Genomic DNA, 72,089 nt, shown 5'->3' on the forward strand with positions numbered 1-72,089 from the left:
AATTTAAATTTTGATTAAAAGTTTAATTTTGATGTATATTTAAATTCTAAACCTAAATGTTTTTTTTGAAATGTTTCAAAACTTGCCCTCAAGTTTTGGAATTTAAAAGTTGATTAAAAGTTTAATCTAGGAATGTTAAATTCTTAAACCCTAGTATTGTTTTGAAAAGTTCAAATCACACCCTTATGGTTTTATTAATTAATTAAGGTGTATAATTAAAAGAGGTTTAATAAATCCATAAAAGTTTTGGTTTACATTTAATTGAATTAAAAGTATAATCGTTAAATTTGACCACCTAGTATTTTAAAAGTGTAAAATACACCCTATACTATATATAACATTAAAAGTCTAACATTATATATATGTATGAGTAAAAGTCAGTCTTACCGTTAGTAGGCCTCATTCACGAAGCTGGTCTATAAGGGGTGTTTATGGAAATTGCCTATAAAGTGGCGATTGAATGGCTATCCACTCTTACCCACCGCACTCTTGACTAATGGAGGGTCGTTAGCCGAATGGGTAGGATAGGACAAAACCTTCCATTATAAGTATAATGCAGTACAAAAGGTAACTAAATGTTTTACAAATTCCCAATCTTAGTTACTTAGGCAAAAGTGAATTGATGCAATTCCATAAAATTACACTTTGTACCCTAGCAAAGACGTTAGTAGAGCGTGTGTGGTTTACCGACATACTAAATGGTTCTGAGAAAAGGTGGCAAAGGGTGACTTAATGTTTGTCATAGTTCGGTGGAGCGTTTGTGGTTTACCGGCACATCGAATAGGTGACTGTAACATGTGAGGGCACCATGTAAGTTTGTATGGTTATTCACACCCGCTTTGTGATCCTTGGCATCCCAGTCAAAAACAAGAGAGGCATATCGAGATTTAAACATGCCATTGAAATGTTCAATGAATCTCAAAGGATCTAGGAGTTTTCATAAATTTAAAACTTAAATTTCTTTTTCGTTATTCGTGGTGGAAATTAGTGAATCGTCATTCACTTACCTTCAAATATTCTGCAACTAGATTACGACATCCCTTTTCTAGGTTGTAGCATATTGTGTTGGGTCCTAGCCTTAGTATCTCATTTGGGTGATTTACTAAGGACTCAATCAATCAACTAACTTGAATTTGTTTTCTCCCGTTTTGTAGATGTCAAAGTACGGCAACTATGGTCTTCCCAAATCCCGTGGAACAAGCTTTCCACATGAAGATGATATTCCACGATTCGATCGAGGAACAAGAAATCATGCTTCACTTCCTCCACCTCCTCCAATTATTCTCCCTAACCCAGAAGTTCGAAGGCTTGAAAAGTTCAAGCTCACTCAAGCCCTTTTGGCAAGTAAACATGAAGAGGGAAAGTCAGTGTGTGCACACGTCCTAGGGATGAAGTCACACATTGATAGGTTAAGAATGTTGGGAACCGTTGTCTGTGAGGAGATGGCTGTTGATTGGGTTCTTCAGTCACTTCCTAACTCGTATAGTGAGTTCATAAGAGAGTACTATATGATAAACTGCGACGTGACCCTTATAGATCTCACCTATATGCTTATTGCTGCTGAATCAGCAATGGTTTGGCGCAATAGAAAAGCAAAGTTGATTGGTGAATCTGCCTTCAAGACCTCTATGGATATAGACAATGGCAACGAAAGACATGCTATGATCGAAAAGTTTGATCATAAGAGAAAGGCAATGTCTGAAGTAGTTCCATGTCCTGTTCCAAAAGAGTCAATTTGCTTTTATTGCCAAGAGAAGGGGCATTGGAGACGAAACTGCCCTATTTACCTAAGAGATCTAAGAGATGGGAGAGTCAAAACGTATGGCTCTGCTTTAGGTAAAATCCATTGACTAACTCTTTTAAGCTCCTATTCTAGATTCTTAATACATAATGTGATAAGATTACAATTGATGTTTTGTAGGATCGAAGAAAAAAGAGGAAGCTTAAGGGAAGAAGTGAGCAGAATCTAACCGTGAAGAAATGGATTTCGATCGCATTACTTGAAGATTAGATTCTTGAGCTACTACTTAGAGTTAGAATTAGATTGCTAAGAAATATGTATTAGCATAGTTTTTTCAATGAATTGCATTGTAAGGACAAAATTTTTTCTGCAATAAAATAAATTTTGATTTTATATTATTTATTTATCCTTGCAATGGCATGTATGAAAAAAATTGATGTTAGAATGTTTCTATTATTAGCAATAATGGATTTGATTCTTAATTATGGAAATGTTGAAAATTTACCAAATAAGGAGAGTTTCTCATCGCCCAAGTTTTAGTTGGACAGAAACTTGGAATCACGCAACTTGGTTGCATGATGAATGAGAAATTTCATATTTGGAAATTAGACTAATTCGTTGACAAAGTGTCAAGTGAAGGGCTAGGAGATCGAGTACACAAAGTTGTGTGTTTATCAAAGTCCACCATAAGAGTAACAAAGATATTCGTCATGATTTACTAAAGGTTTAGTAAATATGATTATACTTATAAGATTAAGTGTAATTCTGAATTGATTGAAAAGGTTTAAATCAATAGCAGAACGAATAAGAAGAATAAAGTAGGCAGAAAGATAAAAGTTTCTCCATTCTAAGAAGAAGGGAGAGTACCTTTTACGCTTTATGATAGGTCTTAATGATTAAGAACCATATCTCAATTGATCCTCTAAGTGAGTCTTAGTACAATTGTATGTCTAAGAAGAGGAACCAAGAATTGAAGAAATGGTTAAATCAAGAAGTCAATCATACTTCGTTCCAAAACAAGTCTTAGAGTTAAGATTGTGACATTGAGTGATAAGTATTAAGAAGGTTTATAACATTCATCAAATGAGGAAAGTTGTGATAAGACCTATTTATGAAGTGTTTTGATAAAAACTACACTAACTCTTGAATATTTGTCAAGAAATGTTTATTGACAAGAGAATCCTATATGTCGAGGAGTCAGTGGGAGTCTTAATGGTCTTGAAAGGTTTCAAGAACAAATCAAAATAGACCTTATTGATCATCACTAGCACACGAGTTGAGGTTTACAACCTATCGTGTTGACACTATCTTGTTTCTGTGCCGTTCCAATTGAGTTAATTATGCATGTGAGCCCTATGAGTTCTCATTTGAATGCATAAAAGGCAAGGACCTTGATCGATGAAAAGTACATTGATAGGGAAAGGTGAGCTGCTTAACTACTTGGAAGACATGGTGGGTAGCTGTGCTACCATAAGGCAAGAAATCAAGATTAAGAAAGTTCGGTCTATATGAGTTTGAATTTGTCGTAAACTTTGGTTTTGACAAATTCACATGGATAGGAACACATACACCATTAAAATCTAAGTGTCATAATATTCCCTCCTTCATGAAAGTGAGTGTGAGGAAATGCTTTCACTAAGAAAGATTTTAAGAAGATAGTGATTGTGAAATTGAATTCTCGAATTCGATTATGGTTACGGTATCCCTTTCCATGATTCGAATTGTGAGATTTGTCAATTAGTCTGAATTGTTTAGACACACATATGAGCTATCTAAAGGAAAGGTGTATAAGCTTAGATAAAGGATTATCAAAGCATTAGGTATTAGAAACATGAACTTAAGAAATTTAACAAGTATTGTTTTTCTGGAAGTTAAGCTGGTTTCTGAATACATGTCAAAGCTAGTGGGAGCATAAGTGTTATGTTTATAATAATCATCATGATAGTAGGAGCATAAATGTTATGATTGTATGATTATTATGGAAAGTATTGCAAGTTAGCAATATTAATTATAGAAAACAAGAGTTATACTTTGCAGAGTCGCAATAGTTGAAAAGTTGTTTTGCTATAATTAAGGGAGAGAATATTATGCTTCATTTCAAATCTAAAGGCTTAGGTTGTGGAATGTGAATAATTTAGTCAAGGAAACATAGTGTGTTCACAAATTTCGATTATGATCATAGCATTCCTCTTCATAGTTCGAATTTTGAGAACGTAGCACATAAAATATTATGGCAGAAGATTGATAAAGTATCAAATCTTTATGTAAGACGTTATGCATCGTGTCCCATACGCTTCGGGTATGGGATCGATTGCAAATGCTATAATATTTGACCATTCAAAATTTTTCCAAATGTCAAGCACATTTAGAGGGAAAAAGGACAAGAATCGGTTTTGACTAAGATAATTAAACAACTATCAAAGGACAATCCAAAGTTCGCCGAGGATTGGTCGCTTGTGGGTAGTTGGAAGTATAGTATTGGATGGACCATATCGACATTATTATGAATAGATAAGATTCTATTGAGAATGGGTTGTCATATGACAAATATTGAAAGGTTTCCATATTGGGAGTTAGATATTAAGAGTCTATGTCTAGATTAGAAATTTTATGCAAAAGGATGTTCAAAGGAATGTACTTTGAGTGAGAGACATCACATCTAAAGAATTGTCTTGTAACAATCTCCGATAGAGAACTTTGTAATATCGTTGGCAATAGTGTTTATGACTTTTTGTTCTATGAAATTACGAAAAGGATCACTGCATAAAAGGTTAGAATCTAACATATTCTATAAGTGGCAAGAATTTGATATTCTTTCACTTATGAAAAAGGATTTGGAGTTGTGAAATGAGTATTATTGGAAATGTGTTCATTTGATCTATTTCACAAAGTAAGAACCATAGGTAGACATTGTGTGCATGATAAGAGCATGGGACAAGTGTAATAATTCAAGTAAGAAGTTGATTACCCGAAACAACAAATAACGAGTAATCGATATGGTGATAAATAAAAAGGTGTTTTATTTATACTCAAAGGTTTGAGGCCATATGGGATTAGTATTATCCTTGTGTTTCACTTTGCATGTTTTGACTTCCTGAATAATTTAATTGGTTTAGAACAGTCAAATTATTCGAACGGGCCACAGTCGTTCATATGTTGGAAGTAGGTATGAATGAAGACTGTCATGAATTGGTGTGTGGATTGTCTAAAGAGTATTAGACATAAGCAAATGTTTGTTGCAACGTTCATGAGTGCTTATGAATATGATTTGAGCATTGGATTAAACCCACGCTCACTTGGATCACTCCATGAATTGTATCACAAGTGATTGGTGAGCGATAATATCTTATATTCTTGAAACCGAGATGTGTGAGTTGTATCTTGAAAATCGGTTGCACATTGATAATATGTAAACGCACCAGTAACTTGGTGTCATAAAACATATTGTTGTGTGTGATTCGGTGAGTGAGTGCAAGCGAGCATTGAATCAAAGTTTATCCGTTTCTTTTATCCAAAGTAGGATAAAAGCGATATCTTTGGGCCCCTCGATGATTTAGTGATGACAAACCTAAATGCTCGGCCGGGCTAGGGCTAATTTGATTTGTTCAATTATTCAGTCGTCATAAATCGGAAATCGAGAAATAGTACAGAGAGAATGATTATAAATCATGTCTTACGATATCTAGAATGGAGGAATATATGATCCATTATCTAAAGGACACGCGTATCTGATAGGATCAAAGTTGACAACGGCTTTGGAAAGTTACGATTGCAGATCAGGATCTGAAGTCATACATAGAATAGTTATTAGACTTATCCAAGTGGGAGACTGTTGGATTAGTGTCTAAGTCCATAACTATTTTGGTATGTACTTGACCCGATGGTGCATGGTCCTTTTGGGTTGCCTTCACCAAAGCAACTTGATAGGATGAATTATGGAGAGAAAGGATTAAATATGATTTGTTAATATATTATGGGAATAATATATTAAAGGAGAAATCATATTGTTTAATTAATATTAGTCAAGAATTAATAAGAATTAAGTTTGTGACTAAAAGAGATTGATTAAACTTAAGGGACTAGAATTGTAATTATAAGATAATTGCAATTGGGCTATGGATTGCCTTATACTATAAGGTTGGACGAATTCTATGGGGAAACCCATTGGAAATCGTCCAAGGCCTTTAAGGAAAGTAGTCCATGGGTTGCTTAGGGCTTAAGCATCCAAATTAGGGTTTCCTTGTTAGATAACTCTAATAGCCTCACTATATATAGAACCCTTATGCTCCAAAAACGTGGTGAACAAATTATCTAGGGTTTCCACACGTTTTGAGAGCCTCCTTCTCTTCTCTTCTTCATCCTCTTGCTCTTGGTGTTTGTGAACCATTAGAGGAGTGACATTTGTGACTCTAAGCTTTCTAAAGTCATTACAAGGAGGATTTGAGATTGTTATTGCTACATAACAATCAAGGTATGATCTAAACCCTAATTATATGTTATATTGATTATCATATGCTAGATCTAGGGTTTATAGTCTTGGATAAATTGCATGTACAATAGAGAAACCTAGATCCAAGCATTAGGGTTTGTATGAGCACATAGGATGTTCTTATGATTAAAACCCATCAGTACATTGCTGAGATCTGGTGGTAACTGCAGTTTGTAAGCCACCGGACCAATTCTGGCAAGGAATTCAAATGGTATGATGTATCTTGGATTCAACTTTCCCCGCCTTCCAAAGCGTATCATGCCTTTCCATGGAGAGACCTTTAGTAGTACGCGATCACCAACATGGAATTCTAGGGGTTCCGTCGTCTATCAATGTAGCTCTTCTGTTGGTCTTGAGATACCAGGAGTCACTCCCTGATCTGAACGACCTTCATGCTTGTGTGATAGCTATTGTTGTACGAGAATTAGATTAGGGAAAAATGGGTATCCTATGCTTTGCCGAAGTTTATCACACAGGCTCAGAGCATATCGTCCAAGGTTTGGATGGTCCTCTCACTCTGGCCATCCATTTGGGGATGATAGGCAGTGCTCATATCGAGCCGGGTTCCCAACGACTACTGGAGTAATTGCCAAAATCGTGATGTAAATTTGCTATCTTGGTCAAAGATAATAGATTTTGGCATGCCATGCAGCATCACAACCTCCTTTATGTATATTTGGGTCAACTTTTCCATTTTGTATGTCTCCTTTATTGGCAGGAAATGGGCGGATTTGGTCAATCGGTCGACAATCACTCAGCTGGCATCCAATCCATCTGCCGTCTTGGGCAATTTAGTTATAAAATCTATTGTTATTCTCTCCCATTTCCACTCGGGTATCTCAAGTTGTTGAAGAAGTCTCGAGGGCTTTTGATACTCTACCTTCACCTTGGCGCAAGTCAGGCACTTGCCCACATAGGTTGCAATTTCTGCCTTCATATTCGGCCACCAATATTGTTGTTTAAGGTCTAAATACATTTTGTCTGAACCTGGATAGACAAAGTACTTTGTCTTGTGTGCTTCATTCATGACCACGTCTTTGAACACACCAAAATTTTGAGTCCAGATCCGGTCCATGAGATAGTGAGCTCTGTCCTCTTTGATCGTAAGATTCTTGTCCATCCCACACAAGGCTTCGTTTGCGGTGTTTTTCAGCTTTAAGGCTTCCAGTTGAGCCTCCTTAATTTGTGAAGACAAATGGGAATGGATTGCGATCGTTAGTGTTCTTACTCGGCAACTCGAGTATTCTTTTCTGCTTAGGGCATCAACCACCACATTGGCTTTGCCCAGATGGTACCGGATCTCACATTCATAGTCCTTTAGTAGCTCCACCCATTGCCGACGTCTCATGTTTAGTTCTTTTTGGTTCAGGATATGTTGGAGGCTTTTGTGGTTTTTGAAATTGGTGCGCTTCATCCCGTAGAGGTAGTGCCTCCAAATCTTTAGAGCGAAGACCACAACTCCCAACTCAAGATCGTGAGTGGTATAATTCACTTCATGGGTTTTTAGCTGCCTTAACGCATAGGCTATATCTTTTCTGCACTGCATAAGTACACAACCTAACCCCTGATTGGATGTGTCGTAATAAACTACGAAATCTTCTGTTCCCTCTGGAAGAGACAACACCGGAGCACTGTCGAGGGCTTGTTTCAGGGTTTGAAAGGCATCCTCTTGTTTCGTCTCCCAGGTGAAGGGTACACCCTTCTGGGTTAGAGTGGTGAGTGGCTTGGCAATCTTGGAGAAATTCGGTATGAACCTCTTGTAATAACCCGCGAGGACTAAGGATTGCTTGATCTCCATCGGGGTTCTCGGGGTTTCCCAACCCTCAATTGCTTTGATCTTGGATCGGTCCACATGTATTCCCTCTTCACTGACCATGTGCCCCAGAAAATCCACTCTACGGATCCAGAACTCGCACTTGGAGAATTTCGCGTACAACTTCTCCGTTCTGAGTGTTTCGAAAACTTGCCGCAGATGTTGGTTGTGCTCTTCCTTGCTCCGAGAATAAACCGGTATGTTGTCGATAAAGACTATCACGAAGTTGTCAAGGAAAGGTTGACAGACTCAGTTCATCAGGTCCATAAATGCGGCAGGCGCATTCATTAGACCGAAAGGCATTACCATGAATTCATAATGCCCGTAATGAGTTCAGAAGGCGGTTGTGGGAACATCTTCTTCTCGGACTCGCATTTGGTGGTATCCCGACCTCAGATCTATTTTCTAGAAGTAATTGGCTCCTTCTAATTGGTCAAATAGATCATCAATCCGAGGAAGAGGGTATCGATTCTTTACGGTGAGCTTGTTGAGTTCACGGTAATCGATACACATGCGAAAGAAACCATCTTTCTTTTTGACAAACAAAACTGGAGCTCCCCAATGAGAGAAGTTCGGTCTTATGAACCCTTTGTCTGGTAACTCACTCAATTGGCTGGAGAGCTCTTGCATTTCTGCAGGGGCTAATCTATACAGTGATTTGGCAATTGGCATAGCTCCGGGTTCCTGGTCAATCCGAAATTCAACCTGTCGTTCAGGGGGTATTCCCGAAAGGTCTTCAGGAAACACATCTGGAAAATTGCATACTTCCGGGATGTCCTTGATTCTCTTCTCTTCCTTCTTTTTATCCACCACGTGGGCTAGGAAGGCTTGGTTCTTATTGTGTAAGCACTTTTGTGCGTTGATGCACGAGATGAGATATAGGCTCATACTGGGTTTATTGACATATATAACCAGGGTTTTCGTTGTTAGGTAGGCGAAGGCAAACGACCTTCTCATAGCACATAATATCAGTATGGTGGGGGCTTAACTAATCCATGTCGATGATCACATCAAAGCTTCTAATAGTAACTGACATTAAGTTGATTTGAAATGAATGGTTATTTAAAGTTAGCGTGCACCCTAGAAATACGTTGTTGGTTGTTTCGGTTTTCCCATTAGCCATTTCCACTGTGAAGGTTTCATTTAAATTTTGGGGAATTTGATCGAGTAAGTGTTTAAATTTATGACTCACGAAACTTCGTTCCACCGCACTATCAAATAAGATGCATGCATAAATGTTGTTGAGGAGGAACGTACCAGTGACTACCGCCGGATCCCTTATAGCCTCCTCGTGTCCCATCGCTAGGACTCTGCTTCCCCCCCCTGCATTATGATTGTTAGCCTTGGTACAGTTTCTTTTGAAGTGGCCAGTCTCCTCGTACCCATAGCATGATTGATTGACCCCAACGTTGTTAGGTTGGTTGTTTTGTTATGGCGGTGCTCTGCAATACCGGGCGGTGTGCCCTCTTCAGTTACAGTTGGTGCACTACATATCTCGACATGTGCCATTATGGTCGAAACTACATTTATCTCATTTTGGGAGAGAGCATGCATATGGCTTTATAGGTGCTGGTGTAGCTGTTGTTGATGTAGTAGGAGTGGTAGTAGCATGAACTGCTACGATTTGTTGCTTCTTCCCCGAATCTTGAGTCAGTTTTCCTTTCCTCTTCTTTCTCTAGTTTTTCTTGTTATCATCCCCCTTCTTTGGTTTAGTGACAGAAGTCTTCGTGCCCTATTGTTCTCCACGGTCATAAAGCTTTTGCGCCAGGCGCTTGGCACCGTCTAATGTTGCTGGGTTTGCAGCAATCACGTTCCCCTGAATCAGGGGAGTTAGCCCCCGAATGAATCGTTCGACCTTCTTACTGTAACGTCCCAAAATTCAAGACTAAAAATTTATTTTAATAAAACATTACTTAAAGCAAAGTCATCAATCCAAAACATAATCCGAGTATTAATTTCCAAGAGTAAACATTCCCAGGCTGTCTAATCTATGGTGTGTGCCATGCGATCATCCCGAGCTCTTCCCTCCGCTACCGGAAGTACCTGAAACCGAAAATGAAAACCGTAAGCACGAAGCTTAGTGAGTTCCCCACCCTACCACATACCATGCATAACCACATACTGCACATACTGGGCCATGCCCGCTATCCTGGGCCTCGCCCCCTACCTCGGGCCTCGACTGCTACAACGGCCCCACCGCTCCAGGCTCCGCCTGGATTCGAGCCCCGCTCGGATATAAATCTGTTTCACTTAGGCCTCGCCTGTCACAGGGCCTCGCCCGCTAACATATAATAGCACATAAACATATCACATAACATAAGCTAAACACATACTAACGGATCTTGTCCTAAGGCCTCGCCTGTCTCTGGGCCTCGCCCTTGTCCTGTTACTGACGAGTCATGGAACCACGTCCATACTCCTGCTGATAGTGAGGTACGGGCCAACCCACCCTCACTCCTTCCCTAGCTTGGGCCTCTCCCCTGATCTGTTGCTAATGATATGTGGAACGCCATCCACACTCTACTATTGGTGAGTTACGGGACCTCGCCCACACTCGCCTCCCTACCAGGCACATACAAGTATCACACAGACAACAAGCATAAACTATCACATAAACCATTCCTTGGGCACCCGCCCGCTATCATTGGACCTCGTCCTGAATATCATACTAGCATACTGTGCCTAGGGCTAACCCCCAGGTCTTCTACTCATAACTACATGGGCCGGCATTATGGCTGTAGACCCATTCACACAAAATGGAAACTCATCTGCCCTTGCTGAACTTGCTGATATCCCCTCAAGCTGTTCCCGGCAACTTCCTGAACTCCTGCTCCACTAGCTCCCCGAGCTACCAATATCAATGCAACACTTAGTCTAATTGACCCCTGAAAGTCAACCCAGTCAACGTTGGTCAAAGTCAAAGTCCTGGTCAAAGTCAACCTTCCATGTCAACCCTACTCGCCGAGTCTACCTACTAACTCGCCGAGTTTATTAGCTCAGAATCCTTTCATTCGTGACTCGACTCGCCGAGTCAGCCCCTAACTAGCCGAGTCTACCGATTTTCGAGTCCTGACCTGTCCAACTCACAGAGTCTCCACTCGACTCACTGATTTGAGTCTTAACTCGAAGGGTTTGGGGTTCTGCATCTTGACTCGCCAAGTCCAAGAACAGACTCGCCGAGTCCAAGACAACCTTCAACAGACTCGCCGAGTTGTTCTTCCAACTCGCCGAGTTCCTGCCCGACTTCATCTGACTCGCCGAGTCTACCCATGTGACTCGCCGAGTCACTCCAGCTCTTAATCCATGCAGTGGCTCTTTGAGCCAAACAGGGGCTCCAACACATAGATCCATACTTCCAAGGCCTGTTCCTCACGTAAAGTGGCAAACTTTATGTGTAGATATGGAGATCTAGGCTAAATACACCATAAACTAGGGTTTAAGGCAACCATGCTTCACCAACATACCAAGAGCTGATACTTTATGGGATTCTAGACCAAAACCAGCCTGGATCTGAGGTCGCAACCTCAGATCCGAACTTCTAACTCGAAATGGTTACAATTATGCCAAGAATGCCCAAAAGACACACATAGATCTAGGTGCAAAGGAGTCCAAGAACTAGTTCATTACCTCTAAATGCTCAGAAATGTCTTCCCAATCCCGGATCTATAGCCCCCTTCTTGCACCTCCAAGATTCTTCTTCCTTCTCCAAGCTTTAATGCACTCTTCAAGACAATAACTAGCTCACAAATGGATATGGCGGCTAGGGTTTAGTATTCTGGGATAGAGAGGTAGTAAAGGAACCCTAGGGAAGAGAATGAGGCGCTTAAATAGGCTCCAAGTCCCGAATTTAGGGTTTTCCTCGTCCAGACCAGACTCGCCGAGTCTCCTTGGCCGACTCACCGAGTCGGTCACTTACTCCTTGACCCAGATCCCGCTCGGACTCGCCGAGTTCCTCCTTGGACTCGACGAGTCTCCGCTTAAACTTAGGGTTTCCTTTCCTTTCTTGGCCTTCCTGACTTTGGGTGTTACACTTACTCTCAGAGATGATCATTCCTGGGCACAAGAGCGCCAGATCGCTGAACCTGAAAATGTAAGCTTCGGTTTCGGAATCCTTTACAATGAGATTCCATAACTCTTGTTCAAGCTTCTATACTTCACCCCTGGGGCAATACTCATAAAGCATCATGTTTTTGAGTTCCCCCAGGCCATGGAGTTTGCTACCGGTAAAGTTAGAGCCTTGACATGGTCGTTCCACCATGAGAGATCCCTGTCAGAAAATGTACAAGCTGCGAACTTCACTTTACTTTCTTCAGGACAACCACTGATTTCAAAGACAAATTCAACCTTTTCAAACTACCGGGTGAGAGCTATCACACCCCCATTCCCGTTAAATGGTCTAGGCTTCCCGTTAGTGAAATCATTATATGTGCATGTTCATAGATGTCCTGGATTATCTCCATGATTGGAACTCCCCGTCCCATTTCCATTTCCTCCTCCGTTTGTGCCATTGTTGTTGATATGCACCAGTGCTGTAGTAACTGCAGCTGAGACTGCCACCTGAAATGCAGCAGAATCCATTTCTGGTGGAGGCGGTGGTGGTGGTGGTGCTGTTGTGTTTTTCTTGCGAATGTACCTTCTGGGCATTTCCTGCTATGAAGTAGGAATGGCGATGATTTTATGGAAACCCTTTGTGTTTTGGTGGTTACGGTGGTTCGATTATACTTATAATTGAAACTGTATTACATCAAATAAAAATGGAAAGAGAGAACATAACAGATAACAACATCACAAATAAAAAACATATTTGTTTCATAAATGATAACATTTTAATACATAATGCATGAAAATTAACCTTTGAAAAGGTCTACAGTACATCGAGGATAAAATCTGACAGCATAACGACCCTACAAGTAGTGTAATCACTTAAACGTAGGGTCGATCCTACATACATAGAGAATAGAAAAGGGGTATCACCAATGCATACCCATAACCAAAAATACAACAAGAGGTGGGTAGGATAAAATGCTACTCACGACGAGTGACCCTTGGTGGTGCCTGTGATGAGGTAGAAGCGCCCTAAAGCTCGGCTAGTCGACACTCGACGATGTGCACCCTCTCCTCTAGAGCAGCATGTCGCTCCTGGTACTCCCTTACCTCTGCTCGCGCAGTGGTAAGATCCTATGTGAGTTGCTCCCTCGGATAGTGGTGTCTCTGGAGATCCCGAGTGCGTGCGGTAGTGACCTCTAGAGCAGCCCTCATCTCCATGATCCAATGGGCTATCGTCTGCGCCTGGTCTCCGATGTCGGTGATGTTGGGTTTTGAGCATTCTAACACTCCTAAGTATACATGCAACCCTAAATACCTTGGATCTATGTTTTCTCTATTATACATGCAAATATGAACTTTCCAAGGTATTACCCTATCTAGCATACAATACTTGATACTTGGGTAATCAAATGGATAGAATACATACCTTTGTTTGATGTAACTTGCCTTCATGAAGCTTGAGTGCCTAGTGCCCCAAGTGTGACACCTCAAATGGTTAACACAATACCAAATGCACATGGAATGACATGAGAGAAAAAAAAACACTTCTTGAAATCGTCTAGCCCTCATATTCACACACTAGTGCACGATTTCTTGAGCCATGGGATTCTTTTATATGGTGAGTATTAGGCTTACACCATGTAATTCATAATTTTACCCATTCCTTATGCTCCATGGATTTTAACCTCCATGGAGTATCCATGGGTCACCCCATAGACTTAGTCCAACATAAGGAATCTTGGATCACAATCCTACATATATAAGAATGAATGATTTACACAATCAACCCATATATTTAATTAGTCTCCTTTTGATCACTTAATTAATTCCAAATTAATACTTGATCAATACTAATTAAATAACCTTATTAATATATTAGAAATTATAATATATTAATAAACCTGAAGTGTTATATCTCTCATTATAGTCTATCCAAATGCATGATGCCATGCAACCCAAATGGACCATGTCGGGTCAGGTCAAGTCTTACCAATTATAGTTATTTACTTAGACATTAATCTAACAGTCTCCCACTTGGATAAGTCTAAAACTATTATTGCGTATGACTTCAGGAACCGATCGGCAATCGTAGCTCTCAAAAGCTTCTGTTGAACTCTCACCTTGTCGATGAACTCTGACCTTTGTCAATGACCTATCCATTAGATAAGGGATCACACATTCCTCCATTCTAGGTATCATATGGACTAAGACATGGATTAAAATCATTCTCTCTATCCATTTGTTGTTTCCCGATTTCCGATTCATGATGACTGATTGATTGAATAGATCAAATCAGTCCTGGCTTGGCCACGCACTAACATGTATCATCATTAAATCATTGAGGGGCCCACAGATATCGCTTTTATCCTGAAGGTAAAAGGAACGGATAAACTTCGACTCATATGGCTTGTTCTACTACTTGTTGAATCATACACAAAGACATGTTTTATAACATCGAGTTACTGAATGTGTTTTCATGCAGTCAATGTACAACCAACTCATAGTAACAAATCATATCTCTAGGTTTGAAGAATATAAGACATTATCGTCTCATGATCACTCGTGATAAAATCCATGAAGTGATTCCAATAAGCACAGGTTGAATTCAATACTCAGAACTTATGAGCACTCATGAGTGTTGTAGCACAACTTTGTCCACCAACTTGGGCCTCTACAAGCCAACCCATGACAGTCTTGATTCATATCTACTTCCAACATATGACCAACTGTAGATGGTTTGAATAACTTAGTCATTCCGGAAGAATAACCTAGTTTATTCTGGAAGTCAAAACATGCAAAATGAAACACAAAAATAATTGAATCTAATATGGTATCAAAACCTATGAACATAAATAAAACACCTTTTATTTATCACCATATGATTACACTTTATTCATTGCATACTGTTTCAGCTATCAACTTTATTCTTGAATTAAAACAAAAGTTGTCCCATGCTCCGAGCATGTACACTATGTTTTTCTAAACAATAGCTTTGCCATACACCAAGTATGCACTCTATGTTTGTCTATGATCCTTACTTTGTGAAATAAACCAATTGACCAAACTTTCAATGATTCTAATTTCACACTCCCGAATTCTTATGGAAAATGCAGGAATTCCAAATTTATGCCATTTTACCGAAATCTGTTAGATTCTAAACTTATATGCAATGATTATCTTGTAATGATTATGCACAAAGTCACAAAGACTTGACAACAAACATTACAGAGCATTCCAAAGGAGATCAACTCCTTGGAAACATCCTTCTTGCATTAAGTTTCCTAATATTACACAGATTTATAGAACAACTTCCACCAATCAGATCATTTCCACATTCCCCTTTTGACTATCACTTCTGAACAAGAGTTGCCTCTTATCAGAATATGTCAATATGGTCCTTCAAACAATTAACACTATACTTCCAACTGTCCTTGAGCAACCAATCTTTGGTAAACCTTAGATTGTCCTCGACAATTGCTTAATCATTTTAGTCATATCCAATTCTAGACTTTTCCCTCTTAATGCCCCAGACATTTGAAAATTTTTTAGAAAGGATGAATATAGCACATGTAATCGATCCTATATCCGAAGCATATGGGACACGATTCATGATGTCTCACATAAAGACAAAAACAGTCTTTTGCTATAATATTTCCATTTCAATTTGCCATGTTCTCATAATTCAGATTATGAAAAGGGATGTCGTAATCATAATCGAATTTTAGAACGCAAATAATGGACCCATTGTAATATACATGTTTTGAAATCGTGTTTTAAGTAAATAATATTATGAAATATTATGTGAATTTGAATGTTGAGTTCTAACATATAGTTTTTAGTAGAATTGAAGTAAAACTATGCTTAGAATCATTCAGAAAGTATTGAAAGTCTTATGAGATTCCAATCAAATGTCAAATAGTGAAATTTAACGAAAATATAAAATTTGGAATAAGTTAAATTTTATTATTGAAAGTTGTAGATAATCTCGTTAGAAACATTTAGGCGAAAACCTCATCGAAATCCGAGTTATAACGAAGGAGTTATGACCAATCGAAGATTCGCGACAAAACCGGCACGACGCCGAATGACGTAAAAAGTGAGTTTTTGATAAACTACTTTTTAGCCTTAGTAATCTAAATGAAAGTCGTAGTATTCGTTAAACCGAGAAGTTCGATAAAAAGAACGCCAAAATCTGACTTCGTATGAGGAAGTTATGATTTTTTGAAGTTTCAGCTTAGCAGTAGACAACTAAAAACTCGAATTTTAGATCGAGTGATTTTTAGCTGACACAACCTAAACGAGAATTGAAGGTCTTGTCATTGGTAGTACAACGGTAAAAAGTCTGACAAAAATGGAGGTCGGATGAAGAAGTTATGAATTTTACAAGATTTGGCACATTTTTCAAGAAAAATCGCATGAATAGTACTGCCACGTCATCCCTTGCATACAGCCTCCGCGTGTCGCCTTCTGATAGGAACGAGGTTGCTGTGTCGCCTTCTGATTGGACCAAGTCCGAGGTCCACTAAGCTTGGGATACCTTCGCATGAGACACCCCCGGATCACCCTCGCACCAACGTGGAGCCTGCCCATTGGACCGAAGTTGGCTCCAATCCGAAGCTGCCGTCAGCAAGCCTGCTGTTCTGACCTGCGCCATCCGACCAATACGAGGCGAGCACCTGTCCGTCCGAGCCTCGCCATGCTGCCAGTTGGTCCGAGCCTCGCAGCCACCTGCCTCCCTCGCATGCGCGCCATCTGGAGCCCCTCGCTGCTGTTGCGTGTTCCTCTTGGCTTCGGATCCGAGCTCCTCCTCCCCTATAAATAGAGGGCCTACGAGACCTCTCAGATAGTTTGAGAAATTTGGCACTTTCACCCCTCTTTTTGATATTTTTACTATTCGGACTTCCCCCGAAGCCCCGATACTGATTCCAAAGCTCGAAACACGCCCCGAGACTCCCGAGAAGCCTGAAAAATTTATCTTTTCGGTTTTGAAGCTCTACCTTCGCAGAGCCTGGTTTTCAATGACGAAAGTGATATTTAGAGCCCAAGTGCTGCCCAAATTAATATTTTAGCCCCCGGTTATTTCACTGTGAGTTTAATATATAGGAACAATTGTATGTTATGTGTTGTATGTGCTACGTGCTTTTCAGTGTTATTATTCCGGGTTATTTTCCCGTGTTATTTTTTATTTACTATTTTTAATAGCAAAGCAATACCTTTGACCATGTGATCAGTGAAAGGACTTAGATTCACGTTGGTACTGGTATGTAGCCTCTGGCCATGTAGAACATGTCTCCGTAAGAAATGATTTCTATTCTTTGGTATTGGCGGAAGGTTAGACAGGGCTATAAGCCTGAAATCTACCAAAATGTTTATCCGAAGTTGTATGTCTTCTGTTCCATTTGGGCCAAAGCTTTATTGATGTATATCAAGCATGGAAATTGTTATGTCTCTTTGATTATATATCTTTAAATCAAATCAATGATTGATATGGAATGTTTGTCACATGATTCACATATGACCTTGTTGTTCCTTGTTCCTCTTTGCTTCTGCCATATTAAAGTATATATATGGCATAACGTTATATTGTATCTATTATTGAACTCATTAAGCGTCACTGCTTACCCTCTCAATGTTTAACAAATTACAGGAGATAAGCATCCAGTATAGTTATATACTAGTAGAAGATTTTTGAATAGTTTGAACTATTGTATTAATAGAAGCTTAAGAATAGTTTGAAACTATTATATTTTGCACTCCCATATGTATAAAACTATAGAATCCTGGGAAGTTATGTAATATATAACACTTTAAAATAGTTGGTTTGTATCCAGTAGTTTGTAACCTCTTTATCAATGTAAAATATTGTTTTTATGAATATGCATGTAGCATGTTTTGGAGTAACTATATTGTAAAGTATGAAAGTTTGGGTCTTTCATAAATACGAAAGTGAGGATCTTTCAATCATGGTATCAGAGCAGTAGTTTGAGTGAACTAAATTCCACAGATTGGTATTTAGACTTAAACTATTGGAAGTTCAATATATGAAATAAATCATTGTAAGTATAGGGATACAAACCATAGGAAATATATAAGTAAAAGTATTATGTAATAATAAACCCTAATATTCTAAAATACAATGTTACTCCGTATTGCAGAGCAATGGCTGAACAGGTTAGTAGCCATACCCCTGAGGTTGGTGGAGGTCCTCAACCCGAGGAAGTGAATACCCCAGTATCTCCTCGTGATGAGTAACTCTTGGGTAAACTTACCGGTGTTATTCGACAGACTCTCGAAGAACACAAAAAGAATGGTGATAAGGGAAAAGAGAAAGCCACTAGAGAATCTTCAAAAGGAGTGGTGAAGCGTCCCTCGTTCAAAGATTTCAAGAGTAGCGGTGCTACAGAGTTTTACGGTGTTCTCAATCCCATTATTTTTCTTACTTTGATCCAGAACACAGAGAAAGTGTTTCGTATTTCTCATGTGGATAATGAAGACAAGGCTAATTATGCTTCCGCAATGCTCATTAGAGAATCCTTGGTCTGGTGGGAAGCAACATATGAAGCTCTCAACGGGTTTGACCAGGAGAATTTATCCTGGGAAATGTTTAAAACTCGTTTGCTAGAGAAGTATTTGTCCTCTAGACATGAGGAGGAGATTGGAGAAGGAATTCCTCGAGCTTAAACAAGGAGGAATGACTATGAATGAGTATGAAACTCAGTTTAATCAAAGAGAAAGGTTTGCTACAAAGTATATTCCAACTGAAGATGAGAAAATTCAGTTATTCATGGAGGGACTACGGCACGAAATCCACGATTTCGTTGCCAATTGAGAAGTTCTGTGATTCGGTAAAGCCGTTGAATATGCTCGAAGACGTGAGGATGACTTAGAAATACGTGGTGCCACTATTACTGCTCCGAAGCATCCACGTACTGAAAGAACTGTTCGTGTTCCTTCTTTTCTACCAGCTCAATCTGTTCGGACTGAACCTGGTAATCAAGTTCAAACTCAAAGTGTCTCTCGTGGACGCGGTAGATCATAATCTTTTTCTATGCAATCGCCTTCATGTCGTATTTGTGTAAGGAATCATCCGGGCCAATGAAAAATAGACAAGGAATCCATTGTCTGTTATGGATGTGGAGAAAAGGGTTATATAAAGCCAGCTTGCACAAGAAAGGATGTTACTTGCTATGCATGTGGTATTATTGGCTACAAGAAGCGTTTTTGCCCTACTCTTACTAGTCAGATAACAGGAAGTCAAGCTTTTGTTCAACAACCGGCGAGAAGTCAAGTCCCTGTTCAACAATCAAAGGGTACTCCATTTAAAAAGGAGGAGGTGCCAAAAGCTAAGGGTCGTTCATTCCAGATTACCTCAGAGGAGGCACGCGAGGACCCGAATGTTGTGATGGGTACATTTCTTGTCAACTCTAGACCTGCTCATATCTTATTTGATTCTGGTGCCTCAGATTCTTTTGTGTCTTATGAATTTGCGCATTCGTTTCAAATTGCTTGCTTTGTACTCGCGCAACCATTTCACGTAGATATTGCGGGAAGTATATCATTACTTGCTGATAAAGTCTATAGGGATTGTGTTATAGAAATTAAAGGCTATACTTTTCTTGCTAACCTAATACCTATCTCATTGCCCAACTTTGATATTATTCTCGGCATGGATTGGTTATCAAAGAACCATGCAGAACTCTTGTGCTATGAAAAGATAGTACACATTCCTATTGAAGGGGAGAATCCTATCTATGTCTACGGTGAACAAAGACTCTTAAAAATAATCTCTTTCCTTAAAGCTCGTAAATTCATATCTAAAGGGTGTTCTATCTATCTGGCCTACACAGTTGATGTCTCAAAAGAGGAGAAGAAAACTGTAAATGATGTTCTCGTTGTTAATGAATATCCTGATGTTTTCCCCGATTACTTGCCTGGCCTTCCTCCGGATAGGCAAGTAGAATTCCGAATCGATCTTGTGCCTGGTGCTGCTCTGATTGCAAAGACTCCTTATCGTCTTGCGCCAGCTGAGATGAAAGAAATGATGATCCAACTGCAAGAACTACTTGACAAGGGTTTCATTCGACCGAGTACCTCTCCCTGGGGTGCTCCAGTACTGTTTGTCAAGAAGAAAGATGGATCAATGCGGATGTGCATTGATTATCGTGAGTTGAATAAGGTGACTATCAAGAACAAGTACCCACTACCTCACATCGACAATTTGTTCGATCAACTTCAGGGTGTTAGCTATTTCTCAAAGATTGATTTGAGATCTGGCTGTCATCAGTTGAAAGTACAAGAGCAAGATGTACCGAAGACTGCTTTCCGTACTCGTTATGGGCATTTCGAATTCCTTGTCATGCCATTCGGTTTGACAAATGCTCCTACTGTATTCATGGATATGATGAATCGAGTATGCCGCCCAATGCTCGATAAGTCTGTCATCGTATTTATTGACGATATTCTAATCTATTCCAAGTCTGAAGTTGATCATGCCATTCATATTTGTGCGGTATTGGAACTTCTTCGAAAGGAGAAACTATATGCTAAATTCTCGAAATGTGAATTTTGACTTCGCCAAGTTCAATTTCTCGGCCATGTTATTTCTAGTGACGGTGTATCCGTAGATTCTATCAAAATCGAAGCCATTCAAAATTGGGAAGTGCCCCGTAATGCTTCCGAAATTCATAGTTTGACTCTTGCTTCAATCTTATCACTCCCAAGAAAAAGCTTTCTCAACTCTAAAAGATCTTTTGACTCTTGCTTCAGTCTTATCACTCCCAGAAGGTGATGATGATTTCTCCGTGTATAGCGATGCTTCAAGATTGGGACTCGGTTGTGTGTTGATGCAACGTGGCAAAGTGATAGCCTATGCCTCAAGACAACTGAAAGATTATGAAAAGAATTATCCCACTCATGATCTCGAACTCGCTGCTGTGGTATTTGCCCTAAAACTTTGGAGGCATTATCTTTTTGGTACAAAATGCCAATTATTTACCGACCACAAAAGTCTCAAGTACATATTCAGTCAGCAAACTTTGAATATGAGACAACAACGAGCCATGGAGCTGATCAAAGATTATGATTGTGAAATCCTATATCATCCTGGAAAAGCCAACGTAGTTGCCGATGCACTTAGCAGAAAGGTTTATCGCAATAGTATGTGTTATGCTATTACTCATACTACAGTAAAATTCACCATTTTAGATGAATTAGAGAAATGTCAAGAAGAGGCCCTAAAGCCAGAAAATGTGAAGAAAGAAGGGATGATACACTATAATGATGCTTTACTTGATGATCCACGAGGATTAAAAGTATTCAAGAATCGGCTGTGGATTCCAAAGATTGGTAGATTGAGACAGAAAAACTTTATCAATATCATACGCCTTATCTTAGATAGCTCATAAATGTGTCTAAACAATTTAAGAATTATGAAAAGGGATACCATAATCATAGTCTCAATTGTTTAGACCTTTGCCACTTCTCACAAGTCCATGTTAGTGTGCTGTTTAACCACACATGCTCCACTAACGACTTTGAGAATGCAAATATCACAATTGCTATCTAGCTAAAATCTACTTAGTGAAAGTGTTTCCTCACCATCATTTTCATGAATCAGAGAGAAAACTTATGACAATTAGATTTAATGGTGTATGTGTTCTTATCCACCTTATGACAATTAGATTTAATGGTGTATGTGTTCTTATCCATGTGAATTGTCAAAACCATAATCACAAGACAAGGTTAGTGACAAATCCAAACTCTTATGGATTGAACTTGTGCAATCTGAACTTCTTGCCACCTGGCAGCACAAGGGCCTGCCATTGCTTCCAAGTTGATGTGCAACCAATTGAGAACTCTAATAACTCATATGCAAAGCCAACTTTAATTTGAATAGGCACAGAATATGTCAACATGATAGGTTATAAACCTCAAGTCATGTGCTAGTGAAGAACTTTAGGTTTTATTCTTGATTAGTTCTTGAGACTTTCAAGACCTTTAAGACTCCCACTATCCTCTTGACATATAAGACTTTCTTGTCAGATATTCAAGAGATAGTTTGGATTCTAATCAAGACAAACACTTCACACAATTGGCCTTAGTTGGTCTTTGTTTTGTCCAAAACATCACAACTTACCAATTTCAAATGTACAAGAGTAGAAAACTTTTACTCTTACATTTGACTAGTGTTAAGAAACCTTCCTTTAAGACATGTCACTCAACTTACAGTCTTGGAGTATGACTCTAAGACTTGTTTTGGAATGAAGTATGACTCATCTTCTTGATTTGACCACTTCAACAATTCGTAGCTCCTCTTATTAGCTATCAGAATGCACTTAGAGGATGAATTGCGATAAGGTCTCTTAATCATTAAGATGATCATATGACATGATACTAAAGTACTCTCCCATCTTTTCAGATTTGAGAAACTTTTATCCTTCTACCTAATTTGATTCTTCTTATTCGCTCTGCCATACATTGGAACCTTTTCCAATGTCTCAGAATTACACTTAGGCTTGTAAGTATAACCATATTTACTGAGCTTTAGTAAATTATGACGAATAGTCTTATCAATCTTTTGTGGTGGACTTGACCAGTGCACAAGAATGTGTACTCGATCCCTTAGTCCTTCACTTGACTCACATATACATGTGAACAAGGAACTAGTCTTAATTTTTCCAAAGATGAAAAATTCTCATTCATCATGCTATACAACTTGCATGATTCCAAGTTTCTACACTTCTTTGATTCTTACAAACATCAACATGTGACCCAGTCACATCATGTATCAAGAATCTCAGTATAGAAACTTATTAGAGTTAGATAGTGGATTTTACGTGAAGTAGGGTCAAACTTATTGACTTTAACATCCTTAGGTAAAATTTGGCAGCTTCGCAACTAATTCCCCTTCCTTTGGCAATGTAAACATATGGACTCTTTGGTGATGGTATGCAGGACTATCACAGACTTAGCTTTTCTCTTTACCATTTGGTCAACCGAGTTAACTATGGCCGATCCCTTTCCATTGGGAAGAGAGAGCTTTACTGGGTATCCAGTGTCTTCATTGTCAATGTCCATAAAGTTTTAGGAAGTTGATCTTAACAAATAGATAAGATCATTAAGGGTCTTGTCATAGTCTGTTTCATAGGAGTCCCAAAGGAACTCACTATGTGACTTACAAAGTGATTGAACCACCAACTTTCTCAAGACTTTGACACCCAACTCTCCCGGCTTGTCAATATGTGACTTCTTCTCCAAGATGTGATCACACCTAGACCTTGCCTTTCCAATAGGGCTTGAGTGACCTTGAACTTTGTGGGTTAGGGAGAATAATTGGAGGAGGTGGAGGAAGTGGAGTTCCAAGAGAGTTGGGAGGATCATAGATGTCTGAAATAGACATGTTTTAGGAGACATTCAAGATAGTTGATTAAAAGTCCTTAATATAACACCCAATATGAAATATTAAGGCTAGGACCCTACAAATTATTTTATAACTCGGAAGAGGGTTGCCGTAATCCAGGCTATAAAATATTTGAAGGTAGGTGAATGACGATTCCCCAATTTCCACCAAGATAAATGAAATGTATTATTATGCTTTAATTGGATTTTGAAACTCCTAGATTCTTTTGAGATTCATTGAACTATTCAATGGCATGTTTCAATCTCGAGTGTGCCCTTCAGGTTTTGTGACTGGGATGTCGAGGATCACAAAACAAGGTGTGAAGTAACCATGCAAATATACTTGGTACCCTTAATCGATGTGCTGGTTAACCACACACGCTCCACGGATACTATGATAAATATTAAGTTACCCTTTGCCTACCTTGTTAAGTCCAGGTTAGTGTGCCGGTTAACCACACACGCTCCACTAACGACTTAAGCAAAGTGCAAAGTGTAATTTCATGGGTTAGCACCAAATTCACATTTTCCTAAGTAACTAAGATTGGGTATTAAGAAGAGTTTAGCTACTTAGTATTTATCATTAATACTTTTAATGAAGGGAGAATTCTAGTCCTTGTCCTACCTGTTCGGCTAACGACCCTCCACCAGTCAAGGAAGCGGTGGGTGAGAGTGGACACCCATTAAACTGTCATTTTATAGGTAGTAACCTAATACCCCCTTATAGTCCGGCTTCGTGAATGAGGCCTACTAACGGTAAGACTGACTTTACTCTTATACATATATATAAATATTATTAACTTATAATATTATAAAGTATAAGGGTTGAATTTGAACTCTTAAAATTCTAAGGGCTAACTTGGAATTAAAGTATTCATAAGTGAAAACTTTTCCAATTTCCAAAACTTGAGGGCATGTTTTGAAACCATTCAAAACTAATTAATTCCATAACTTATGTGTTTAAAGTAGTTTAATTAAAAGACTCTTCAAGTTCCATAACTTGAGGACAAGTTATGGAAGACTTTAAACTAATAAAAGAATGTAACTTTTCTTTATTTTGTAACTTATGGAATTAATTAAGGTTACACATTTTATTACTTAATGAAGTGACTCTTGAACCTCCATAACTTGAGGACAAGACTCTTCATTTTTGTAACCATTGCCAACTTTTATGAGTTTTATGAAACTTAAATGTGACTTTTCATATAACTTGAGGACAAGTTACAAAAAACACATTTTAGAATCATCTTTTAAATTAAAATGGATTGAAAACACATAATCAATTAACTTTTCTATTAATCTAAGCAACTCATAAGAACAAGATAAGTCAAATTAAACTTTTTCATGTAATTAGTCTAAACCTTAAACTAATACAAAATATGAATCTATTGACAATTATCTTTGAAACTGGATTAGCATGATCATTACCACATCACAAACGAGTTTATAAGTCCAAAAACATCTTAGGGTAATCTTCCTAGTCCAATTCCAGCCAAAAAAACTCAAAAATATGTTGTCTGGGGCTCCTACTCGTCGAGTGTATCAACCTACTCGACGAGTAAGATGATTTTCTTCATGGACTCGGCGAGTTCATCAGTGGACTCGGCGATTCCAGTGCCCAGAAAGCCAGAAAATCGATTTTTTTAGCATTTTTTAGCAATTTGCATCAAGTATAATTGAAAACAAGCCTAGGCTCTGATACCACTATTGGGTTTTGAGCATTCTAACACTCCTAAGTGTACATGCAACCCTAAATACCTTGGATCTATGTTTTCTCTATTATACATGCAAATATGAACTTTCCAAGGTATTACCCTATCTAGCATACAATACTTGATACTTAGGTAATCAAAAGGATAGAATACATACCTTTGTTTGATGTAGCTTGTCTTCATGAAGCTTGAGTGCCTAGTGCCCCAAGTGTGACACCTCAAATGGTTCACACAACACCAAATGCACATGGAATGACTTGAGAGAAAAAGAAACACTTCTTGAAATCGTCTAGCCCTCATACTCAAACACTAGTGCACGATTTCTTGAGCCTTGGGATTCTTTTATATGGTGGCTATTAGGGTTACACCATGTAACTCATAACTTTATACATTCCTTATGCTCCATGGATTTTAACCTCCATGGAGTATCCATGGGTCACCCCATGGACTTAGTCCAAAATAAGGAATCTTGGATCACAAGCCCACATATATAAGAATGAATGATTACACAATCAACCCATATATTTAATTAGTCTCCTTTTGATCACTTAATTAATTCCAAATTAATTCTTGATCAATACTAATTAAATAACCTTATTAATATATTAGAACTTATAATATATTAACAAACCTTAAGTGTTATTTCTCTCATTATAGTCTATCCAAATGCATGATGCCATGCAACCCAAATGGACTATGTCGGGCCGGGTCAAGTCTTACCAGTTGTAGTTATGGACTCAGACATTAATCCAACAGGTGATCCTTCGGACCATAACAGGAAGTGCTCAGTTTGCTGGCCCTCCATGGCGAAGTTCGTAAGACGCTCACTCCATCCCGAACGGTGGACGTTGTCCCTGGTGCCAGCTCCATTTCTCCAGGTCGTAGGCCCAAGGGGGTGTAGGGCCATTGGGGCCCAACCGATGCGCTGTTACCCTCGCCATGTAGGGAGGGTTGATGACTTCGGACTCGAGATCTTAATCATTGTCCTCTTCTTCCTCATCGCTAATCTCCTCGTCTATATCCTCCTCTTTGATCTCTTCCTCCTCGATCTCTTTTGGATCCTCCTCGGGATCCTCCTCAATCCATCCCCCATTTCCCTGATTGGGGAAGTATGGGTCTCCTAGGTAATGGAAGCCCGCCATAGTGTCTGCACGAGAATATATAAGTACGAGAAAGTAGATAGAGTGTTAAAATACCCCTATAGTATTTTATGTCTTTTAGTTTTGTTCTTAGACCCTCTTTTTGATTTATAGCTGATAAGTTTTAGATTTGTTATCCACCTTGACCACTCCTAGACACATATTGGTTGTATCTCGAATAAATATAGTTGATCATGCTATATTTATCCTAGATATGATTACATAACTGTCTAAGTTTAGTCGCGATGTCCAACTCTTCTTATTGTTTTCTAATATACATGTATGTTTGTACACTTTTATAAAATACTTATATTTTTAAAGTATACTTTTAGTCAGAGTGTTTTAGTCCCATTGCATTGATAGTTGTATATCTTGTATGGTTAAATATACTAGTTCACTATAAAGATGCTCTGATACCAATCTGTCACACCCCCGAACCAGGATGGCGGAAACGTCCGAGGGCGGTTGACGTCATTGTATAATACCACAACAATTGAATATGAATGAAACATAGCAACCAAACATCATACATTGAGATAACATACTTACATTGTTTACATGTTGTATATGTTCATGAAATTACACAAAAATGACATAATGTATGAGTTTCAAAATGCAGCAAATATCCAAGATCCATAGCCCAAATACCTGCTCACTGAGTCCGTGAGAATACAAATCGTTTTGAAAAGTGTCAACATAGAATGGTGGTGATTTCATAAGTATTTTTGTAAGAAAAGGTTTGTAACATCTATGTTTGTAAAAATTTCTAAGACTTCCAGAAAATCCGATATTTTTTGCAAAAAATGGTTTATGGGTCTCGTTCTAAAACTGTGAATAATTACATGCATGTACTTTGTTTTCTTTTTGTTTGTAGTTGTAAATTGTAGGTCCCCAGAAAATCCCATATTATCTATTGTATAAAAAACTGTAGTCTTAAACCCTAAGCCTGGAGTGGTGGTAATAGTGTACAGAAAAATGAAGCGTAGTTTTGTATTTTATAAAACCAGTGGAGTGTATACTTTCCGTAATTCCAAAATAACGTTGTTAATCCCTATGTGAGTTGTTACAACCATGCTTGATGTGACTGATATGCCTGTAATGACGTTCTTCATGCGTCGGTTTCAGTAAGATATTTATCACCCTAGACTTGCCCCGTCTAGTTGTAGCGAACAACTCAGGTGTGGGGGTGTCAACCCCGTATAGATCTATAGACAATTACCTCGCTCTCCCTCCAGAAGACTCTAGTTATAACTACAGTACTTACGGTGTACGCTAGGTAGGTACGGTGAAGGAAAGTGTCTCACTAGAGCATTAACAGATTTACGCAAATTTCGAGTTCCTTTATCGATTAAGGAAATAACATATCCTTTGCAAACATGTGACAGCTATTTTATGACTCGCGATTTGGCAGATTTCATTTTATTCAGCTTATGACATGCTTTACAGATTTTATGACACGCAGATTTTTATACATGCCTTTAAAGTTTTTATGATACACAGTTTATGACACGCTTATTTTACTGTCATAACTTCTGCTTTGTATATCATTTCGATTAGATTATTTATAACACTTTTTGCAAATAATCCTTAATTAACATGTCATGTAGCATAATTTCTCAAGTTTTTAAGCCATCCAAAAATAGTGTCGACATAGTTAAAAATATTTTACTAATAAAATTAATATTAGCAAAATATCAAATTTTGTAGTTTGTTTAACACATTGTTGTGAGAGTTTTGTAACACAAAATACTTTATTTTGTTGTAACTCTAACATGTCACAATTTCTACAATACACATGAAATAACTTTGAAATTTATTTTATCAAAATATTTGTGTAGTTATAAGTGTTAAACGATATATGTCCAAAAGTTAATATGCTTGAGCAAAACACTCATATTCTTGTCATTTTTGAATGTACAACCCATACCCACAAGATTTCAAGCAACATATATGTTAACAAACACATTTATCATGATTTTTATGAAGATGTATAAGATAAACTCCATGTTCATGCAATTACCCAAAGGTTAAACACATAACACATTGGTCCATGCAATTATCCAACGATTAAAAGAAAACTTGACTTGTATCCCCCCCCCCCAAAAAAAAAAAGTATGAAAAACTCGAAAATAGTGGGGTATGAAGCTCACCTTGGTTGATTTCGTGTGGTAGGAAGAAAGGAGAGCGAGGAGATTTCGAGCCTAGCCTTGCACCACTTGAAGATATTCTCAACAATTTGAAGTGTTTCTAAGAGTTTAACACACAAAAAAAGTGTGTAAACAAGAAGTTGGTATCATAAAAATGTTTTAGAATTACAAGGGCTACATGAAGTTCTTACCAAGTTTAAGAGTTTTTGAAGAAGGATCCTTGCAAATGGCACACACACCCATGAACTTTAGAGGAAGAATGAGAGAAGTTTGAAATTTTGAGAGAAGAAGTGGGAGGAAATTCTTGAGACTAAGTGTGGAAAAATGAGACTATGAGGTGTGTGGGAGGGGAGGGGTCGGCCGATCGTAGGAGGGGGGGGGGGGTGGAGAGGTTGTTCAACCTTTGATGTATGATGTGAAAGTAGCATGGATACATGGTGGTCCAAGACTTAGTTATTTGGTGAACAAAAATGAGATGTCACCACTCTTAATCCATTTCTTTTCTCTTTTTTTTTTGTTCAACCTTAACCGAACCCTAGGGTTCTCGGTCCAAAGGAAAGCCCAAAAGAAATGGTTTTTGGTTTTTGGCTTGGCCCAAAAAGAGTTTTCGGCCCAATAAGGCCCAAAGAAAAGGCTTTCGGTCCAATAAGGCCCAAAGGAAGGCTCTCGGCCCAATAAAGTTCAAGGAAAGAGTTTTCGGCCCAATAAGGTGTTGGGCCAAGAATTTTGGACCAAAACCCAAAATGGATTGGACTTATATTGGATCAAGTTTTTAGGCTTGTACGAGGCTGTTTTAGCTTGATTTGTAATGTACATACGTATGAACTTAAATAACATTGTAGTTTGAATTTGGCAAATTTGATGTTATAAAGTTACATAGAGGAAATGGTTTTGTACGTGAATCACCCCTTTCAACCCTAATTTTGTTAGTTGTGACATAAAAGTTTTCATATTAAATAAGGAAAAAATATCCGATTCCCCGTTGGGGATCCCCAGTCGCCATTGGGGTGGGGATGGGGGTTTATTTATATTCCTCAATGGGGATGGGATGGGGATGGATATTGGACTAAGAATTCAGGGATGAGGATGGAGATTGGAGTCCCCTGTATTCCCCGCCCTCGTTGCCATCTCTATATGTGCTCTTTTGCAGGTGATTTTAGCTCATGGTGTGGATAACTGGAGATGCAAACTCTCTTCTGACGGTAATTTCTATGTTTGTAATTTGAGGTATTTCATTGACTATAAGATTACTACTCACGTGGACAACCTAACCATTTGGGTTCACCTCGCTCCTCGTAAAGTTATTGAGTTTGTTTGGCGTGCCTGTATAGATTGGATCCCTTTGGCGCTTGCACTTTCTTGCAGAGGAATTTGTTTTTCCTCTCTGAATTGTCATTTTTGTTCTACTGGTCTGGATGATTCGAATCACTTTCTGGTGGGCTGTCATTTCGCTAAGGAGGACTTGAAGTGGATTTTCCCATGATATAACATTTCAGACCAAAATTTTGTGACAGGGGTTTCTCGGCGGATTAGGGCCAATGTCCTAATAAACGTGATCTCGTGCTGGTTATCATTTATGACTTTCTTTGGTGCGTCTGGAAAGCAATGAATGACTTGATTTTCAAAAATTTTAGAATCTCTTCTTCGAAGCTGGTGAACATCCTTACCACTTCGGTTTTTAGTTGGGTAAAGCGTGGTGGTCATTTTGGTGTATGTAATTGGGTAGAGTGGATTTGCTTCACGTTTAACGTTATATAATTGTTTTGTGCCCTGCTACGTGCTTGATTGTCAATGTCTTGTGCTTGATTGACAATGTCTGGTATTTAATATAATTTTGTTGTTTCCAAAAAAAATTCTCTATGGTTTTTTTAACGGCAAAGTCTTCTTTTATTAGTGTAAACTTTCTGATAGCTTTAATGAAGTTCGATTTTTTATTAACAACCAAATGATTTAATAAAGTTTATTTTTTATTTATTAATTTAACATCTCTATTCCTAAATTTCTATCGCAACCTCCAAATATTTGAATTAAAAGTTATTTGAATTACTTCAACTTAGTACTCTATTAGTATTTCCACTAATCGACCAATTGTGTGATCAGCATTAAAGTCAAAAATAATCATGATATGGTTTTTTTAGTTTTAAATTCAGTCGATGCAATAACTGATAAAATATTTTTAACTTTTATAATTTTTTAGTGGTGTTCATGGTTTTTACAATCATATTCTTTTAAATATGATATCCCCGACATGTTATTCCTTGATCCATCGTTAGAAGTATTTACAAACCCATTTAGATTCTTTTTGAAAGTCGGAAATTATATTTTAAAGAGCTATACATATATAGATAAAGGTTCTTTGTGACCAATAAAAATTTATGAGACAACAGGACTAGATCTCAAACGTAAAATCTACCATTTTTAATTATATGGTTCACAACAATCCACCAAATAAGTACAAACCACCTAATTACTTATTAAGGCGCCTCATTAGATGTTTAGGGAAAGCTTAGTCAAATTTGTTTTCTTTTATGTTTAGGATGTAATTTACTTTTTATTTCTAACAAAATCTTGCTTTTATCTGATGCTGATCGGATTTAAAGAAAAGTTTATGGAATCGATTTCAATGATCAATCATAAATTGATATTTCGACAAAGTTTTGAACAATCACTAATCCAGTTGTCATTGATTTAACGAAAATTTTAAGAATTTGTAATCAATTGACATCCTTTTTTAGCAATGTCATGCTTAGCTAGTAATCCATTATAATATTTAAGCATCGATCATAAGATTTTAAATCCTTAAATCAATTCATACTGATTTGACGAAGATTTGAAGAATTGGTAATCTAACATCAACTAAGATCGATTGCATAAGTTACATAATTCAATTTTAAACTTTTATATTAATCATTTATCTATTTTCCAATCCATGTTGATTTTTTTTTTTTTGGAACAACAAATTTACTCTATTTTTAAACTACTCATATTTCCATCTATGTCTCCAATGAGACTTGAACCCTCAACCTCTAGGAGGGAGGGCAACACCCGGTTTAATAAAAGATTATTTTCCTTTTGTTATGTATCACCTACTAGGTTTCTTAATTACTGTCATACTACTTGTCAACCTATTAATTCTTCGTTTCAAGTTTCAAATTTCAAATTCTAATTACAATAAATTAATAACATTAAACTAAGAATTAAAGTAATTAATACAGATTATAAGATAATATAATTTCATATATTTATTTAAATCAACGATTATAATTTTATATAACTAAAAAAAATATCTCTTAATTATTAATTTATTTAAAATAATTGATTAATAATTTTTGGTTTTTGTTATGAAAGTTTAATTAATGTTGTAGATATGGTTTCCAACGGTACTAAACAAGTTTGGTAATTAATTCTCATCATGCTAGCAATTTTAAACATCATCCGTTATCAATCATCACATGATATCAATTTCATTAGTTTCCCTTTATGATTTTAAGCTTCTTCCCTAGTCGATTATCTATTCTCGAATTCACATTGATTGTTTACCATTCACTAATTAACTCTCATCCTTTTCAAAATATTAAACTTTATCAGTAATTGGTCACCAGTTGAGCTCAATTTCATCATTTTCAAGCTTTGTTTTTTTAATTGAGACCGATTTCATTATTTTCAAGTTTCATTGAGCTCGATTTCATTATTGCGAACCTTGGTTTTTCAAATTGAGATTGATTTCGTCATTTTCAAGGTTCATTTTTCCAATGAGACTGATTTCATCAGTTCCATGCTTTGATTGTTTATGTTTTGTCATCTATTTCAAGGTTTGTGTTTTGATGTTCATTCAAGTAATGCATATACCATTATTCTCTTAAAATGTTGCTTATATGATATTTGTAATGTCTTATTAAAAGTTCATGTTAACGAAATATCTAACATGTTATAGATATTACTAATATCATACGTCAAATATAGAATATTACTATTCTTGTAGAATATTCTACATACAAACATAAACATTAATTATGATAATATGTATTAACTTTATTCTATTAAAATAATATGCATATAAACAATAATTCTAAAATTATATAATATACGAAAGGTCTTATTAAAACTTACATAATACTAATTAGAATATTTAAAACATAATAACATCCAATAATATACATAATAAATATCAATTCAAAATATATAGTGTATTCTGCTTAAAAAAATAAATTGCAATTTTGAATATATCTAATACATACATTATAATTTATATATCAATTATAATATTGCATAAAAACATTCCATAATATAGTGCAACTATCAAGTTTATAATGATGTGTTCGAAAAATGATTGAGATAGATGAAATCTCGATGCAATTTCAATTTTATATATCCACCATGATATTGCCCCATTAGTTGAGCATATTATGCCACCAAGATAAGAACAACTTCAACAAAACAATCCAATATGAGTACTAAAGGAATGGGAAACATACTCGTACCCCAAATATATATATATATATATATATATATATATATATATATATATATATATATATATATATATATATATATATATATATATATATATATATATATATATATGAGGTTCAATAGAGAACCATAATTAACCAAGGAACCAATCTTTTTTTTTAACTTTTAGAACTTATTTTTTATCAAAAAAAGAAAAAAAAACTAAAAATACAGAAATTCATAAGTTTTTATCCCTTTTCCAATAATATAAATCTGAATTTTTTTTACGTCAAATTCACAATGTGAATTTTTGAAAATTCACAACGTGAATCCGAAAAATATTTTTCACATTCATAATGTTAATATATGAATTTAGATATTTTAGATTTTTTTTTCGATAAAGAATAAGCCCTAGAAATTAAAAAAAAAAAGATTTGGTTCCTTGAAGAACCAATAATTATGGTCCTTTATTGAACTTTTTCATATATATATATATATATATATATATATATATATATATATATATATATATATATATATATATATAGAGAGAGAGAGAGAGAGAGAACCATATTGCATTGTATTTGTATTTAATTTCTATTTAATCAGCATAAGTTTGATAGGAATGGCGAGACAACCGAGCTCCATGTCAACCAAACAAATTTCTTCTTTGTCGTCCGACAACCGTTTAACAACCATAGGTTGAGGAGAGATGAAAATATGTCCTGCTAAGGTGAAGGGACATTATGTTCCGGATCGACTAGCTCTACCTTGACTTAACTCCTTTGTCAAGCACCCTCTTCGGCCACTTCCTACAGCCTAATAATATTTAAACTATTAATACTAATCATTTATCCTTTTCATTTTTGCTTTAATTTTACCATCGTCTAGAATCTTCAACAATACAACTTGTTCCATATTTGTTTTTTCCTTTTAAAATGTTGTATGTACCCTCTCAAATATTTCTTTATGTCCTTGACATACAATAACAAAATGTAGAAAAAATAAGTAACAATATCTAGAATAATGAGTTGAAACAGTGTTATCATATTTGAATATGTAAAACATTTGTAGAGATCTAGAATAATTAGTAGAACGGTGTTATCATATATGAATATGTAAGACGTTTGCAGGGAAATAGAATTTTTATAATAGCACATAATAGCAACCATAATATATAGAATTTATACTAAAACGCAAGGAAATTCAAAGAGTAGTTAGAATATCATGTATTAACATTTGAGATTAAGTAGAATATTATATTAATACACACATTATAAAAATAAATAATTAGAATAGAACATAATAACAATCAAGAATATATAGAATAAATATCAATCTAAAATATATTGAGTACTCTATTGAAATATACTTTGCAAGAATATATATATATATATATATATATATATATATATATATATATATATATATATATATATATATATATATATATAGTATTCTAACTACTTATTATACATCTATCGTATGCTATTAGAATGATAAAGAAAATATGTTGTTTGATAATATATATACGTTCAATCGTACATAATTATTGTCATTAACACACATTCTCACTAATTAAATCGTCTATAAGGTTATTATACACTTATTATTATTATTATTCTTATTTTTGTCGGTATTGGGTTGTATTATGTCAGAATAAAAATGAGTGAAAAATGATGTATGAGAACAAAAAAAAAATTCACGAGAATGCATGATCTTAGCGAGATATATTTTGTATATGTATTTATGGTGTATATCATTTCCTTAGTATTAGGAATCCTTTTGTATTTATACGGGCAATTGTTTAATGAGAAGGCAAGCATTGAAATTATAATTGTCTTTATGGTATCAGAGCTTCTTTTGGCCTAACCCTAAGCCGTCGCACCCTCCACAGAAGTCGACCTCTGTTCTTTTTCCCTCCCCCTCCATATCTCCTTCTCATCTCATCGACATGCCAGGCGAAGCACAAACCACCCAATCCACCGTCCACTCGGCGTTCACAGTGAGCAACATCAAGAATGTCATACCTCTCATTCTCAACTGATCTGACGATCACTATCCTTCATGGGTGGAATTCTTCAACATTCACGTATGTGCTAACAACGTGAAAGATCACATCGATGACAAAACCCCCAAACCTACCGATGTTGATAAAGACACATGGGATCGACTTGATGCCCTTGTTAAATCCCGAATCTACATCACCATAACACTGGATCTCGCTCACACCATCATGAAACCTGGTGCATCGGCCCTTAACCTTTGGAAGCGTCTTCAAGAAATATTTCTTGATAATAAAAACACTCGTGCAGTTTACCTCGAGGAACAATTTAACAACACTCATCTCTCTGCCTTCTCGAACATCACTGAATATTGCGCACACCTCAAGAACCTAGCCGATCAACTAGAAAACGTTGGAAACCCGGTGTCAGAAACAAAGATGGTCCTCCAACTCATCTCTGGTCTCACAAAAGGGGACTACGATACCGTCGCTACCATTATACAACAAACCAACCCCTTTCCCAGCTTCACAAAAGCCGAATCCTCCCTCCTCCTTGAAGAAGCCCGCCGCAACAAGCCTGACCCCACCATTCCCCAAGCCTTCGTCACTCAACGGGCTGACTGCGACACTTCCGAAAACTCCAACAACGGCACTAATAACCATAACTCAGGCTATAATGGATGTGGTCAAAACTGGGGAAATCAGCGTGGCAGTGGACGCTGGTCTTGCGGCGCAGAACGAGGCGGCAGAGGACGTAGACGTAGCAATGGAAGATTCTCGTCACAGCAAACCCCATGGCAATGGACAGGTTGGTTTCCCCTATACCCCTGGTCCGCCCCTCCATGCCCGTACCCCACAGCTCCTCAGGTTGGAATTATGGGGCCTCGTCCAAAAATCTGATTCTCACCGGCCCAGCAGCAACAGCAAGTCCACACGGACCCATAAGCCAACTTTGATTCAGACTCATAATCGGCCCACTCCAGCCCGATGACACCAACCGAACTTGCACAAGCATTCCAAACCATGCAGATGCAACAACCCGATAGCTCATGGTATATGGATATAGGATCAACATCCAACCTCACTAGTGATGCTAGTAAGCTCTCTAATTTCTCTCGTTTCAATAAAGATAATTATATTTTGGTTGGTAATGGCCATCGAGTTCTAGTTTTTGGTCATGGAAATGCAATCACCTCATACCTTAATCATCCTTATCGCCTAAACAATGTTTGCCTTGTCACTAACATCATCAAAAACCTTGTTGCTATGAAACAATTTAATCGTGACAATAATACCTCTGTTGAATTTGACCCATTCGGTTTTACTGTGAAGGATCTAATCACGAAGAAACATATCACTCAGTGTGACAGCCATGGCGATCTTTATCAACTCACATCATCACCTACCAACAAGCACCCACCTGTCGCTTTTTATACAGAATCTCCAAATATGTGGCACAACCGACTTGGTCATCCTGTAGTTTCTAATTTACAATATTTAAATTCATGTCTATCGTTTTCTAGCTCTAAAATACTTTGTTTTCATGTAATGCTTGCTCATTGGGAAAACATTGTCGATTACCCTTTGATGATTATGTTTCTGTTACATATTTACGCTTTGATATTATTCATGCTGATATATGGACATCACCTGTTAAAAGTAAACTCAACCAGAACTACTACCTTATGTTACTTGATGATTTTTCACATTATATTTGGACGTTTTCCATTAAAGTCAAATCCGAAACTTTTCTGTTCCCCACGCAATTCTACAAATATGTCCAAACTAAGTTTTCCTCCAACATTAAATCCTTTCAGTGCAACAATGGACGTGACTTTCACAACGCAACCTTCACACAATTTTGCAACACTAATGGTGTTCAACTTCGCTTCACATGCCCATACACCTCCCCTCAAAATGGCAAGGCAGAACGCATAATTCGAACCCTCAATAACATGGTACGAACCTCTTTAATTCATGCGTTACTACCACCCTCATTTTGGAGCTATACGATCCATACATCCACATATCTTACCAACATCCTACCATCACGTGTCATTGGTAACAAAACACTAACTCAAATCCTTTACCTTCATACCGCCACATATAAACATTTACGAACATTTGGGTGTCTATGTTACCCCAACACCACATCCACCGTCCCCCACAAACTAGCCCCACGATCCATCCTTTTTGTCTTCCTTGGGTATACAGACAATCATCGTGGTTATCTATGCCTACCACTCGATAACTCCAAACCAATCATCTCTCACCATGTCACCTTTCATGAGCATATTTTCCCCTACTCTAATATTGCAAAGTATCGAGCTGAATCCTATGAGTTTCTAGATACAAACGACCCATCACCATACTTAATTAACCCTCAACTTATCCCAACGAATACAACACCACCCTCCCCACCACCTTCACCCCCCACCTCAAAATTCACTACAACACTCACATCCACCCTCCCCACCTCACCACCACCTTCACCCACCACCACCACCGCCTATTATCCATAACACTCCACCATCCTCTCACATGAATACACAATATAAAAGTGGAATTGTCAAACCAAACCCCAAATACACACTCCACACTCAACAAATATCCCCAATCACATCCAACCCACGGGTTGCTTTACAAGATCAAAACTGGCTCGATGCTATGACTATTGAATATAATGCTTTATTAAAATAGGGAACATCGGATCTTGTGCCTATACCATCAAATCATAATGTTATTCGATGTCACTGGTTATTTTGGCACAAGTTTAAGGCAGATGGCACTTTGGAGCGCTACAAGGCACGACTTGTAGTGAATGGAAAAACACAAGAGGTTGGTATTGATTGCGACTAAACATTCAGCCCGGTTGTCAAACCGGCCACCATTCGCACTGTTCTTAGCCTCGCCATGTGTCACACCCCAAAACCAAGAACGGCGGAAACGTTCCAGGGTGGAGGACGTCATGTATAGTATCACAACAGTGTAAAGTAGTAAACAAGCAACAACATCATCCATTGCATTAAAAGTAAAGTTTTAATACATGTGTGTTCTTTCAATGTAATAAGACACCAAAATATACAATCAAAATAAAAGACGAGTCTTGACTGTGCTCCGTCTTCTCAAAACCTGGCCATCGTACCTGTCTACTGTTGACCTGAGAATACAAGTTATTTTGAAAGTGAGTATCAGCCTAAAGCTGGTGAATTCATAAGTATTTAAGTGTCTTTGTCTTGTTTTGGAAAGCTGTTATGAATACCATGTAAACCTTTAAACGAAACAGTTGATATAAGTATGAAAACCCTAGAAAATCCCTTAATTCCTACTAGTATGAAATGTAGTCTTCCTATTATGAAATGTAGTCTTCTACCAAGACCCGAATGTTCTGCTATAAAAATGATAGTTTTTCCTTCCTTTTTGACTATTACTAACAGTACTTAGTCTAACTTATCGTTTATATGAATGTATCACAAAATAAAGTAATAGGAATAAAGTAATCATGTAATTGTTATCCTTTTGTATTAGGATTAACACGACATCGCGATTTGCGAAATGTATAACCTTTGAACATCCGTAGATTGTTCAATTTTCCTCTGTAGCGACAGTAGGTTTAAGGAAGGGTTAGTCCCGTAAAGGTACACCTAGTATAAGTATTAACCGTAGGCACCCGTAGATGGTCATTTACCTCTGTAGCGAACAGTAGGCTAAAGGAATGGTTAGTCCCGTAAAGGTACCCCTAGTATAAGTAATAACCGTAGGCATCCATAGATGTTCATCTACCACTGTTGCTAACAGGTGGGTTTCGGAATGGTTAGTCCCGTCTAGATATCCCGTTGAACTGGGATAGGCAAGACAATTTACACAGAAGGTACTAATAAATCATTCTTGTGAATCAAGATACAAGTATTCATGTAAGTGTATACATGTAAATGTATCTATGTAAAGGTATTCATGTAACATGTAATGCATAGTATAGACTCATGAATGAACTGACTTTGATGTAATTCCTTGTAATAGGAATAATGTTTTGTATCTTCTAACTATCCCTATAATAGTTAACTGGAAGGTAATTGGTTGTCCAAGCAGGTTTATACACCCTTGCTACACAAGAGTGTGGGAAACTGAATGAAGGATGAAAACTATAACATCAATACATATATAAGAACATAAGTGTATAGATATAGTTTTGTTCAAGAAGGTAAAAATGGTTTTGTAAGACATCTAAGAGTTTTGAACAATAATTAACAATGACTTGATGTCATTTTAATAAACATTTCAAAACTAATACTTTTGTTACCAAGGTATTTTAAGATAGAAAACCATTTCATGCATCACATTTTGAAGTATGTGAAATCTGCTGGATGAAAACACAGTTATAAAATACATATGAGTAATTTAATAACATATTGTTTTCTACTTGTATTCCCCCCCCCCATTAAAGCATTTAAAATCATTTAAAACATTGATTAAGGGGTATGAACTCACCTGTAGATGGTGGTTTGGATGAACTAAATGATGTGGGATAGCTAGATGACAAGTGAAGACTTGTTCACATTCAATGATCCTAGTTAACATATAATCACACATACATGTATCCAATTAGACTTTAAACCACTAATTGACAAAGTTAAGACATCCTAAGGCATGTAAAACACCTTATATAAGTGCTACAAGTCATAAGGATTGCACCTAGGTGCTAAAGGACCTTGCTATTGTGTTTAGGGTTCAAGGGTAAGCTCCCTTGGAGTTTACGGTTTTCATGACCTTGACCTAATGAGTTTACGGTTGTAAACTCAAGAGTTTACGTTCATAAACTCCTCACTTTTTGACCATAAGTTGTTTTGAGGTTTTTCAAGTCCTTTGAAGCATTTCTATTTGATGGTTAGGCCTTTGGAAGAGATTAGGGCATCATTACACTCCTTTGAGGAGTTTACAGCCTCATGGTCATTTCCCCTTGGGTTTACTACCTTAAATTCATGAGTTTACTACCTTAAACTCATGAGTTTACAACCTTAAACCCATAAGTTTGGTATTTGGGGGTTTTCAAGTCCTTAGCTCAATCATGGCAATAGTCTAGGTTAGATTTAGACATAAGGAATAACCATTGGACTTTTATGGGACTTTTATGCACTTTTTGGGGTGTTTACGGTTTTGGGAGATCCCCAAACCGTAAACACATAAAAATGTAAGTATTTGGTGCTTTTTGTGTGATAAACTCATCAAGGATGAATCTAGACAAGTCCCTAAGGCATGGTGAAGCATCTAGGCACCTTAAGGCACCACTTTGCACCGTATTTGGTGTTTACGGTTTTGGGAGCCTCCCAAAACTGTGAACACCTTGATCTTGGTGTTCTTGAGACTTTTCTTTGATGTTAATATGTAATACTTTCTTAATAAGACTCAAGGATGGAAGTACTTACTATAAGGAAGCTTGGATTTAGCTAAAAGTCAGAACACTTAGTGTGTGTTCTTGGTGTTCTTGGTGTGTTTGGAAATCTAATCAAAACACAAAAATGGATGGATGAATAGACGCACAAACACTAGATTAAGTGTTATATCAACTTGGAATGGCTAGAACACTTACAAGTTTGAAGATCTTGATTTAATTCTAGGATGATACTTGAGAGGTTTTTGAGTTTACTCTTTTGGCGTTTAGGGAGTAAACATAAAATGACTAGATTTTGGGGAGTAAACTCATGCATATGCATGAGTTCATGGTTTTTGTGTGATTTTTCAACCCAAACTTACAAGTTTGGCCGCAAACTGCTAAGACACGAGGTGTTTGCGGTTTAGAAATTTCGAGTCCCGAGACGGCCCATCCGTTCACCCGTTCGTTTAAAGATTAATTATTAAAAAAAATCAAATGAACTTATTTTTCCCAAAAACAAGTAAAAGTGAACTTGACTTATAATATGAAGTGATTGACTTTTAGGGTTTGACCGAATGAAAATTCCGGGTTGTCACACCATGGCTCGAAATTGGGATGTTTATCAATTGCATGTGAAAAATGCTTTTTTACATGGTAATTTGAAGGAAACCGTATATATGCACCAACCACCTGGTTTTTTAAGACTAGTTATCCGGACCATGTTTGCAAATTAAAGAAATCCTTGTATGGGTTAAAACAAGCACCGCATGTATGGTATCAACCATTTGCATCTTATTTACTAACTAGTGGATTTGTGTGCAGAAAGAGTGACAATTCCTTATTTATCTACCAAAAACACCATGAGACAACTTATCTACTTCTATATGTCGATGACATAGTGTTAACTACGTCATATAGAACACTCAAAACTTGGCTCCTCAGTGCTCTAAAACGGGAATTCGACATTACTGATCTCGACCCACTATCTTACTTCCTCAGGATTGCTGTCACGCGCACCAAGAACACCATGTTCTTATCTCAATGCAAATACGTTGAAGAAATCCTCGAATGTGCCAACATGGAAGCATGCAAACCAGTCACCACTCCCGTTGACACTAATTCCAAACTCAGTCTTCATGACGGTGATCCTGTGGCTGATCCATCTCTATATCGGAGTCTTGCGAGAGCTCTCCAATACCTTACATTCACACATCCAGACATATCATACGCCGTGCAACAAATCTGCCTCTTTATGCACGCTCCAAAAATCAGTCACTTTAGTGCTTTAAAAAGGATAATACGGTACATCAAAGGCACCCCAGATCATGGTCTTACGTTATTATCCTCTCCATCCACTCAGCTAGTGTCCTATATTGATGCTGATTGGGGCAGTTGCCCGGACACTCGCCGCTCTACATCTGGATATTGCATTTTTCTCGGTGACAATCTCATCTCATGGTCTGCCAAGTGTCAAGCCACTATTTCAAGGTCCAGTGCTGAAGCCGAATACCGTGGTGTTGCAAATGTAGTTACTGAAGTCTGTTGGCTTCACAACCTTCTTCTCGAGTTACATGCACCCCTGAAACGTGCCGCAATCGTCTATTGTGACAATGTATATGCTGTCTATTTATCCGGTAATCCTGTGCAACACCAACGTACCAAACACATTGAAATGGATATACACTTTCTCCGTGAAAAGGTCACTATTGGTAAAATACGAGTTCTTCATATTCCATCTACTTATCAATATACTGACATATTTACTAAAGGCCTTCTGCGACAACTATTTCTTGATTTTAGAGACAGACTCAGTATTCGTCTTCCTCCCGCTAAGACTGAGGAGGACTCTTACCGAGATATATTCTATATATGTATTTCTGTTGTATATCCTTTCCTTAGTATTTTGTATTTATACATACGATTGTTTAATGAGAAGGCAAGCATTGAAATTATAATTGTCTTTACATGAAAATGACGATATTCTTGTAAGGTTGAACGTATTCGAATTGCTAAACAACTTATTCTCTTAGTAATTCTCATAGCATACGATAGATGTACAATAATTAGTTTGAATTGAACAACCTAAGCCTATATATATATATATATATATATATATATATATATATATATATATATAAGTTCAATTGAGAAAATAAAAAATGTTGAGAATGGGGGAATCATTCTTAACAACTAATTTATTTTTGTCGCAAAAACATCAATCGTACCGACAGAAATGGGAAATGAATACACATGTATTTCCCAATAAAACATATTTCCTTAAACTATGCTAATCATTACCTTAATTTATACAAATACATAGTTTTTTTTCGTTTTTATAATTTTTAAGGAACTATTTTTATCGAAAAATGATTTTAAATATATCAAAATTCATAATTTTTTTATTCTCTATAAATAGACATCCATGTTGATATAGTTTTAAGATAAAATATTTTTTTTATAGTTTCAGTGAAGAATGATATCAATCGCCAGCTCTTCATCAAAGTTAACATTTAACTTTAGCAGGCGGTCGGCATATCTCTGCATTTTCTACAGATGAGCAATGACAGACTCTCTGTCCCTCATCTTGGTTGTGATCATCGAAGTGATGATCTCGTACTTCTCCTGCCTGGCACTTTGGTGGTACTTGTCTAGTAAATCTTGGTGCATCTCATTGGGATAGTAGTCCTCATAGGACTTTTGGAGTTCTGCAGTCATAGTCGCGAGCATGATGTAATGGACTTTCGTAGCATCTCGCTCATGGGCCTCAAAGGCAGCGATCTCCTCGGGAGTAGCAGTGTTGACATTTACCTCCTTTAGCTCCTTGTCCAGGTAATACTCCTTGTCCTCGTAGCGGGTAACCATTTTGTTTATCTTAGGCCCGTTGGGCAATCAGGTTGTGGGCTATTGGTGATGTTGGAAAAGGCCCCGAAAGGATTTGGGCCCAAATTGGAAACTTGAGCCATGGTTTGGGTCACGAGTGTTTTTACCATTTTGGGCTTAAGTGTTTGGATTATTATTGGGCCAGAATATAGAGTGTGTTGGGCGGAAAAGAACGATTTGGTCCTCATGGCAAGACCCATGTAGAGGTTTGGGCCCAATTTGGAAAATTAGGCCATTGATGGATTTATGGACATTATGGTGTTGGGCTTTTGTTTTGGGCTTGGGCCTTAGTTTTGGATCATATTGGGCCAAGCGTGGAATGTTCATTTTACCCCATGCATGGATTAAGGATTATAGTATGGGTCCCAATTGCTAATTAGGTATATTGATCGGCATTGATAGCTCTGGAAGGGGACAGAGCAACACCTAAGGATTTCTTTCAGGAAGCTTCTGCATTCGAGGTGCGTCTTTTCACCATACCAATGGGTCTAAGGCACCAAGGCCGGCCCATTTATTTAGTTGTGATGATTATTGGGAATGTGCTATCGATACATTATGTATTAATGTGAAGACCATGCGGGGGTTCCCATGACAATTAGTTATATGTTGTATGCTAGTTGGTTGTGTGATATTTGGTATGCTAGTTGTCTTTGTGATACTTGTATGGAAGACCTCAAGGGGTTCCTGTTGGATAAGGTGTCAACGTCCATAACTATTTCTGGTATGTACTTGACCCGACTCAGCATGGTCCATTTGGGTTGCATGGCACCATGCATTGGATAAACTAAATGAGAGAAATAACACTTATGGTTTATTAATATATTATAAGTTCTAATATATTAATAATATTATTTAATTAGTTTGGTCAAGAATTAATCTAGAATTAATTAAGTGATCAAAAGATAACTAATTAAATATATGGGTTGATTATGTAAATCATCCATAACTTATATAGTGGGCTAAGAGGCTCCATAGATTATCAAGTTGGGTTCCACCCATAGGATGCTCCATGGAGTTAATCCATGGATCATGGAAATAAAGAGTCATGTTACATTAGGGTTTACCTAATACAACACACTATATAAAGCTCATGTTTCTCCCAAAATCGGCTACACATGCATTCTTGAGAGCTATAGCCAATTTTTGAGTGTTATACTTTCTCTCCAAGATTACTGCATAGCATTTGGTGTTGTGTGAAGCATTTGAGGCATCACACTTAGGGTGCTAGGCTCACAAGGTTTCAAGGAATCAAAATCAACAACAAGTTATGTTATTCTATCTTTCATTTAAGTTAAATGTTCCCCATGTATGCTAGATAGGATCATGAACATTGGAAATCAATTTTGCATGAATCTTAGACAAACATAGATCCAAGGTTTATTAGGGTTTCATGTACACTTAGGAAGTGTTAGAATGCTCAAAACCCATCAGTGGTATCAGAGGCTAGGCTTGTTTGTTTGTTATTTGTGCAAAAATGTGTTAAAAATCAAAATTGCTTGCTATCTGAACAGTGGACTCGCCGAGTCCATGGGGGGACTCGACGAGTCCAAGTGAAAACTCATCCTACTCGTCGAGTAGGTTCATGCACTCGACGAGTAGGAGGCCCTGACAACAAATTTTCGACTTTTGTTGCTGGAAATGGACTAGAAACATTACCCTAAACTGTTTTGGTGTTTTAAAACTTGTTTTAGATGGTGTAATGTTTATGTTAATCCATTTTCAATGGCAATTATAAAAAATTACAAGTTTTAAGAGTAATTTATGATTCTTGAAATGTTCATATTCATGTTCTTGAACTTATGAAGATTAGATGATCATAGGAATTGTATGTAACCTACTTGGTAGTTTAATTCATGATCATTATGTGTTTTAATGGAGTCCATAACTTGTCCTCAAGTTATGTAAAACCAAAGTGTCACGCCCCGAAACCGATGGCGGAAACGTTCCGGGGCGGAGGACGTCATGTAAAGTATCACAACCAATGTACATAGCAAGCATAGTAAACACAACCATTACATTACATAGAAATATTTACATTTTTTTGAAAGCAAAGTAATACATGTTTTATATATACATCAGTACGAACAAAAGTAAAGACGAGACTTCTATACGCTCCAAAAATAACGAGATACCTGTCTAACAAGAACCTGAGAATACAAGCAGTTTTGAAAATATCAACATAAAGCTGGTGAGTTCATAAGCGGTTTGTTTCTGGTAAAAGAACAAGTTTCCTTTGGTTCTCTGAAAGAGTTGTTATCCAAGAAAATCCCATATTTTCTTATAAGAGAAGTTTAGTTATCCATTTGTAAAACAGTGTGATTAAGAAAAGTTAAGTTATCCCAGGCTAAACCCTTATTTTCCTTAAAGGTTGGTGGTTTATTATCCATACACGAATATCTACTATACTTAACAAGAATTTTATTTTCGAAACTCTAATTTCGATCAGAGGAATATATTAATAGACGTATTTTCGAAACTCTGATTTTACTCAGAGGAGGATATTAGACGAAATTTTGAATCTCTGGTGACAGTCAAAGACGTACATTAGTTGTATTTTCGAAGCTCTGGTGACATCCAAAGGCGTATTTTAGACGTATTTTCGAAGCTCTGGTGACACTCAAAGACGTACATTAGCTGTATTTTTGAAGCTCTGGTGCCATCCATATGCGTATAATGTTAGTAATAATCCTGTTTTATGATTAGCATGAATCCTTCGTAACTCTACCCTAATAAATAAGAATGATTTTGCCACATGTCCTTCTCTCATTCAATTTGCCACATGTCATTTTGTCATAATTTAAAGATATATTTATTTTCCACTTGTCATTTATTTCATTTTCCATTTCTAATATATTATTAATTAGTTTCCATAAATTAAACCTACCATAATGATATTAATTTAAAATTTTAAAATTTAAAATTCAAATAAATTTACAGTTTAAACCTTTGTGTTTAACATTTTGTTATAATTAACCTGTTTAGTATACGGATCTGATAACTAAACAATAATTTTAATTTACTTATTTTTTGCATGTTTTTTTTCTCATATATTTTATTTATTTCAAATTTCAAATTCAAATAAATTTCTCATTTAATCGTTTCTATTTAACATTTTGTTTTAATCAACCCGTATAATATACGGGTTTCACAACTAGTTATAAAATATAACATAAATTATAACATTTTATAATGAGTTTCACAATTAGCCTGAAGGCTAACTCTGCAAGTTAAACGGTTGGTCAAATGAAATAATAAATTTGAGTACAAGATTTTCCTTGTACTTTTGCTTGTATTCCCCCTGAAAACATTGAAAAACACAGAAAAAGGTGTAGGGGTATGAACTCACTAGACGAGAAATGTGCCGGTTAGGATGCTAAGTGTCGGTTCAGGGCTTGAATACGTGCGAGGTTCCTAAGTAACATAAGGAGATACATAATTGTATCTAATTAGACTTTGAACTACTAATTACATAAGAATATATGCTCCGAGGCGTGAAAACACTTCATCTCAAGTGTTAAGGGTGATCCGGGTTGCATCTAAGCGGGTGTAAGGCCTAGATATGGAGTTTGCTCTTCAAGAGTAAACTCCTAAGGGAGTTTTCGGCCTAATGACCATATCCCCATGAGTTTACGGTCGTAAACTCATGGGTGGTGTGTTCTTGGATGCTTAATGGTCTTACAACACTTGTGGAATTAGGCTAGGTTCAGTTCTAAGGCATTGGAAGGGATTAACCATCAAAGGGACCATTTTAAGGCGTTTACGGCTATAAACTAGGATTTTACGGCCGTAAACTCTTACATACCCTTTCCTTTTGTGTTTTGGTGATCCTAGGTTAAGCACAAGTGGTTCTAGTCCAAAGTGCAAGCCATGGAAGGAAGTTAGGGCACCATTTGACCACTTTATAGGAGTTTACGGCCCAGGAACCATTCCTTGGGGGGTTTACGGCCGTAATCTCCTAAGGATGTGGTTTCTTTCAAGTTTAAGGTCCCTAATGCAATGGTGGTTGGTTCTAGACATTATTCCAAGCCATAAGAGGTGTTTAAGGGGCATTTTAACACCTTAAAAGGTGTTCACGACCTATGAAGGAGGGTTTACGGTCCAAGAATGTTCTTGGGCCGTAAACTCATGTTTACTCCCCAAATGATAAGATTTTGGTGTTGTAAGTCTATTCATGTAAGCCCCTAAGTCATATATAAGCACTAGAAGTGATTTGGAAGGGTTTTGGGGCTTCAAAACCCCATTTATGGGTGTTTGCGGTTTGGGATCGTTCCTGGGCCGTAAACACATGTATTTGGTCCTATTGGATGATTTAGACACGGATTTGAATGCAAAACAAGCTAAACTATCAGCTAGGATGGATTACTTACCAATTTGGAGCTTGAAATGGGTGATTTTGGATCAAAACTTGGATTGTAGAGAGAGAGTAGAGAGAGAGAGAGTGGAAAAGCCTCGAATGAAGTCCACTCACCCTTATATAGGGTTTGAGTTTGAGGCTCGGTGGAAATCTACCCGATACTGACGTTAAACAAGGCTTATGGTCGTACCCGATTAAGTGTTTGTAACCCGACGTGGTCGTAACTAAAAATTTTCTAAATAAATTTTGGGGGTGTTTTCACGTGTTTCTAATGCGTTTGGACATTCATGAAGTGATAATAAAAGTCTCAATTTAATTAACTTAATCCAAAATTTAACGGAAAAATTGAAATACAAACGAGTTTTATTAACGGAAACGGGTTACAATAACGGAATAATTTCAGGTTGTCACATTATCCTCCCGTTAGAGGGAATTTCGTCCCGAAATTCAAAATTAAGATACAAATTATGGAGTCGGAAAGAGATGCGGATATTTTACCTTCATCGAGTCTTCACGCTCCCAAGTGAATTCAGGTACCCGCTTGGCATTCTAGTGAACCTTCACTATCGGGATGCGACTTTGTTTCGTATGTTTGATCTCGCGATCCATAATTTCGATTGGTTCTTCCACAAAGTTCAGGTTTTCGTTGATCTTGATCTCATCAAGAGGGATCACGAGGGTTTCATTGGATAGACACTTTTTAAGATTAGAAACATGGAAGACAGGATGGATGTTGCTAAGTTCTTGAGGTAGTCGGAGTTTATAAGCTACGGGACCGATCCTAGCAAGGATCTCGAAAGGTCCTATGTACCTTGGGTTAAGTTTTTCATGCTTTCCAAAGCGTATCATGCCTTTCCATGGTGAGACCTTCGACAGGACATGATCTACAACCTGGAATTCCAAGGGTTTCAGTCGTTTATCAACGTGACTCTTTTGTCTGTCTCGTGAAGCTTTTAGTCGTTCTCGGATCTGTGCAGATAAGTGGGAATGGATGGTCATTTTCAGTGTCTTCGCCATGTTTCTTGAGCTTTCCTTTCGGCTAAGGGCATCTGCTACCACATTGGCCTTGCCGGGATGGTAGCGGATTTCGCACTCATAATCATTGAGCAGTTCTACCCATCGACGTTGCCTCATGTGTAAGTCCTTCTGATTGAAGATGTGTTGAAGGTTTTTATGGTCGGTGAAGATAGTGCACTTGGTTCCGTAGAGATAATGTCTCCAAATCTTCAGTGCGAAGACCACTGCTCCTAACTTCAGGTCGTGAGTTGTATAGTTAACTTCGTGTGTCTTCAGCTGTCTCGAGGCATAAGCGATAACTTTTCCTCTCTGCATAAGCACACAACCTAAACCCTAATTGGACGCATCGCAATAGACAACGAAATCCTCTGTCCCTTCAGGCAGGGACAAGATAGGTGCGCTGCACCAGGCTCGCTTCAATGTTTTGGAAGGCAGTGTCTTGATTTTCACTCCAACAAAAGGGTACACCTTTCTGTGTCAGAGTGGTTAAGGGTTTGGTGATTTTGGATAAATTTAGGATGAATTTGCGCTAATAGTCGGCAAGACCCAAGAATTGACGGATTTCTGTGGGTGTCTTCGGTGCCGACCAATTCTCTATCGTCTTGATTTTGGACGGGTCCACGTGTATACCCTCCTCGCTTACCACGTGACCAAGGAAAGCTAGCTTCCGAATCCAGAATTCGCATTTGGAGAATTTCACGTACAGTTTTTCCAATCTAAGAGTTTCCAACACTAATCTCAAGTGTTGTTTGTGATCTTCTTCGCTTCTGGAATAGACAAGTATGTCGTCAATGAACACAATGACGAACTTGTCCAGAAAGGGGCGACACACCCGGTTCGTCAGGTCCATGAACACTGTCGGTGCGTTGGTTAGACCGACGGGCATCACTACGAACTCGTAGTGACCATATCGAGTCCTGAATGTTGTCTTGGAAACATCATTCTCGTGAACTCACAGCTGATGGTACCCTGATCTAAGGTCTATCTTCGAGAAATAGTTGGCTCCCTGAAGTTGATCGAAGAGGTCATCTATTCGAGGAAGAGGATAATGGTTTTTGACGGTCAACTTGTTCAGCTCGCGGTAGTCTACACACATCCGAAAGGATCCATCTTTCTTCTTCACAAATAATACTAGGGCTCCCCAGGGTGAGGAACTCGGTCTGATGAACTCTTTACTAAGTAGCTCATTGAGCTGACTGGATAACTCCTGCATTTCTGCTGGCGCTAAGCGATATGGAGATTTGGCTATAGGATTAGCTCCAGGAATTTGGTCGATGTGAAACTCGACTTGACGTTCGGGAGGAATTCCCGAGAGCTCTTCGGGAAAGACATCAGGAAAGTTGCAGACTTCGGGGATGCTCTCGCCGTAGATCATGAGAGTCTGCCCAGAGGGGAGATTGAGATGGATGGCTTTTTCATAACAAAGGATGTCGACATGATTGGGGCTCAACCAATCCATGCCAATGATAACATCAAAGCTCTTTATGGAAACTGGCATTAGGTCGATGGGAAAGGAATGATCATTCAGGGTAAGGGTACAGCCTATGAGCCTATGAATATATCGTTAGCGTTCTCTTTCTCACCGTTAGCCATCTCGACTGTAAACGTTTCGGTTACTAGTTGAGGACTATGTTTAAGAAGATGTTTGAATGAATAGCTAATAGATTTTCTTTCAGCACCAGAATCGAAAAGGATTGCAAGCATAAGAGTTGTCGAAGAGGAACATAGATGTGGCAACGGTAGGATCGGCGACTGCCTCATCTCGTCCCATAGTTAGAATTCTCCTGGTGTTTCCAGTTGATGCTGCCCTGGGGCAATTTCGCTTGAAATGCCCGACTTCACCGCAACCGTAGCAGGCCTGACCGACACTCGCTCCGGAAGCTTGATTGGTTGATTGGGTTGGTGTTCTGCAGTTTCTCACAAGGTGACCCTCCTGGCCACAGTTTTTGCAAAACGTTTCACGACATGGGCCAGGGATACGATGGTGGTAACTGCACCTGTTGCACCACGGGAGGGTACCAGTATATCCACTGGTAGGTGCTTGAGCTGTAGAACCGATGACAGAAACAACAACAGGGGTAGTAGCAGCGTGGACTGCCACAGTTTGCTGCTTCTTCGAGGACTCCTGCGAAGACTGACTCTTCTTCTGCTTCCAAAATTTTCTTTTCTCACCACTCCTTTTTGTGGGTTCAGGAGTGGTGGCCGCTTCCTCAATATCATCTCCGTGGTCGATCAAAGTTTGCGCTAGGCATTTGGCGCTATCGTAGGTGTCTGGCTTCGCAGCCAAAACATTTTCTTTAGTTGGCTGGGTAAGCCCCCAGATGAATCTCTCAATCTTTTTGCTTTCCGGGGTAACCATACCCGGACAGAGAAGCGCCAAGTCATCAAATCTGGAAGTGTAAGCGGCGATATCAGAACCCTTCATCTTTAGGTTCCAGAGTTCGTGTTCCAGCTTCTGCATTTCGCCTCGTGGGCAGTATTCAGCAAGTAGAAGCTCCTTCATGCTCTCCCAACCCATTGCATTGGCTACAGGTAGGGTTAAGGATTTGAATCGGCCATTCCACCAAGTCAAGGCTTTATCGGTGAAAGTGCAGACGACAAACTTCACCTTATCAGATGCTGAACAGGCATAGATTTCGAAAATAGATTCGATTTTCTCGAACCATCGAGTTAGGGCAATGACACCTCCAGTGCCATTGAAGGGTGTAGGTTTCGCGTTCATAAAGTCTTTGTAGGAACACTCCTTCCGGTGTCCCTGGCTAGCTTCCTGGTTTTGGGGCTGAGTACCACCTCTTGGTCCGCCTGAACCACCGGGGTTCATTTGCGACATGCCAGCTGCCACAGCAGCAGTAACAGCTGCTTGGAACATGGCAGGATCAAATGGAGAGGGAGGTGGTGGCGAAGGGGGATTTTTATTCTTTGAGCTGGGTCTTTTACTTGGAGGCATCTTGATCTAAAATGATCAGGAAAGAGAGGATGATAAGTCCTCTAAATGGAATCGAGAGATATGAAACAAGATATATCTCATTATGGTAGATATAGAGTTCTACTTAAGCGATAAAACAGGAAAGAGCTATCAAAGAGGGTAAACTATCGCTGCTAAGGAAAGAATAAGTAGCAATACTCGGAATGAATTTCTACAACGTATTCGGATTTGGCTAAGTATTTTATGTATTGCTACGACGATTACTCGTTGTTTGGATATTAGGTAAGTTTTAGGCCTGCTGCACACCACAGTCACTCCCAAGCACATGTTGGCCGTGTATCGAATGAATATAGTTGATCAGGCTATATTGACCCTAGACACGACTACATAACAGCCCAGGTTTAACCACAGTGCACAACACCCAATTACTTATGTTTTGTTCTACTCAAGGTTACGGTTTCTGGCGTTTAGGTATTCTTGTATACTTGGAGTAAAAATACTTATATTTTTAAAGTATACTTTTAGTTCAGAGTGCTTCGGCCCTGAGTGTTTATAGTTATATACCATGTAAGGTTCGGTATACTTAGTTCACTATAAACAAGGGCTCTGATACCAATCTGTCACACCCCGAAATCGATGGCAGAAACGTTCCAGGGCAGAGGACATCATGTAAAGTATCACAACCAATGTACATAGCAAGCATAGTAAACACAACCATTACATTACATAGAAATATTTATATTTGTTTGAAAGCAAAGTAATACATGTTTTATATATACATTAGTACGAACAAAAGTAAAGACGAGACTTCTATACGCTCCGTCTTCTCCAAAAGTAACAGGATACATGTCTAACGGGAACCTGAGAATACAAGCAGTTTTGAAAATATCAGCATAAAGTTGGTGAGTTCATAAGCGGTTTGTTTCTGGTAAAAGAACAAGTTTCCTTTGGTTCTCTGAAAGAGTTGTTATCCAAGAAAATCCCATATTTTCTTATAAGAGAAGTTTAGTTATCCATTTGCTAAATAGTCTGATTAAGAAAAGTTAAGTTATCCCAGGAAAAACCCTTATTTTCCTTAAAGGTTGGTGGTTTATTATCCATACACGAATATCTACTATACTTAACAAGAATTTTATTTTTGAAACTCTAATTTCGATCAGAGGAATATATTAATAGACGTATTTTCGAAACTCTTATTTTACTCAGATGAGGATATTAGACGAAATTTCGAAGCTCTGGTGACACTCAAAGACGTACATTAGTTGTATTTTCGAAGCTCTGGTGACATCCAAAGGCGTATTTTAGACGTATTTTCGAAGCTCTGGTGACACTCAAAGACGTACATTAGTTGTATTTTCGAAGCTCTGGTGCCATCCATAGGCGTATAATGTTAGTAATAATCATGTTTTATGATTAGCATGAATTCTTCATAAATAATAAAATATAACATAAATTATAACATTTTATAATGAGTTTCACAATTAGTCTGAAAGCTAACTCTACAAGTTAAACGGTTGGTCAATACGGTTTCCAGTGTTAAAAGCATACGGAATATGAAACATTTCAAATGAAATAATAAATTTGAGTACAAGATTTCCTTGTACTTTTGCTTGTATTCCCCCCTGAAAACATTGAAAAACACAGAAAAAGGTGTAGGGGTATGAACTCACTAGACGAGAAATGTGCCGGTTAGGATGCTAAGTGTCAGTTCAGGGCTTGAATACGTGCGAGGTTCCTAAGTAACATAAGGAGATACATAATTGTATCTAATTAGACTTTGAACTACTAATTACATAAGAATATATGCTCCGAGGCGTGAAAACACTTCATCTCAAGTGTTAAGGGTGATCCGGGTTGCATCTAAGCGGGTGTAAGGCCTAGATATGGAGTTTTCTCTTCAAGAGTAAACTCCTAAGGGAGTTTTCGGCCTAATGACCATATCCCCATGAGTTTACGGCCATAAACTCATGGGTGGTGTGTTCTTGGATGCTTAATGGTCTTACAACACTTGTGGAATTAGGCTAGGTTCAGTTCTAAGGCATTGGAAAGGATTAAACCATCAAAGGGACCATTTTAAGGAGTTTACGGCTGTAAACTAGGAGTTTACCGCCGTAAACTCTTACATACCCTTTCCTTTTGTGTTTTGGTGATCCTAGGTTAAACACAAGTGGTTCTAGTCCAAAGTACAAGCCATGGAAGGAAGTTAGGGCACCATTTGACCACTTTATAGGAGTTTACGGCCCAGGAACCATTACTTGGGGGGTTTATGGCCGTAATCTCCTAAGGATGTGGTTTCTTTCAAGTTTAACGTCCCTAATGCAATGGTGGTTGGTTCTAGACATTATTCCAAGCCATAGGAGGTGTTTAAGGGGCTTTTTAACACCTTAAAAGGTGTTCACGGCCTATGAAGGAGGGTTTACGGTACAAGAATGTTCTTGGGCCATAAACTCATGCTTACTCCCCAAATGATAAGATTTTGGTGTTCTAAGTCTATTCATCTAAGCCCTAAGTCATATCTAAGCACTAGAAGTGATTTGGAAGGGTTTTGGGGCTTCAAAACCCCATTTATGGGTGTTTGCGGTTTGGGATCATTCCTGGGCTGTAAACGCACGTCTTTAGTCCTATTGGATGATTTAGACACGGATTTGAATGCTAAACAAGCTAAACTATCAACTAGGATGGATTACTTACCAATTTGGAGCTTGAAATGGGTGATTTTGGATCAAAACTTGGATTGTAGAGAGAGAGTAGAGAGAGAGAGAGAGTGGAAAAGCCTCAAATGAAGTCCACTCACCCTTATATAGGGTTTGAGTTTAAGGACTGGTGGAAATTTACCCGATACTGACGTTAAACGAGGGTTATGGTCGTACCCAATTAAGTGTTTGTAACCCGACGTGGTCGTAACTAAAAATTTTCTAAATAAATTTTGGGGGTGTTTTCACGTGTTTCTAATGTGTTTGGACATTCATGAAGTCATAATAAAAGTCTCAATTTAATTCAATTAATCCAAAATTTAACGGAAAAATTGAAATACAAACGGGTTTTATTAACGGAAACGGGTTATAGTAACGGAATAATTTCAGGTTGTCACACAAAGGTCACACTTTAATAAAAGCCATTAAAAGAACACAAGGGTTATAAAAATGAAGATTCTTCATTTTTAATACTCAATTAATTCATAAGTTATAAGAAATGAAAAGTTATGAAAGTTTACAAAACTTGCCATCATGTTTTGGAACAAGTAAAGTCATGATTAAAACTTTAGTTCCAACCCTTAGAATTTTAAAAGTTAAAATTCAACCCTTATACTTTATAATATTATAAGTTTTATATATATATATATATATATATATATATATATATATATATGTATAAGATCAAGTCGTCTTACCGCTAGTATGCCTCATTCACGAAGCCGGTCTATAAGGGGGGTATAAGGTTGTTGCCTATAAAATGGCAACTTAATGGGTGTCCACTCTCACCCACCGCTTCCTTGATCAATGGAGGGTCGTTAGCCGAACGGGTAGGACAAGGACTTATAAGTTCTCATTAAAAGTATAATGAATATTATAAAGTAACTAAATGGTTTATTAAAATTCCCACTCTTAGTTACTTTAGGAAAATGTGAATAAGGTGTTAATCAAAGAAATTACACTTTACACTTTGTTTAAGGCGTTAGTGGAGCGTGTGTGGTTAACCGACACACTAACTTGGACTTAACAAGGTGGGTAAAGGGTGGCTTAAAGTTTATTATAGGTAGGTGGAGCACGTGTGGTTAACCGGCACATCGATTGAGTAATAAACATTGAGGGTACCAAGTGATTTGCATGGTTACTTCACACCTCGTTTTGTGATCCTCGGTATCTCAGTCACAAAACTTGGAGGGCACACTCAAGATTGAAACATGCCTTTGAAAAGTTCACTGAATCTCAATAGAATCTAGGAATTTCTAAGAACCAAATTAAAAACTTAATATATTAATATTTCATTTTTGGTGGAAATTGGTGAATCGTCATTCACCTACCTTTCAAAAATGTTATTACTTAGATTACGACATACTTATTCTAAGTATAATATATTATGATTGGGTCCTAGCCTTAATAATACATTTGGGTGTTTTATTAAGGACTAAATTAATATCTAAACTAATCTTTTCTTTCTTCTTACTCAGATGTCTTCAAACAATGCTGCTTCTGGCTCTAATCCTAATGGCTCCTTTACCCTTATGAACTTGTGTGGGAAAGTCACTTTTGATGGATCCAACTTCAATTAATGGATCAGAAACATCAGGATGATTACCCGCTACGAGGACAAGGAATATGTCCTTGATAAGGAGCTTAACGAGATTGATGAGACCACTGCAACTCCCCAAGAGATCGCTGACTTCCGGGCACATGAAAGGGATGCCTCCAAAGTGGCATGCATCATGATGGCCACCATGATAACAGAACTCCAAAAGTTCTATGAGGACTTCTACCCTTTTGAAATGCACCAAGACATGATGGAAAGATACCATCAAAGTGCCTGACAAGAGAGGTATGAAATCATCACCTCCATGATAACAACCCGAATGAAGGATGGTGAACCCATCACGGGCCACATGCAGAAAATGCAAAGATTTGTGGACCGTCTACTGAAGCTTAATGTGAACTTCCCCAAGGAGCTTGAAATAGATATCATTTTGCACTCCTTAACCTCGTGCTATGATCAATTCCGCATGACATATCACATGAATAAGGAAGATGTCACACTCAGCAGACTTCAAGGACTTCTAAAGACCGTGGAAAGTGGTCTTAAGGGTAAGTCAGTTGTTACATCTACTCCTATCAACTCCGCCCCTGTCTTGGCAATCGGGAAAGGGAAGGGTAAGAAGAGGAAGAGCACCTCGAAGGGTACCAAGGGTAAGACCCTTGAAGGCTCCTCTTCAAATGGAACCAAGAAAGGTTTCGTCACTCCTTCTTCTGACACAAAAGAGGTTGAATGCTTCTATTGCCTTGAAAAGGATCATTGGAAGCGGAACTACCCAAAGTACCATGCAGGTATTTACACTATCTTATCTAATAACTCACCCTATTCTAACTCTTGGGTCCTTGATACCGGTTGCAATATCCATATTTGTTCTGATTTGCAGGGACTAAGAAGAAGTGAGAATGTGGAGCATGGAAGAATAGACTTGATCATGGGGAATAGGAAAGCTTTACCTGTCACCAAGATTGGAGTTTATACTTTATCGCTAAGTAGTGGGTTTAGGTTAGATTTGAATAAATGTTGTTATTCGCTAGAAATGGAAAGAAATATTATTTCCTTTCATGCATTGTATAAACAAGATTTGAATAAATGCTTTCTTTAATAATGTTCTTTATTTTAAAGCATTACATTGTGATGGTGTGTATGAAATTGTATCTATTGTAGATAACTTAGGAAATAATGTATTGTGTATTGATTTTGTTAATGATAATAACTTGGATAAAGCATCATTATGCCATTGTCATCTTGGACATATAAGCAAGAAACGCATAAGCCAATTCCAAAAGGATGGAGTCTTGGAATCATTTGACCTAAAGTCAGATGATAGTTGCGAATCATGCTTACTTGGAAAAATGACAAAGTCTCCCTTCACTGGTAATTGTGAGAGGCGTGAAGGTTTGTTGGATCTCGTACACACGGATGTGTGTGGACGCTTCAAACATGCCACAAGGGATGCTAATCGTTATTATTTGACTTTTATTGAGGATTACAGTAGATATGGATATGTCTACTTAATCAAGCATAAGTTAGAGACTTTTGAAAGGTTTAAAGAACTTAAACAAGTAGTCGAGAATCAATTAGGCAGGAACATTAAGATGCTTCGATCCGATCGAGGTGGTGAGTATCTTAGTTCAGAGTTCCTCGACTATCTTAGGGAATGTGGGATTGTCTCACAATTGACACCTCCCAGGACACCGCAGTTGAATGGTATGGCTGAGAGGCGTAATCAAACCTTGTTGGATATGGTTCATTCCATGATGATTCGAGCTTCTCTACCAATCTCATTTTGGGGGTATGCCTTAGAGACTGCCGCCCATATCCTTAATCTAGTCCCTACAAAGAAAGTTGCCAAAAGTCCTCATGAGATGTGGACTGGTAAAGTACCCAAACTAGACCACGTCAAGATTTAGGGTTGCGAGACTTTCATGAGACGCGAGACTCATGATAATCTCGAACCTCGAACTAAGAGGTGTAATTTCAATGGCTACCAACATAAATCCTTTGGTTACCTCTTCTACAGACCTAGTGAGAATGTGGTCTTTGTAGCTAGGAGGGTTATCTTTCGAGAAAGAGAGTTCATAAGCCAAGGATGCAGTGGGAGGCAAGTTGACCTTGAAGAAATTCAAGAGTTAAGTGGTGAAGGAACTTCAAACCCTAGCACTCAACTTGAGGAGGAAACTCATGTTGAGCCAGTCGATGAGTTTGTACCTCTGAGGCGTTCCACGAGAGTTAAGAATGCACCTGAGCATTACTAAGGATTCCATATTACTGCGGAAGGTGATACACTTATTAGTGATGAGACACTAGTAGGGCTGGATGAACCTAACAGTTACACAGAAGCCATGGCAGGCCCTGAGTCAGCCAAGTGGAAAGAGGCAATGGACAGCGAGATACAGTTCATGTATGACAATCAAGTTTGGAACTTGGTTGAGAATGTACCAGGTCGTAAGACTGTAGGGTGCAAATGGATCTTCAAGAAGAAGACCAACATGGATGGTAATGTACACACTTTAGGGCACGACTGGTTGCAAAGGGATTCTCTCAAACTCCGGGAGTTGATTATGATGAGACCTTTTCTCCAGTAGCCAAGATTAAGTTTATTAGGGTTATGTTAGCCATACCTGCATTTCATGACTATGAAATATGGCAAATGGATGTCAAAACCGCTTTCCTTAATGGAAAGTTGGTTGAGGATGTTTACATGAGTCAGCGAGAGGGTTTTGTCAATACAGAGTACCCTAATAGAGTGTTTAATCTTGAGAAATCCATTTATGGATTAAAGCAAACACCTCGCAAATGGAATATTTGCTTTGATGAGAAAGTCAAAGAATTTGGCTTTTCTAGGAGTGAAGATGAATCTTGTGTATATGTCACAGCTAGTGGGAGTATAGTTAGCTTTTTGGTACTGTATGTGGATGACATACTACTCATAGGAAATGACATCCCAACTCTGCAGGAAGTTAAGTCTTGGCTTGGGAAGTGTTTCTCTATGAAGGACCTAGGAGAAGCTACCTATATTCTAGGGATAAGGATCTTGAGAGACCGGAGTAAAAGACTAACTGGACTTAGTCAGAGTACCTACTTGGATAAGGTTCTAAAGAGATTCAGCATGCAGGACTCCAAGGAAGGAGAGTTACCTATTCAGTGTAACGCCAAATTGAGTAAGACTCAAAGCCCGAGTACTGAGGCTGAGATAGCAGAAATGAGTCGAGTACCTGATGCTTCGGCTGTAGGATCAATCATGTATGCTATGAAGTATACTCGACCTGATGTAGCCTTTGCTTTAAGCATGGTTAGCAGGTATCAGGGGAACCCTGGCAAGGCACACTGGACTGCGGTAAAGAATATCCTCAAGTACCTACAGAGGACTAAGGACTGGGTCCTTACCCTCGGTGGGAGTGATGACTTGAGAGTTATAAGGTATAGTGATGCTGGCTTCCAGACTGATAAGATAATTTTTGTTCTCAGTCGGGCTGGGTCTTTACCCTAAACGGAGGAGGAATCACTTGGAAGAGTTCCAAGCAGGAGACATTGGCTGATTCCACTTGTGAATCAAAGTATATAGCAGCGAGCGAGGCAGCAAAAGAGGCAATATGGCTGAAGAACTTCATTGGAGACCTTGGAGTTGTACCAGCTATAAAGGAGCCTATGGAAATTTTCTATGATAGTGAAAGTGTTGTTGCCTTAGCTAAAGAACCAAGGGATCACGGGAGATCCAGACACATCGACAGAAAATATCACTTTATCAGACATCGCATAGAAGAAGGAATCCTCGTGGCAAAGAGGGTATCATCAGATGAGAACCCAGCAAATCCCCTCACGAAGGGACTGAGTCGGGTTAAGCATCTTCAGCATGCTCGAAGCATAGGGCTAAAGGATTATATTAGTTTTAGTAGTTAGATAACTTTGGAAATTTGTAAAGTGTAATTGAGATTTGATGATGAATAAAAGTTGTGTTTATTTATGAGTAAAGTGTTGCTATCTTCTGTCAATCATTTACTAGAATTTCTTGTGCATGTTTTGACTTCCAGAATATTATGTTTTGTTTTACATATTATTCAAATTTTCCACAGTCGGTCATCTGTTGGAAGTAGATATGAACTAAGACTGTCATGAAGTTGGTTGTAGGTGTCAATTTTTAGGACAACACTTCATGAGTAATCATAAGTTCTGAGTATTGAAATTAACCCACGATCACTGGTATCACTTCATGGAATTTATCTCGAGTGATCGTGAGACGATAACATCATATAAGTCTTCAAACCTAGATATATGATTTGTTGCATATGAGTTGGTTATGCATTGATTGTACGAAAACGCATTGGTAACTCGATGTTATAAAACGTGCTTTTGTGTATAATTCAACAAGTAGTAGAGCAAACATATGAGTCAAAGTTTATTTGTTCCTTCTTAGATTAGAAGCAGATATTTGGGCCCCTTGATGATTTTGTTTTGACTTATGTACCGGGCCCGGTCAGAACTAAGTTGATGTTTTCAATTAAGTTCTTTGTCAAACAAATCGAAAATCGGGAAACAAACTGCTGGACAATAAGAAAGACATTGTTCCATGTATTTGTTTGGCTGATATCTAGAACAGAGGATTATATGATCACTTATCTTAAATGGTGTATCATCATCTTCTCAGTTCCGAGAGACCTTGAAAGAGCTATGATTGTCAATCAGGTTCCTGAAGTCATACTTGCAGATATAGTTATTAGACTTATCCAAGTGGCAGACTGTTGAATAAGGTGTCTAAGTCCATAACTATTTATGGTATGTACTTGACCCGAACCGGCATGGTCCCTTTGGGTTGCATGGCACCATGCATTGGATAAACTAAATGAGAGAAATAACACTTATGGTTTATTAATATATTATAAGTTCTAATATATTAATAATATTATTTAATTAGTTTGACCAAGAATTAATCTAAAATTAATTAAGTGATCAAAAGATAACTAATTAAATATATGAGTTGATTATGTAAATCATCCATAACTTATATAGTGGGCTAAGAGGCTCCATGGATTATCAAGTTGGGTTCCACCCATGGGATGCTCCATGGAGTTAATCCATGGATCATGGAAATGAAGAGTCATGTTACATTAGGGTTTACCTAATGCAACACACTATATAAAGCTCATGTTTCTCCTAAAATCGGCTACACATGCATTCTTGAAGGCTAGAGCCGATTTTTGAGTGTTCTACTTTCTCTCCAAGATTACTCCATAGCATTTGGTGTTGTGCGAAGCATTTGAGGCATCACACTTGGGGTGCAAGGCTCACAAGGTTTCAAGGAATCAAAATCAACAACAAGGTATGTTATTCTATCTTTCATTTAAGTTAAATGTTCCCTATGTATGCTAGATAGGATCATGAACCTTGGAAATCAATTTTGCATGAATCTTAGACAAACATAGATCCAAGGTTAATAGGGTTGCATGTACACTTAGGAAGTGTTAGAATGCTCAAAACCCAACAGTTACCGACGCACTTAGGTATAAGACCTTGGAGGGTTTCCACGACATCCTAGGTAAAGACCTCGAGGGGGTTCCCGAGTCACTAGGATTTAATACCATGGAAGGTTTCCATGGCATCCTTAGTTAAGACCATGTAGGGGTTCCCATGACATTGGGCTAAGATCCTGGAGGGTTTCCAGGGCACCCGGAGTCTGACCCTTGATGGTTTCCACGACATCCCTATATGTTGTATCCATGGCTTATATGGTTCACGTAGCTTTTATAGCTAATACAGATTATGTGATTATGTGGACTGTGTGGGGTATGCTCTGGGGAACTCACTAAGCTTCGTGCTTACAGTTTTGTTTATGGTTTCAGGTATCTTTGTTTTGGAAAAGAAAGGCTCAGCTTGATCGCAGCGCACACACCTGTGTTTTCCGCATTATGTGATTTTGGGATGAACTCTGATAAATGTTTTTAATTAGAAATGTTATGGAATACTTGGATTTAAAGATATCTGTCTTTTGACTATAATGAAAATGAAAATTTTACCCTCGATTTTTGGGTCGTTACAGTTTCGACATCCAAACTCTAACACGTACTAGAGATTAGTTCATACCCCTACGTTTTCACTATCCTCACTATTTTTAGGAGGAATACAAGTAAAATACAAGGACTCTTGTGATAATATTCAAGTGATTTGAAACCGTTTCAAACCATTGTAATTTCTTTCAACTGATCACTATTACGTTTTTAACATGATATATTCATATATATATATATATATATATATATATATATATATATATATATATATATATATATATATATATATAAGGTTCAAAAGACTTAGAATTGGTAATTCCATCCCAAATCATGTTCCTTGTTTGGTTGTGGGTTTAGGATAGAATTACTTACTCGACTGTCTTTTCACCCTTGATTATATATTAGGAATATATGTGAGTATAAAACATATTGATTGCCCTTTTGTAACATGCAGAGCAAAAGGAAATTTTATACAAATCTTTTATCACTGTTTTACCCATACTGACAAATTGCAAAGGCTTTCATGTCATTATAGAGTATACAATTAAATTATAATAGGTATAGTTTGGAAGAAACTACACTATTGTACAAGCTCAAAGAATACTATACAAAAACAAGTATATAAACTATAATAAGTATAGTTTATGGAGCACTACTCTGTTACACTAATTCAAGGATACACTACTAAATAATTATTGAAGTATAATTATTTACATTATAAAGTACACTGCTACAAGGTAATGCATACAGTTTCAAGTACAAAAGAACACTACTACACTACACGTAAACTAGTTAATATAGGGTTGTGAGGCACTACTTCGGGGTACCCACCAAACTACAATACTAAGTCCTATAAATTATAACCAGAGTCTCCTAGAGGGAGAGCGTGAATTTGTGTATAGATCTATACGGGACTGACAATCCCGCACCTGAGCTGCTTGCAACAGCTAGGCCGACAGGCCTAGGGTGACAAATGTCATAACATTCCGACGCCTGAAAAACATCGTAGAGGCCACTAGTCATATCAAGCATGATTATATGAAACTCACAATAGTATCAATTAAAGCATTGGTTTACGGGATTCACACTACTGCAAAGGTTTTAATTTAAATAATAAAACTACAGTACACTACTTTACACTACAGCTGGTGGATTCCATGCATTCATACAAAAATGTTTTTCATACAAACACTACTAATACGATACACTACCTCTCTAAGTACATGGTACACTAGTACAACATACAAATTCAAGAAACATTCATGATATAATTTTATTTATTAATATGACTACATTTTACTAATAAGGGCTATGGTTTACTACTTCAAATTACAGCTCACTATTTCAAAGTATAATTCACTATTTCAGAATACATTTTAGTCTTAATGCCTAAGACTGCATTTTATTCACTAGAGAAAATAATGGATTTTCTGGAAGAACACTATAACATTTTCAAGGAACCAAGACAAGTTTTATAGAGTCGCGTCTTTTATACATTTTTTTATACACTTTTGATGTCATACAAACTATGTTACGCAAACATGTAAATACTATATTGTATTAATGTAATAGTTGTGTTTGCTTTGATTACTATTATACAATTGTTGTGATATTGTATATGACATCCTCCGCCCCCGAACGTTTTCGATGTTTTGGTTTGGGGGTGTGACACCTTCATTAACAAAATATTATCAACATCGATCCAGCATTTATTATGTTTTTCCAATAAAAATAAGTAATCAAAGATCTGTTATTTAAAACCCAAAACACCTACCATCAAAACATATCAATCCAAGGGCTTCAACTTATCTTTTTTTTTAACCTTATTTAGTAAAGGGACAATTTAAATCACCAAAAAATTGGTAGTATAATATCCATTTTCTACATCCAGTAAATTCTAAATGGGATTGAAAATAACTTTAAGTATTTCATGTTTCTGTATACTTGCTCAATTCACAATTAATTTATAAAATAATCACAAGCACAGTCATATGCATGGCAAGGTGGAAACATCCTTAAAAATTTGTTCCCATGGACTGCAGGGGTAATGTCCCATAATTTGTGAACCTAAAAATGTACAAAAGCATAATAAACATGAAAACATGATCACTTGAAAGAATACCAAAAGACATTTGTACCTAAAACAAAAGATTACAATGTATTAGAATTACTCCTTTTGGATTCCAGTGGTCCCACTTGTGTAAATAAGAGAAGCAACATCCTCACACATGATGGGTTTTAAGCGTAATTTTCATCTAAAGATTCATAGATTCGTTCAAGAAGCACAAAGTTCTATGAAATGCAAGTTGTAATTGTTGACATACAGAAATGTGAATCTATAAATCACACCACGATTTCCATTTTTTTGTAATAAAGATCATAACACTTACATGTGAATTCATTCGATGATGTATGTTATAATATTAAATACACTCTACGATATATGGAACTATGTTAGTTGTTACACAAATATACTTCATTTAGATTCCACATATTAACTTGATCTTTTTGCATGTAACACCATTTCTTTTTCTCTTTTTTCTATTTATACTTTTATACACTTGTAATGAGTTTTTTTTCTAAAATCAACTGAACTGAGATCAGTTTTAAAGTTGAGAGTCAATTAAATTTTTTCTCAAAAAAAAACTCAAATGGGACTATTATTGAAAAACACCAACAAAATGAAGATTTGAATGGGGACACTTTTGCTAACCATTCATAAGGAGTGTAGATGTGTAACATCTCTTCCACAGATAAGTTACATACCCTCAAAATGATTGTTGCCTTTGTAGTTATTGTGTTCCAAATAAAGAAATGTATGATTAAGCATATAGTCTAGTGTAAGTGCATGTTTGGACAAATGGTTACATACGTAATGTGCCCCTTAATGGTGTAAAATGGGGGTAATATTATGCACCAAAATCAACATTACCAATTTTTTAGAAGGATCAAATCCTTACCATAAAAAGGAAAGGTTGTTTTATTTGGAAAGAGGTTGGTCCATTATGCCAATGTTACATAACAACATACACATACAAATCTTTCAACAACATATAACAACTAACGAGTCATTCTAACATTAGATAATGTTGTTAGATGCACCAACTTGTTTATCTTCTTCCTATATCCTCCCAACAATCTATAACAATCTAACTCATATGATGAGTCTAAGAAACAAAAAAAAAAAAAGAATCTACAAAGCATCCAGTGGAACTTTTATAACTACTTACCAAAAACAACATAGCCAATGCATGAACTACCATTTACATTTTTAGACCAACTATCGTGCTCAGAACCTCCGAATCACCAATATTCAAAAACCATAGTTACTACCACTCTAGCATGAACAACCATCCTTTTGACAATTCTTGCACACAAATGAGACAATTTTAACCTTTTGTACTTTCACCTACATAGAAATCCAAACCGCACATGTGAATTTTGACCTATATATAAATCTGAATCAGATTAAATTTGAGGCTCACACACACATACAAACATAACCAATAAATCGAAATTGGAGAGAACAAACAAAAGAATTAAGGATTGAATTAGCCTAATAAATACTTACAGGTTCAACCTTTGGACATATAAAAACACATGAAATCATCTGTTATCATGAAATTAAGATGATTTGAATGAAATTTTCCAGGTTTTCAGCTGGTGGGGAAAGATGCGTTGGTTAAAGCCAATAAGAATACTTTACAGTCCATTGATTTCACAAAAATATCTTTTACTTTCCGGTTATAAATTCTCAAATTTGAAACACATATTTTATCGAACACCTGGTGTGCTTCCTCACTTTTTTCAAATTTCTATAATAATAGTCTTCCTCAATAAGAATACTTTACTGCCCATCCCTTTTCTCGTCTTCATTGATTTCATTTTCTTTGAATGGACAAAACTCCAACTATGGTCTTCATTACCTTATCATCTATAAATAAATTAACATCAAAGTAACTCAAAAAAACAAACTAATATAACCAAAACATCATTCATGAACCCGCATAAATCAAAGTAGGGATGAAAGTGGGTCCAAACCAGGACTGGTTGGACCCGGACCTGGAAAACGCAGAACCGGTTAACAAAATTTTGTAGAACCGGAAACCAAACTGGTAAATAGGAACTGGTTCCGGTTCAGTTCCAGGTACGGTACCGGGTAAAGTGGGTCAAGAACCAGAAAACCCAGAAACGTGAAAGTGGATAGGTTGGAACCGGATAAAGTGGGTTTAGAACCGGAAAATCCGGAAAAACCGGAATTTTTTTGTAATTACTTACTACTTAGTGGGTTGAACTTTGAAAATTTTCATATTGATATCCCCACTTTGGGGGACTGTAACTCATTGAATATGAAACGAAAATTAACAAAATTATAGTCTAAAATCATATACAAACTCTAAACTACAATCTGAAAAAAATTGCACATCAATCCAAGTTTAAACGAATGAGATATGATGTGTTCACATTTTCACGGAATACAAAGTAAAAAAACAAATAGCTGAAAAGTTGAAATTTTTCAGTTTTGATATCCCGACTTCGAGGAACTGTAAATCATTGAATATTGAACCAAAAATGACAAAATTATTGTCTAAATTCATGAACAAACTCTAAACTATAAGTTGGAAAAAACCACATGTCAAGCAGACTTCAAACGAATTAGATATGCATGTTTTAAAACATTCACAAAAAAAAAAAAAAAAAAAAAAAAAAAAAAAAATCAGCTTTGATATCTCTACTTTGGGAGACTCTAAGTTAATGAATATAAAACTAAAAATAACAAATTTATAGTCTAAAATCATGTACAAACTCTAAACTACACGTTGGAAAAAACCGCATAAGATTTTTTTTATAAAAAAGTATTTCGTACAAAAAAGTTTTTATATAGAAATAAAAGATTCTTTTATACGAAAATATGTTTTTTTTTATAAATATGCTTTTATAAAGAAAAAACATATACGAACTTTTTTTTTAGAAAAAAAAGTTGTTAAAGAAACTAAAGTTATGATGAATTCATCACAATAATTTTAAATTTGAGCCTAAAAGGTAAATTTTGTACCAAATTTGTAATAAAATTTAAAATGTGAGCCACAAGTGTAAATTTTAGACTAAATTTGTAATAAAATTTGAAATCTGGACTAAAAGTCTAATTTTTGAAAACAGGATGACGTGTTGATCCTGTCAAAAGGTTAAATTGAATACAATTACATATTTTTAAGTATATGATGCTCTATAATAAATTTTACAAAAATAATTGATTCTTATTTGAATATACATAAAAATGGTTTTATTTAAATGTCAAACATTAATGAACCATATGATAATCTTCTTTCTCTAATCCAAAAATAACATTAATCTTTTTTGTCATGTCACTCTAATACAATTATTATTAATATTATGTGATATGTCATGGAGGTATATTGGGCAAGTTATTCAAAATTCAAATTTACTTTTTCTAATTATATATTAAATTTGAAACTATAATAACTTTAAAATTTTGATATATTTCTTAATTAATAATTTATTTAAAATGATTTATTTAAAATAATTGATTAATAGTTATAAATCTTTTACTAAAAAAGTTTAATTAATTTTATAATCATGTTTCTCACTGATTATAAATTAATACAATATAATAGAAACACTATTACTTATTATATCTAAGTAAAGTATAAACGTAAACCCTAATTAGAAGAGAGTTGTGTCCAACCATTATCGTCAATGCATGTACAAAATAGGGGTGGTGCCCCTCATCCCTAATTTATAAGTTTTTATCGTGTACAACTTCGAACCTAAAGACCTTCAATCTACTACAATGACTTATTATGTTGACGATCGATGTCAAATTTTTCTATTATCATTTAGCATTCTTAAATTTCCTAACATCTCCGAAGTTATGTGTTTCTATATCATCTAAAATTGAAAGTATAAAAATTCAAAAATTATGAAAAAAAATGGTGTACAAGGAGAAAGGGAAAAGAAAACGTAAACCAAGATAGAAAAGATAAATGGTAGGCGATGTTGTGGACCAAGGTGTTGATTGATACTAATCAGATACTTCGGAGTTTGGACCAGTGACGTAGACTTGTTTACATTCCACATCTTCCATCCTGAACTGCTTCCTTATCCTCAGGTACGTCGGCCACTCCTTTACCACACGGTCGTACTAGACTACGAGTTGTCACTTGTTTTTTTTATTAAACATTGCCAGGGTATCTCACACGGATACGGGTGGCCCATCATAACTCCTTACTTTTCTCTATTATGGTTTTTGATTTTGTCTGCAAATACCGACTCAATAGAACCATGGATTACACGCTCTAACACTGTCGGCCACCGCCGCCATACATTTGAGGGTCATTTTCTATTTTCAGTTTTATTATATAAAATTTAAAAACATGAATAATAAATTTTCGTTACTGTCATATAATCTATTAAATGATAATTGATTCAGGTTTTAAGGAGAAATGGTAATGTTTACCAGTAAATTTTTTGTTTCTACTAACAAATCGATAATAATAGATACATTGACATCTTCATCTGTTATATTCTAATCTTATGACAAATAATTAAATTCTGAACAGCAATATTGTTACAAGAATTTTGACATGTGACTTATCTATCAATTATTGATAATTTTTAGAAAAAAGTTCAGTTAACACATTGTTATCAAAAACCATTACATTTCATTTCGAAAATTGAGACTTTACCCATTTTTGATAGGATTATATATGGAACTTTTGTCTTCCATTTATATTATATTTATTTATTCTACTTTCCGTCCATTGGAGGAGCGGAAATGAAACCTAATACGAGGAGTGAACATGATGTAACACCCGTATTTTCAATAATAATTGACTACGTTAATTTTACGACGTCAGCTATCTATTATTAAAATTTGGTAGATCGTAGAATAATTATATTGAGTTATATTAATTTGGAATTTATTAACATATATTCCATTACTTACGATATATATATATATATATATATATATATATATATATATATATATATATATATATATATATATATATATATATATATATATATATATAGGGTTAGGATTAAATATGAATTGTAAGTATAGTGTGAGTGTATAACCAAATTGTGTCTACTAGATTTAAAAGAATGGAAGGTTATGATCAACAATGGCATGATTGTAATTAAATAGAAAAATATTAATGACTTTCTTTATTGAAACCATCAGAAGGGTAAATTGGAAATTTTGGTTATAAACAAATTAGGAAAGACGAATTTTAAGCCTACTAGTTTTATTGTTTTTTTTTATCACGTTCTATGTTTAGTTTTAATCTGACTATTAATCAATTTCAATTGTATGAAGCATTCTTGAGGACTTTTGTGTTTTAACATAAGCTTTAACTTGATTTTTTGAGGAATAAAGATTAAATATCTGTTTAAATTAACAGAGTCAAATATAAGAATATCGTTTGATAAATAAACAACATTCTTGAAGAAATATCAGTCTGTGAAAATATAAGAATAATACAAGATTCACAACTGCATAAATGATATTCTTGAAGAATAAATCATAAATTAGAAATTTTAGCATTTTTGAAAGTTAATTTAACATTCTTTAAGAATAATACATGACAATAAAAGAAATAAAAAGAATTACAAATACATGAAACATTCTACAACATGACCGTTTGCCACTTCATTCTTCTACATTCCATTCTTCAAGAACGTTGCATTCTTAAAGAATATGCAAATGGAAATAGTTCAGTATCCGTTCTTTTATATTCCGTTCTTCAAGAATGTAGTTGAATTCTTAAAGAATATGCAAATGGACATATTTCAATATTGCTTGTACTTCTTTGCTTGGGTGAGCATTAATGGATGTGATCAACTTCTCCTAACTCTTGCTCTAGTAATCTTCAAATACACCTTAATTTTTTAATCAACAAAAACCACTTAAAATATTAAAAGATATTAAAAAACAATGGTTTTCAAGTATATGAATAGACTTACAAACTTGAAGATGGAGAGTGTGATACAGTTCCATCACTTTGCAATAAAAGAAATAACCTTTTTGTTATATTTCTCCTGGATAAAGAAAAAGTAGGAGTAAAATGGGATAAACTAAATATATAGTTATTAGGGAGATCAAAAAGATTAGTGGTGATTGTTGTTTACTTACTTGTAGGACATTTTTTTCTCATCATTGGCAAGTTCCAATGCTTTCACAACCAACCAGGAGCAATTAAAATCTTTGATGTATGTTCCAATCTTGTCGATCACCTTTGGTGCACCATAACAATCTAGATAATCATTATATAAGACAAAACCAGGCACCTGAATGAGACAAAACCAAGCACCTGAATGAGATTTTTGTTTTTATGCATTGTTTTCTTGATAACTTGTAAATGGCCTGCTTCTTTCAATAAACCATGTTCACCAATTCTTTCAGAATATAAGATTGATTGAGAGCAATTGCAACTCAATGTAAACGGAAATCCCCACAAAAGAGATGTATCAGTGACAATATCATTATCTTGACATTTTAATAAACAGTTGGAGTGCAGTCAGATAAAAGACACTTTTTAAATGTTATTATCATGGTCCTTTGTTCCATTACTGGTGTAGAAAAAAAACGAAAAAAATAACCTGTAACATATTAAAGTATTGAACCAGAAATTGGTAAAACAAATTGAAACTTTTTGGATTGTGAAATTTTAAGGAAGAAAAAAAACATAAATGGAGGAAAGGCAAGTTACCAAGTGGAATAACATTCCCAGCAGATGTTTCTCCATTGAGTTTGGTCACTTTTTTTTCTTTCATCGCTTTTTTATCTTCATTAAGCTTGATATCTTCTTATTCTTTCGGGTTTTTTTGCATTCGCCAGGATCCAGTCGCCCCTTCTACATCCGAATATAAGCACATAATGAGAAATTGGGTTGTATTGTAATGAAAGCAGATGAAAAACAATGAAGAAAGCTGATGCAAGAGGCTGCGATGCTGGTGTCGGTGTTGTATGGTGTTGGTTAACTGGTGGCAGTCCGTAGAAATAAGGGCATGATGAATCGATGGTTTGAAGCCAATAAACAGAGAGAGAGAGAGAGAGAGAGAGAGAGAGATGAAGACAATGACGGATATTAATTGATTTAAATCTTTTACCATAGTTAAAATTCCTATTATACCTTTTTCAAATGATTGGACCAGAATTGGTCACACACTCACATAATACTTAATGGTTATATGTGAACCTAACTCTCTCTCTCTCTCTCTCTCTATATATATATATATATATATATATATATATATATATATATATATATATATATATATATATATATATAAGATATTTAATCATATAAGTTATGTGAATATAGTTTTGTAAATGAACCGTACATATACAAATATATCAAATTAGTTAATAATAAATGATTTTTAATAAAATTATTTAAATAATCTAGAGAAAAACGAATTAAATAATGTGGATAGGATTGTGGATAAGATCGAATTAATTAATGTGGATAAGATCAAATCGTATTATACTTATAAATGAGACATTTTTCTTTGAACCTCATACATTTGAAACCCTCACAAAATTTTTTAAATACCTCATTCATTTGAAACCTCCTATTTTAATGAATATCACACAAAAGTCTCTTAATAATGATTAACAATTCAAAGGTTTTATAACCTATATAATATATTTAATAAACAATTAATGAATAGTCTACTATAAAAGGTCAATCTATTTGAGTAGACACACAAATACAAATCACATACAAAATTGACAAAGAAAACAAGTTTAAAGTTTTTTGTGTTGGTTTGAGGCTTTTGACCATTTTTCGAGTCACTTTATTATGTTAAAGTTTTTATTTTGTAAATTTGTAATATACTAATTCTTTTTTGTATTTTCTTGGTTTAAGTATTCTTTTAAGAATATCATTTTATGTTGTGGTTGAAATTTTAATGTAAATTAGATTAGATTCATGTTATCCGTCATATGTTATGGAAGGTGATATATATATATATATATATATATATATATATATATATATATATATATAATATTTAATTAAATATTGTATACATGTTTGCATGTTTGTGTTGCTTTAAAGCAATAATTAATTAAAATTCATGGATATATCATGTTATCCATATTATCTATGTAAGCCTCTTTTAAAATGCAAATTTTCTATTTGATCACTTTATATTTTAGTATATGTTTAACATTTTAGTTATAAAAATATGTGTTTCTTAAAAGTTTTTTTCACTGTTTTAAAATTAATGAACAATAATTATACATAATAAAATCAGATTATAAAAATCATGGATATGTTATATTATTCATGTAAGTCTCTTTTGAAATGAAAATT

This window comes from Lactuca serriola, chromosome 6 (assembly GCF_051521515.1).
Source record: "Lactuca serriola cultivar US96UC23 chromosome 6, Lser_US96UC23_V15, whole genome shotgun sequence".
NCBI lineage: Eukaryota > Viridiplantae > Streptophyta > Magnoliopsida > Asterales > Asteraceae > Lactuca > Lactuca serriola.